Genomic DNA, 72,089 nt, shown 5'->3' on the forward strand with positions numbered 1-72,089 from the left:
ATGCTTGCTGTGTGGCATGTCTATCATGGCCACGGTGGTGCAGAGGAATCCCAGCATCTTCTTCATCCTCATCCTCATCCTCAGGTGGCATCATGTCCATGTCAGGGGCCAGGGGGACGTTGCACTGGATTCACATGTTGTGCAGCATCGCACATACTAACACCATTTTGCCCACCTTCTCTGGACTGTAGATGAGGGCTCCCCCGACCTGCTGAGGCAGCGGAACCGGGCCTTCAACAGGCCAAATGTCTGTTCGATGGTTATGCGAATGCGTGCATGTGCACGGTTGTAGGCCTCTTCGTGTCTGTTGTGTGGTTGCCTGATGGGGGTCAAGAGCCAGGCCATCAGGGGATACCCGGCATCCCCTGCATGGGAGCAAAAGAAAGGCTACTTGTGATTAATTTGGTCATTCCATGTTACCACTGGCTGTACAGTGTTGTACACAAAAAGCACAGAAACACAAGATGACATGACAGTACATGGTAATTGTCATTCTCTGTTGCCCGGTAACTAAACGTAGGGCTGATCCTTGTGGGGGTGGGGTAGGTGCAGTTGCTGCCACATGGCCCATTAAATGAGAACATGCACAATTAATGTCCTAGAGACCACTATGCACCCATTTTTCATGATTGTGTTGCCAATGGTAAAGGAGTGTGCATATACAATGGCAAGTCACACATTTGCCTGCTCTCATCAATGTGATAGAGGGGTATCCCCAGCAATGTTCCCTCTAAGCTCTGCGCATGTGCGCTTGTCCAGCTTCCTTCTGGGTTCCGCTCAGAAGATTTTTAGCAGCGCATACAGAACATTCTCACTTATTCAAAAGGTTTAATAAGGCACAAGACACAGCAATCAACTGAAATTTTCTTTCTCTAAAAATAAGCAACTATTCTTGATATTCTGCTAATTTTCATTACACTACTATTGCACCTAAAATCCCTAACAGCAAAATACAACACAAGAGGTTAAAAACTAATATGAAAAACTGACTCCATGAACAGAAGAATCTAACCAAGATATGCCTGCACATATTAACAAAAAAATGTTCCCTCCCCACCCATGACTCCTAAACCTGACTCTACCACGCTTTCACCTTATGACTCTAACTTCTGCCCGAGAGTACATACCGGACAACTTTGACTCTCCCTCTCTTGGCTCTGCGAAAGGTTAGCAGACATTTACCTACATCCACTTGTTTTATGTTTGTTGTAATATGAATTACGTTCATGCGCCAGAATTTGTGTTACTCATTGTACCTCACCAACAACGTCACCCACACTATATAATCTAACTACCAGCTCAAATATCGGATGCTGACTGTAAGTAAGCAGGCTACTTGGATGTGTAACCAAATCCCATACTTTCTCTTCTTTGTAAATATATCACACAAGTGCTTTGAAGTGCCCCCCTTGTAAGTTAACACATTTTGAAACTCAAATATTAATATGCCCTCTAAAGATTTTGAGAAGACAAATGTGATGTGCAGCGTCTGCTACTTTAGCATTACTAACATTACCCTATAACTAGAGAGCAACATTGCAATATCATTTATTTAGCCTACAAGGGATAAGGGGTATGGACTATGCCGGGAATTACTCGTCCATAGTATCAGGGCACTGGATATTCAGAGAGGAGAATGCTTTTCACACAATCTGAATCATTTCCAAGTGTTCAGAGTTCCTTTGGGCATAGACCTTCACACATTATATGATAACTCACTTCTATACAAAAACAGTTTCACTGAGCACTTGTGTAATCCTACACAATAATATAAGGGTGGAGTATGTTGCAAATAATCTTGTGTGCACTACAAAAGAATTGTGTACATGCACAACATGACATTATTAAAATGCACATCATATGTTGAGGCATTTAAATATGCCTTGCTTGCAAAGTATTGTGGGTCTGCAAATATCCCATTGAGTGTTTACTGCTACAATTCCTCACTTTTTACAGTGCTCTATCAACTAGAATTGGAAGCAAGCACAGGGGCCGGGGAAGGGTATGGGTGGAAGCATAACTCCTTGCGGGTGATGAAGAACAGCAGCAAATTTCAAAGACCAAGTCAGAAGTTTTGGCAGTACACTGAAGGAAATGTGTTGTGTGTTTGCTAAATAATAGGATATTCTAGTACCCATCTAGACAACAGCACCTTCTTTTTCATTCTATGCTCAACTGCTGAGGCTTTTTTAATATAACCATGTGTTCTGTGTGCAGTTTCTAGCATCCCCCTGCATCTTATTTAACTTATTTAACTGGTCACAAAGAATTACAAAAGAGGGATCCATGGTTGTAGAAAAAGGCACTAAATCATTTTTTAACTCTGATGAATTGATGCAATTAACTTAAAAGGCAAATATGTGTGATTTTCTTTAGCAGGGCTCCATAATAAACCTCAGTAAGGGTCTTCTTTAATACTATCTAGGCTGTGGTGTGGAAGGGTGGGCAAAACTATATACCTTACTATGTGCCCTGTCAGTTCACTCCCTATGTCAGGGGTACAAGCAGGGCTCTAATCAGATTTTGCACCCTACTTGGAGTGAAATTAATTTTCAGGGAGTAACAAAGTAATTAGCTTTGCCAATAGGGATACCTTCTGCTTATTAAAAGAAGATGTTATTTCCCCCTTTTGAGATTGGACATTAATATTATTAGAGTTACTTCCTATACCACTGCTCTACTGATCACTAATTCGAAAAAATATCAGTGGAGCTTTGTGGGTTGAAGCAATGATATGTACATTGTTTCTCATTTTTGTTAGACACACTTTCCTTTTTTAGGGAGTAAAAATGTATGGTGCATAAGTCTCTTAGCTCTAAGGCTGGTGTTATCACTACGCACAGGAGAATGTAATGTGGATAGTAAGCAGAGGCACGGGAAGTCTGGATCATCATATTCTAAGGTGCAGTTATTCTGATGCAATTACATCCTTATACAAATTATTAGAAGCATTTTCTCCTGGCCCTTGAATTACTTCATTAAAGTGGCACTTGAACTCCTTTCAGCATGTTTTTGACTTATTGCTTTTAATTTCCATTAATCCATCGGCAAATGTATTCTGTGTGAATTTCTTGACAGCCACATCAGTTCTGACAAGATATATTTGAGGGCCACAAACGCCAGGGTTGATGTTCGCAGCAGTAACAGGCTGACAATCCAGCCTATTCAAGGAGTGGAACCCACCTACCCAAACCCACCACCAAGAGCCAACCTACCTAATGGTCAATGAACAATAACGCACCAGCCTTGATAAAGACCCCCTGCGTCGAAACACATGTCGGCTGACCACAAGATTATCGCATCAAGAATAAAATTCCCTTTTTTTGAAAAATCAGAATGCAAAGAAACATTTCTTTAAGAATAAATATTGTTTGTGCGAAATATCTGGTAACACCTAAGAGATATGTGTTTTGTAATACAAATTTGCGATTTTTTCAGTGGTATAAAACATACAGGGCCCCATTAAGACTTGGGGCGGTATCCTGGTGTAAATCCACCAGAATACCGCCCAAACGAATGACTGTTACGGCCACTTGGTCTGGAGAAATTTCCGCCAGATTACAACTGGTGGTGGTGGTGTAATTCTCCATTCCTATTGAGCCCATTGGACTAAATGTGGTTTTTTGGCAGAATTACCACAATGGAAATTCCAACTATTTCCGCGTTGAGTTGGAGGATGTACCTCCATGATTTTCCTGGAGGCAAATCTTCCACTCCAGGCCCGAAATCGTAATTTGGCATAGTGGTAAAGTTGGCGGCAATGGGGTTACCGCCAACTTTACCACTTGACACCAAACTCGTAATGAGGCCGACATTTTTGTCTGCTCAGAAGTACGTTTGCAAGGTACTGTGGCAGATATTGAAGTCTAGGACTGGTTGAAGAGTTTTCTGTATAATCACATATGACACATTTTATTTTAGCCCATGTGTTTGGAAAAAGTATTGTAAGATTTTTAAAGAATTGCAGTGGCTGGGAAGAGGAAATTCATTCACAAACTCTCTTCTGCAACAGTAGCTCACAAACTGGCTTACCTCATTAGTCAGTTGCGCACATGGAAAATAATGTGCGCACAACAGCCAACCAGTTCTGCACTTAGAGAAAAATATTTTTAAAAAAAGGTAGCATGGCATGATAACCTGTTCTGAGATGAGAGTTTGCAGCACACGCTTTTTGCTCACTTGACCTTTTACAGATGGGAAATACATTTGCATATCAGTCTTTGTCCCGCCCACATGGGCAGTCCAGCACCGACAAGCTATGGAAATTCCTCTCTGAACAAGAGTACCAAAAGCAACCCCATACAGGTGTTTCAGCCTTGTTGGGCCTCATCAGTGAGGTGAAGCTTTGTCTCTCTGAGCACAGTGAGCAGGGAGTCCATGTCTGGTTGCCCCCAGGTAACTCAGGGTGACCAACCCCAAGTTCCTGTCAAATATTTCAAAAAAGGTAGCAGGCTCTCCTCTCCAGAAAGAACATGGCATGATAACCTATTCTGAGATGAGAGTTTGCAGCACATGCTCTTTGCTCACTGTACCTTTCACAGATGGGAAATATCCATTTGCATATCAGTCTTTGTCCCGCCCACATGGGCAGTCCAGCACCGAAATGCTATGGCAATTCCTCTCTGAACAAGAGTACCAAAGCAACCCCATACACGTGTTTCAGCCTTGTTGGGCCTCATCAGTGAGGTGAAGCTTTGTCTCTCTGAGCACAGTGAGCAGGGAGTCTGTTGCCTTCTACGAGGCCTGAAAGGAGGACACGCACACGCAGGGGTTTCTCAGCACGTCTTTATTTCACTTTTCACAAACAGTAACTGGCGCTTCTCCCGCCTTACCCAGAACTCCCTTCGTTCCCCAACTCCCCGTCATAAACTCATCCTCTCCAACGGCGGGGGCTAAAGAAGTTAACCCATTGGTGGCCGGCAACACCACCCCCGAACAATATGTCCAAACATCAACTCAACACTCTTCAACAAGCCTCATAGGTTTCTTGATGGCTCTCCGTGGTCTCTCATCTTGGGCAACTGGCTCTAACATTTCCTGAGTTCCTGCTTCATGGCTTGTCCCTCCAGGATCTCCTACCGGAGGGGTCCACAGGTCGTCTCGCGGCTCTCACGGTTCTGGGGAAACCTGTCTCTGAGGTAGCTCCGTTCCCTCTCGCCTGACATAGTGTCTGAATTGCTGACAGTTCCTGGTGACAGCTCTGTTTTGATCTCTCGGCTGTCACCACCGTACCTTTCACTGCGGTTACCCTCATGGGACTTGCGGCAAACCGCGGATCTGTCTTTCTAGGCGTTGGCTGTTGGACGAGAACTTCATCTCCTATCTGGAAATCTTTTGTCACTGCATGACGGCGAGTGTCAGTGTCTCGTCTTGCTCTCTCTTTGGCTTCTGCATCCTTTTGGAGTATGTCCATGTCCGGCGGCTCATCGCTTGATGGGTTGCGTGGTATGCTGGTTCGCACTTCGTAGCGGAGCATTAGCTCGGCGGGTGTCTTGTTCGTGGCTTCATGGGATGTGTTTCTATAGTCTCGTAGGAGTCGACACAGTGCCTGGTGGGGATTGACTCCTTCGACTTTGGCCCTCTGTATCGTCTTTTTTAATGACGCCATGAAGCGTTCTGCCATTCCGATCGCTTGCGGGTGGCAGGGGGTTATCTTCATATGTGTGAAACCCAGATGCTTCGCCAGTGCCCCGAACTCGTGGCCACAGAATGGTGGTCCATTGTCAGATTTGACTGTTTTGGGGATTCCCCACTCGCTGAATACTTCCTCCAGTGCCGCTGCTACTTGGGGAAACGCTGTGGTGGTAAGGTAACCAGTTTGACAATCGGGAATCTTGAATGTTCGTCTATTAGAAGCAGGAGATAGTCACCCGCTTCCGTGGGCCCATAGAAGTCCATGGCTACTCGCTCCCACGGGCGATCGGGTATTTGCGTATGCTGTAGTGGGGGTGGGTTTTCAGCCGGGGCCGTGCACTGGCAGGCATGACAGTTCTTCACCCATTCCTCTAGTGCTGCATCTAAGAAAGGGAACCAGACATGGCACCTCAACTGTTTTTTGGTGTTTTCGGCCCCTCTGTGCCCCTCATGGGCCGTTCGGACAACCTCGCTCCTTAATGTGCCAGGGATGACAATCCTGCACCCTCTGAGAAGAATATTGTTGTCCTTGACAGCCAGTTCCTTGTGCACCCTTGCCAGTCTTTCGATCTCCTGTCTGCTCACTACCGGGTGTGCCAGCATTGCTCTGTGATGGTCTTTCCACTTATTGGTCAACGTGAGGCTGATAGGGAGGGCTGTCGTAGGGTCAGCAGCTGATGCGGTGGCAACCATCTCAAGGGATAGAGCCGGTGGTAACGAGTTGGATGCTACGTACTGCACATAGGCGACATCACCTTTCCGGGTCAGTGGGGATCCGACTGGATGTGGCAACAGATAGTCAGCGGGGTTGAGGTCACCCCCGGGACGATGTATAATGTCATAGTTGTATTCCTGTAGACGGATGCCCCACCGCTCAATCCTTGGGGGAACATTGGTGTGCGGGTTCCCGAACAACGACAGCAGCGCCTGGTGGTCAGTGATCAAAGTGAACCGTTTCCCAATGAGGAAGTTGTGAAAATGCTCACATGCCCAGACCGCTGCCAAACTCTCCTTCTCCGCCTGGGAATAGGCCAGTTCTGGGGTTGACAATGCCCTGCTTGCATAAGCAACCACGTGTCTGGGGTTGATGTCTGTGCCGCTGGCTTGGGCTAAGATGGCGCCAAGGCCAACTGGGCTCGCGTCTACCACCACTTCTGTGTGCCACGAGGGATTGAAGTACGCAAGGCGGTGGGCTTCCGTTAGGGCATGTTTGATGCTGGTAAAAGCCTGGCGGCATGCGGGGGTCCAGTCAAAGGTTGAGTCTTTTTGCAGTAGCTTTCTCAGCGGGTCAGTGAGAGAGGCATAATGGGGTATGTACCTTGCACAGTATCCCGCCATGCTGAGGAAGGAGCGGACATCCGTGACCTGCTGTGGTTCGCCGAGGTTGGTGGTTGTGTTGACCTTGTCGGGATCTGGCATCATCCCTTCACTGGAGAAGATGTGTCCAAAGAATTTTAGTTTTGTCTTGCTGAATCGGCACTTGGTGATGTTGAGTGTGAGGCACGCCTCCTGAAGCGCTGCACAAGTGGCGTGTAATGCTTTGTCGTAGGACTCCTTTGATGAACCAAAAACGAGGATGTCGTCACTGTAGTTCAGAGTGCCCCTTATGGGTCTGATGACCTGGCGTATGGCTTCCTGGGAAATCTCTGCGGCAGACGAGATACCAAAATTCAGTCTCCAGTATCTGAAGAGTCCGTTGTGCGTCGCAAACGTTGTGATGGGCCTGGAGTCAGGATGTAGCTCTAGCTGATGGTAGCCTTGGATTAGGTCGAGCTTGGAGAACATCCGGGCATTGTTTAGTTGCACAATCATGTCCTCAATGCACGGACCCGGATGCCTCTCCCGTTGAATGGCGGTGTTTGCTACCCTCATGTCCACACACAACCGGATCTTGCCTCCTTCCTTGGGCACGACCACGAGAGGGGATACCCATGGTGTTGGCCCCGTTGCCGGTTCGATGATACCATGGGAAAGCAGTTGTTGGAGTGCTTCTGACACTGCCGCTTGCATGTGGAACCCAACTCTTCTGGGGTGTTGTGGCATCGGTCTGGTAGTATCTGGGTTGATTGTATTGTGGGGACGGCGAGCGGAGAGGCGTCCTGGCGGGCGCTTGGGGGCGCATTGGAGGAAATGGTATGCCTTCTCTACATACAGAGTGAAAATCTCCCTCTCTTCCGCAGTGTGTGCATCGTTGGGATAAAGCTGGGCAAGACCCAGAGTGTGGAAAGGACATCCCACAGCGGTAGCATTGTCTCTGTTGGCGCGGAACCTGCGTAGCTTGTGCTCTGTACAACCCTCTGTCCCTCTGTCGCCTTGACGAGGGGGCTGTATGGCTGCGACGAGTTCATTGGTGTCTTGTGTGGGGTTGCCTGTGTTGCCCATGGATGAGGCTTGGGCATCAACCCTCTCATGTATGCGAGCAAGCTCACTAACTTCTGGGATGGTGAGGGTTTTTTTTAGTAGCTGTTTCTTGAGTGCTGGGGAAAGGCACCCTTCTATGACCCTCAGCCTTATCGGTTCTTCTAGAGAAAATGCGTCGAACTGGCAGTTTGCTCCCTTCACTCTTAAGCGGGTTATGAATTCGTTGACTGTCTCTTGTGGCAATTGGGTGCATTCGTTAAATAGATACCGCTCGTAGTCGCGGTTGACTTCGATGATGAGGAGTTTGTCTAAGGCCCCGATCAGGTTTGTGAACATATTTAGTTGAGCTGCGGGGATCGTTTTCACAACTGTCTTTATCTCCCCCCCCCCACCAAATTGAGGAAGATGTCCCTGATGTTGGGGGAGTCGCCGTCACCAGATCCCCTCACGTAGTGCTGAAAGTCTTCCATCCAGTCAGTCCATCTCGGCCCCTTGGTGGCTTGGGGCGCCATGGTGAATGGCGGGGGTAGCCGCAGCTCTATTGGTTTTGTCTCGCGGGCCAGTTGGGGGGATCCAGGATTGGACATAGGGTTGCTCATGTTGCTGGGCAGTGGGAGCCTGCGGGTGTACAATCAGTCCAATTGCTGCCTCAAACTCGCTGGCCCGGAGTGGTGGCCGTGCCGCGGACGATGGCACACGCTGGTGTAGGCCTAGCAAGCAGGTGAGCGTGAACTTGCACCCACTTGAGAGTCCGGTGACAGGAATGGGCCGAAAAGGAGCCCCATGTGCTGTGAGGAGGAGATTTCCACTCGACTCCGATGGGCCCTTAGGAGAAGAGGGCTGGAGCGTGCAGCCGGAGGGCGTGGGTGGGATCACCGGCACGCGTCGCTGGAGAGGATCTGGCAGACTGCCAGGACCAAATGCGCACTTCCCAGTGCTTGCGCAGCTGTCTGCCACGCCATACCAGGCGTGACGATGGAGGAGGAGAGGAGTTCGGCGTGTAGGCAGACGCCCACGCGCATGCGGCGGATTGCCGTTACTCGTACTGGAGGAGGAGGAGTAGGAGGAGACTCGGCGGTCATCCGAGCGAGGATGTGGCGGATTGCCAAAGGAGGACTCCTTCGTCACCAGTGTTGCCTTCTACGAGGCCTGAAAGGAGGACACGCACACGGAGGGGTTTCTCAACACGTCTTTATTTCACTTTTCACAAACAGTAACTGGCGCTTCTCGCGCCTTACCCAGAACTCCCTTCGTTCCCCAACTCCCCGTCATAAACTCCGCCTCTCCAACGGCGGGGGCTAAAGAAGTTAACCCATTGGTGGCCGGCAACAGAGTCCACGTCTGGTTGCCCCCAGGTAACTCAGGGTGACCAACCCCAAGTTCCTTTCAAATATTTCAAAAAAGGTAGCCTCAGAACAGGTTATCATGCCATGTTCTCTCTGGAGAGGAGCGCCTGCTACCATTTGTGAAATACATAGAGAAAAATAATTAGAGGCAACATTGATCCCCGGTATGCATACTACATACACCGCTCTCCATGTACATATGCATTGACACATACCCCCATATGACTAGGTCAGATGTGCATAGGTAGTATGTAGCATGGGTGAAGGGTGACGGTACTGTAATACGTCTGGGTGGGTGCTAGCATGGTGGTATGGTGCTACATTGGATGCGTCGCGCACCTCACTGCCATATCGTGGGTGTAGTGAATAATTGTGCGTTTCTCTGTTTTCATATTAGAACCATTGTACTTGTAGGTGTCCCTTAAGGTGACACGACAGGCCTACTGATCTGCGGCATACCAGTGGACTGAGTGCAGTGACAGAATTTGTAGGTGTGACGGATGGTTTTCTCTCTGGCGGAGCATCCAGACTCGTGATTTGCTTTGCAGAGATCAGATTCCATGCATTGTCAGTACAGAGTGGTGCATTGTGGTACATGTGGTTCAGTTTTCAGATGTGCCTAATACATGTGCTGGTGTGAGCTCTGTGTCTGTTGTTTGCATGTAGACACTGCTGTGAAGGCCTTGCATATCTGCTTGCAATAGCTGTGCTGCATATTCTGGTACATTTACAAAACACATACTTCAGGGAACCCAGTACACTGTGTGTGGTCTTTTCTAATCAATGTGTGAGGCTGCATAGTGTGTAAGTTGCTAATACAGGGGTTACTTGGTCTATTTCCACATCTGACTGAGCTTTCTATTGGCCTACCCAGTCTCTCTGCACTTCATTGCATGCCTGGTTATGTTTACGGTTTTGGCAGGAGTGATGATGCATTCATGCATGCAGTGTGCATTTGTGCTCCTAAGGAATGCAATCCCATGTTCTGTTCCCACACCCCTCATGGCCCACCCAGCAGACAGGTTGCCTATGCTGTTAACTGCCCCCCCCCCCATTCAACACTCCTCATGGCCCACCCAGCAGACAGGTTTCTTATGCTGTTAACTGCCCCCGGCACCTCATTCAACACCCCTCATGGCCCACCCAGCAGGCAGGTTGCCTATGCTGTTAACTGCCCCCCGCCCCATTCAACATCCCTCAGGCCCCTGTGGTTAGACTCACCCAACAGCCATGTATGAGGTCCAGCATGTCGTGCCATGTAGCGGGGCAGCGTGGAGTTCTGCAGCACCATGGAGTCCTGTGTGAAGCCAGGGAATCTTGCACAGCAATGCGTGATTATTTTGCGTGCATCGCACACCATCTGTACATTTAGGGAATGGTACAGATTCCTGTTGCGGTACACTACCTCCACAGCATGCCGGACAACCAGCTCAACATGTGTACAATCGAGCGCACCTATGACGTTGGGCATGCCTGCAAGTGTATGGAATGCTACTTTGGTGGCATTCACCTCCTCTGCAGTCCGTGGCAGGCTTATGTGGTCGCGTACATGGGACAGGAGTGCATCTAGCACCTGGGTGAGCACACGGGAGAAGCAGGGTTGGGAAATTCCATGCAGCTGCCCCACTGTGTGCTGATAAGTGCCTGTGGCCAGGAAGTGTAGCACACACACTACCTTCAGCAAGGGGGGATGGCTGTCTGGATATTGATTACGCTCACCAGGTCATCATCTATGAGGTCCACTACTGTGGTGATGGTGTCCCTGTCCAGCTGGTACAGGGTGTGGGTCTGGGCAGGGGTTAGATTGAATAGGCAGGCCCTTAGTCGAGGGATTGGTGGCTGCCTGTGGGGTACAACTGCCTGCACATTGAGTATGTGCTGGCCCATTCTCGCCCTCCTTCTCCTCCTGTGCATACGCTGTATAGTCTGGATCACTGCCTCCTCAAAGAGTAGCTGGGCAGGCATGTCCTCCAGCTCCATTACTGCTAGTGCTAATGGTAGGATTGTGGCTTTGTGAGGGGTGTGGTGTGTGGGTGTGCTATTTGTGCTGTGCCAGACTCCATTGCCTCCACCTGTGCTGATTGTGGGCATCTGTGGCAGGTTTCTGCACACCAGATTCCTATTAGCGCCTGCACAGCGATGCCAGTGTTAACAGCATCATTCGGCCTCATTATGAGGTTGCCGGTCCGGAAACAACGGTACCTGTAAGCTTGCCGAGTCTGCGAGCGCGTGCCTTTCTGGCCGCCAGGCACACAAATGGGAATGGGGAGTCATTTTTACCGCCACCAGGGGAATGGGCAATTACTGGGTCCACCGGGGATGTAATACCCCGGTAATTGCACATTCCCGGGCGCTGGAAAATGTATGACTTCCGGCGGCAGCCGTGCCTGCATTTTCTCCGGCATGGCTACCGCCAGAGTCAGAATGAGGCGAATTCTATCAGTTATTACCGGCACGTGCATGGCGGTAATAGCATGTCCGTTCGCCTCGTAATGTGCACTTAACTGCGGCATACCGGTGTCACTGGCACGGCTGCCGCATGTCAAGGGTGATACTGGCAAGGGTGAGGCCGGTTCCGACAGATCCCTGCTGATGCATCACGGATCATAATACTCTGGTCCGGTAAATGATGCCGTTACAGTAATACCAGCATCGATTTAACCGGACTGGCAACCTTGTAATGAGGCCCAATGTCTCTCTTTGGAGACACAAACACAATGATTCCTATCAGCAAAGAAGATGGTTTAAATATGACGGGAAGCTGCTCACGCGGAGCGATACACTCAACGGCAGGGACCAAAAGCACCTAGAACAATGTGGGTAGGACAGTCAAGGTGTGAATTTTTCCTTTAGGAAATGTATTATAACATAGGTAACCAGGGGTTCCCAGCCTGGCGACGGGGAATATTCATAGTATGTAAATCTATGAAAGATCCAATGCTGGAGAAAATCTAAAGAAGCAGAGGTGGGACAATTTGACAGGGTAGTAAAATATGACAGCAAAGGTCATCATTTCTTCCTACCCATCAGAAATTACTACCTACAGGAAAATGGGGGGACAAGTGGGAAGGGGAAGGGCAACTGAGACAAGTGACAGCTTTGCCTGTGGGATTAAGCTGGCAGTCAACAGGTAAGTATGTACTCTGAAATGGCCAAGGGCTAAATAAAGAAAAGGGGAAAGAGGGGCAGGGATGGAAAGGGAGGAGGGGAGTTACGAGTTAGAGATTTAAGCGAGGCAATGAGCTGGTCAGTGGTTCCGACTCTGCCCAGCATTATGCTTGCAGAGTTATATGGAATAGCTGCTGTGAATAAAAATATGGTTGCAGTCGTGGGAGAGGAGAAACAGGCTGCCGTTAACACTATCACTGTGCATGGACTACAGACTTCCGACACTGACCTCCTTGCTCTGACGCCCGTGCTCACAGCTATGCATGGTCAGGAAACTGGATGAGGAGGAAAAAGAATGTCTTCACCGGCACAGCCAGGACGCTAGTGTAGAGCAGTATCCGGTCACTGTGATGTCATGTACACGGAGCACCTGTTAGTTAACTTTTTCCATATAAAGCACAATGCTGGTGTTCGTCTCCCACACACCCCTTGTGTTGCGTGCTTTTGTCTGGGTATAGTGTTGGGGGTTTGGGGAGGGGTTGTCGGATGTAGTTTTGCAGGTTTGGGGGACAGTGGGGGGAGGGGTACCTGAAGCAAGGTACGGGATTACATATTTCCTAAAGCTTCTTGCAGAGGGCCAGTTGTGGGTTCTCTGCACCTGTGCTGAAACACTACCTGTGGACTGGATGGGACCCCATCACCAAGTGCTGCTAACTATGATACTTGATGTAAAGTCCTGCCCCGCCTACCCCCACTGAAAGAATTTCACTTATGCTGAAACTAACGCTACAACTGACAGCACGCTACGCATCCCATCTCGCGAAACCACATCTTAAGACTTCACTGCCATCCTTACATCCCTCAAGGCTACATTGTATGTATCTGACTCCCTCCTGAAGAAAGGGTCCCAAGAATGCCCCTCCTCACCCCCAGAAACATGACAGGACGACGAGCCAGGAACGCTCGCAGCCACACATCTTATTTCAGACAAAATCCAAGTGCACCGTTTGCTGACACGTACATGGAAAGATATACATGGAAAGATATCCCCTCAATCATCCATACAGACCCAAACCAGTGCACATTCCTACAGGTATAGGAGAGACAGCAGGGATCGTGGATGGGAATACCCAATGGACAGTCTCGATTAAGCACCAAGAAGCCATGGTGCTGATGTCATTAGTGACACCACGACATAGCAGTGTTAGTCATGAAGCAAACTTGCACTCTTGCACCGCTTCACACAAATAGACATCCACATACACGAAAAACAAGCGTACACAGAGGACGGATAAATATACATACTGTCAAAGCTTTTATTATTTTTCTCATTAGACAAATGCAGTAACTCAGAAAAGCAAGGCAACAAGAGATCCGGAGCAAGCTTGCAGATGCTTAAAGCAATTAACCTTATGGGACTACAGGAATATATATGGAGCCTGGTAGAACCATGTGTGACTAATTTATAGGTTACCCAGCATAACACGAGCATGTAGAAATCATATTATAAGTCTAAGGAAAATTACAGAAGGCCTGAAGTCACAGAGCACGAGACGAGCTGATTCAGACTACACAGAGTGCAAAGCTGGCTCAGAGTCAAGGTCAGAGATACACGACAGCATTCCAAACTTTAGTGGACAAGGGACCAGCTACAAAGAAACTGAATAAATCCTCATAAATGCAAGCTCAAGAGCTCGATTTTGTGGTCTCCAAGCACGTGGTGCAGTCGAGCCAAACAATGGACATTCACCTGTGGTGGGAAAGCAGACCCAATCCCAGCAACCCCAGACAAGAAAAGCAACAAGTGTTGCAACGTAGGAGCGCACTCTCATAGGCAAAGGTGGTACACCACAAGTTACAATACAGACACATAATCGTTCACATTACCTTGAAGAGGTGCACAGAGGGCTGAGAACCGATTGAGCCCCAGGCCTGGGGAGATCAGCTCTAACCAATCACAGAATAGAACATCAGGGGTGGATAGCAAGGGGAAACAACAAATGGTAAGCCCATTACTCTGCAACAATGTAATAGATAGTTTCTTGGGGACGGGGCAGGCCAGCCACCTGACATGCAAGGACCAGTAGAATAACCTCTATAGGGTGCACCCATAGGTATTACCACTCTCAATACCCAATCATTTATGGTAATAGGTTTTTCGGGGAAGGGCCCAGGGATGATGTAAGATTGCTACAAAACTGTAACGCACACCATGGAATATTGAGAAGTACTAGAGAATCTTGATTGCTTTGTATGATCCCTGTTGGTTTTTGCAATAAACTGCAGTTCTAACTTTCCATTGGCTGAGTCCTCCGTTTACGCTGGGGAAAGGAGTTGCGCCCTTGAGAATCAGGAGGACCCCCAGACAACCTCCGGTATACCTGGGAAAACTACCCCAACACTCCGTGCTCAAGACCCTTTCTGACTGAAGCACTCCTCCCTTACCTGACAATAATTTACAGCTCCCAGCAGGACACAACTGTTCCTCGGGCAAGGGGCTGTCATAGAATCATAGTTGGCTAGCTAACCCCAGATTGGATTTATAGCTCTTTGGTGACTTGTGGCCAATTATGAGAGCCATTCCGTTTGGGTTACGAGTGGAATAGGGGCCCAAGAGTGTTAGGCTGTTTGCCTACAGATAGACCACAGTTAAAGTTGTTAAGTGTAATACCAAACATTCAAAATATATTTACTGTACAGCGTATGAATTATATTACACGCCCGCGTTAGCGGCCGTGTAGTTATGGTTAAGTTGCCAAACTCATAGGAAGAGCACTTTTTAAGCGGCTTATAACTTTGCTCCCCCTGGAGTAATCCTCAGCAAACTTTGTAAAAAAAAGTATATGGCGGGCTCTGAATTCTCTCGCCAAGTTAGGTGAGGTTTCGTGCAGGGGGGGAAGTTATAAGGGGGGTACCCAATTATTATTTTTTTACCATAGACTGAATGGGGAAAAACTTTGCGCACGGCTACAGCTCGAACGGCTGGATGGATTTTCACCAAATTTGCACCAGGAGCGGGGGCTTGGGTCAGGAAGCATGCTTTTGTGTGTTTGGTGGAAATCCAAACAGTACATTTGTTGCAAATTACTGAAATGTGCGTCCCAAAAAATGTGTGATATTTGGGTCCGTTCCGCAGACCCATTTCCCTGTTCGCTCGCGGACCAAAGTGTCATTAGCCTGCGGTACACTGTGATGTCTGCGAACTTTGGACACGGCTAATGGTTGGCTGGAGGGAACCGTGCTTTGTGTCAAAGTGTTTGGGAAACGCTGCCATGGTGGACAGTGCGGTGGCGGAAGGATATGGAAAATGTACCGAACGCAATGTGTTGGTGGCAAGAATGGAGGGAACGGGTTGGGGACTGAGAAGTGGTTCATGTGACATATGTAGGTAGGTGGAAGAGGACGGAGGAGTGCCTGTAGTTTTCGCGCGTACTGCATCAAGTCGTGGGTAGCGAGACAGGCGAGTACTTTGTGTGGTGATTGGAGGCAGGTATCGTAACAGACCGATAGCTTCTGCCACAACCTGTTTACAGCAACCTCTTTCCATGGTGAGTGGTGGTAGATCAATTTTAGAAGGGGAATGAATTGTATATGACATAGGTGGGATGGTATGATGTGATATGATATGATAAGGCATTTATAACGCGCCTATACACAAGTGTTTCAAGGCGCGATGGGAGTGCGGGTGGCTGTGCTATGCAGATGGAATGCGGTGGTTGGGCACATGGTGGCATGCATGGGTTTAGGAAGTTGTGTTGGATCAGTGGAAGGATTAGTCTATCGGGTGCATGGGCGAAGGTCGTACACCGTAGGGCATGCACTGAAGAGCGTAGGGCTTTAGCATACCCACCGCAGTAACCCAAGTGTGGGTGTGCATCCGGTGCAGGGTGGTGCTTGCATAGTGCAGTGTGTGCACATTGGTTGCTGTAAGCCAGTGCTGCAAACCGAATGTGGGTAGTTTGACAGTGACACAATACTTTGGGAATGGAAGTGGGGACGGCCATAGTATGTGCATGGAAGTGCACAGGGGTGCAGGAGAGAGTTCTGTCTTTCTACATTAGCGTAACTGCTGCAATTTGTTGCTGCATAGGTCCCTGGCAGTGCGTAGGTTGGGTAGGAGTGCTGGTGGTAGTGCTGTGTATGTGGATAATCGAAGTTGGTGAAATGGTGAAATGGATGGTGCCATTATGTAGAAGTGAGAGTGTTGAAGTCCTAGACTGTTGGGTGCATGGCCAAAGGCCATAGGCCGTAGGCCATGCACTCAAGGGGCTAGGACGTTAGGACACACACGGCAGTAATGCATTTTGGATTCTGCAGCAGTTAGAGGGTGGTGACCTGTAAAGAATGGGTGTGGAGCACATTTCAGGCGCAATAGAGCAGGAGAAGAGAGATGCCATGCGTGCATTTTTTGTTTCGCAGGTGAGGACACTGTTACAAGATGGTAAAGTTTTTGATGTGTACTTGGCGATGGTGATGTGAAAAGTTATGAAGTGTGGGCACTGGGTGCTGGGTTGACATACTGTCAGTATGGAAGAGGATATGGTAGAAGTGCACGTTAAATGTGCTTGGTTAGTATGCTGTGTGCTGATTTGTTGATGTAGGGCCAATGTTGTGAAAAGGTTGTGGGTAGGTTGGTAGTGACACAATACTTTGTGAATGGGTGTGGGTAGTGGTGGTTGAGGCTCTGGTATGTTAGTGGATTCTCCTGATAGCTACCTGTTTCCTTGAATGGGTGCAATGCAGAGGTTCAGTATGTGATTGGTGGATGCATGTGCAGGTTGGGTAGGAGTGTTGGTGGCAGTGGTGTGTATGTGGATTGGCATAGTTGGTGATATGGTCACATGCATGGTGGCATTACGTTGCAGTGCCTGTGTTCAAGGCCTAGCCTATTGGGTGCATGGCCAAAGGCCGTAGGCTGTAGGCTATGCATTGAAGAGCGAAGGACTTGAAGAAACCCACGCCACTAATGCAATTTTGACTGTGTATCTGGTAGAGGGTGGTGACCTTTTTTTAAAAAAAAATGTATTGTGCATATTAGCCAAAACAAATTAGAGAGAGTACAACATCTTAAAGAGAACAAATATACCTAAATTACATCATTTAAAACAGATAAAATAATTACTTAAAACTTTACAGGCAAGGTCAAACATATAATTCGAATGGATTGTGTCCTCCCACGTATTCCTCATCTTGTGATAATTCGTTATCTCCAGCTCAGCTGGTTTGGAAATATTAAATAGCTCAAGCCGCGCCCGTTGCTTCAATTCTGTTTTTTCGATGAAACATATAGGAGGAACACCCAGGCGTGCCCCATGACCGATACATTCTTCGTGAGAGGAAAGTGTAAGAAAACGTAAAACTGTACTGTGGGGTAGGATGGGAGGGTCGATGAGGAATACGTGGGAGGAACATCCAGTCGAAAGAACGTTACAGTTGGTAAGTAACTTGTTCTTCGAATGGATTGTGTCCTCCCACGTATTCCTCATCTTGTGATAGGCTCCCATAGCAGTAGCAATTTTGGAGGCGGGAGTACTAATTTCAGTTTTCGTGGACAGAATGCAGAACTGCCTTGGCAAATAACCCCTCATTAGAGGAGGGAGTATCCAAACAATAATGTTTAACAAAAGTATGCATTGTTTTCCAGGTTGCAGCTGCACAAATATCTGCTGCCGGGACTCGCCTCTTTAGAGCCGCAGAAGTAGCCATTCCCCTTGTAGAACGGGCACAACGCCGATCTGGTGGTTCTTTTCCCGCTAATCTGTAGCATTCAACTATGGCTAATATGATCCAGCGGGAAATGGTCTGTTTTGTTACAGATAAGCCTAATTTATGACCAGTATAACCCACGAATAGTTGGTCATCTTGTCTCAATTTAGCCATTCTTGAGATGTAAAAACTAAGAGCCCTCTTGGGATCTAGTCTGTGTAATCTCTCCTCTTCCTTGCCCAGATGAGGAGGAGGATAAAAAGTTGGTAATACTATTTTTTGTGACAATTGGAAGTCCAAGACTACTTTTGGCAAGAACGAAGGTTTAACTTTAAGGACTACCTTATCCTTATAAAAAATAGTATATGGTGGTTTGCATGAGAGAGCCTGAAGTTCGCTAACCCTGTGTGCTGATGATAGGGCCACAAGAAGGACAGTTTTTAGAGTTAAAAGCCTCAATGGACATGAATGCAGAGGCTCAAAAGGTATGCAAGTCAAGAATTTTAGTACTAAATTTAAATCCCAAGTTGGTACATGAAAAGGTACTGGAGGGTATACATTAGTAAGTCCTTTTAAGAATTGAATTATTAACGGTATTTTGAAATATGAAACCTCTTCCGAGGAGCGATTGAAAATGGACAGCGCAGCAAGGTATCCTTTGATTGTTCCTATCTGGAGCCCCAGATTAGCTAGATGTAGCAGAAAAGAAAGCACCATTGAGGTGCCACACTGAAAAGGGTCCACATCCTTGTCTTTGCACCAGTTACTAAACCTGTTCCAGCGACATCGGTACAAAGATTTTGTTGCTGGTCTTCTGGCCGAAAGCAAGATTTCCATTACGTCATCCGGAAGATCCCAATCCTTGTATCTCAACCTCTCAGAAACCATGCGTGAAGGTTGAGTGTCTTGACCTCTGGATGGAGAACCCGACCTTCCTCTTGCGAGGGAAGATCCTCTCTTTGCGGAAGACGTATTGGAGGGCAGATGGACATGTCCAGAAGGTCCAGGTACCACGTCCTCCTGGCCCAATCCGGGGCAATTAGGATCATGGTTTTCCTGAACTTTCTCAACCTCCTGATTACTTGAGGAATCACGGGGACCGGGGGAAACAAGTACAGCAGTGGAAATTTCCACTCCACTCCGAATGCGTCTCCCAGAGATTTCTTTGAGGAAATTCCCTTGAGCAGTACTGATCGCACTTCCGGTTGATCGCGGTGGCGAACAGATCCACTTGAGGGGTTCCCCAAAGGGCGAAGATCCCCAGAAGGACTTCCTGAGCTATCTCCCACTCGTGAGAGACCGTGCTCTGCCTGCTCAGAGTGTCTGCCGCCGTGTTCTTCTCTCCAGCTAGGTGAATTGCCGATAGAGAGATTCCTTCTCGTATTGCCCAGAATCATAGCTGCATTGCCTCTCTGCACAGTGGTAGTGACCCTACTCCTCCTCTTTTGTTGAGGTAGTACATGGCCACCGTGTTGTCCGTCATTATCAGGACATTCTTTCCCTGTACAGAGGTGTAATGCTCACCTGGTTCCCACGGAGGCGCGGCGTCGAAGGCGCAGAACTCTGAAGATGGACAGGAAGGGCCCCTCTATACTGGCTTCCCTGGCTCGTTGGATACCCTCCTGTGCATGAAAAGGGAGTATTACCAACTGTGGAACAATGCTCAAGCCTCCCACTTCCTTCCAACCCTCCACGATACCTCCTCCACGATTCCCCGTGAAGCCTCACCTTAGGGTTTGGAAGGATGAGCTCTCCATCCTGCTTCTGATGCAGGGGCGCGTTGAAACCCAGTTACTTCACTGGATTGAGGATTGATGGGAGTTCAGGTAAGCTTGACTGTTCAGGTAAGGCGCTGTAAAAGTTCTGTTCAAAAGTTCAAGCTTAATAATAATGTTCGTTGTCTAATTGCAGCAAGCGCTAATGCTTATGTCTTTTTCCCCTTAGGGGCCGGGGTTCTGAGTGCCGGAGATATGGCGCCGACCCGAAGTGAAACAGTTCTGGATGAGCGCTCAGGAAATGTCTTTGCATTTGCTCATTCAATGTCTTTGTCTTTTTTCCCCATAGGGGCCGGGGTCCGGAGATGCCAGGAAGCGGCAGGACCCGAAAGGCAGTGGGAATAATCCAACAGGTAAGACTTAAAAGGAAACTGAGCTTTCCTTATTCCTTTTCTCCCTCTCACCTTTGTTCTTGTCTTTTTTCCTCTAGGCACCGGGGCGTAGCTGAATCCGGAAGATCGCTACTGAAGATGGAAGCGCCTTGCAAAAGTGAGTAAAATGCAGCGCTGCAGCGATCGAAACAAAATGCCTTTAAAATGATGTCTTCCTTTTCAGGGCCGTCGGAGAAATAACTCCGGGATGCAGATTTAGCAGATAAGGGCTTTTCTTCTCCTATTCTCTTCCTTTCTCCCCTTGCAGGTGTTCCAGGGTGCTGGCAGGCGTGGCTGAAGTCAGGATGCAGAAGCTGACACGGTGAGCGTCCAGCTGCTAGGTGCAGAACAACGCGAAGCACGTGTGGCTGTTCGGGTGGGGTTTAAATAGCCTTGGAAGAAGTTCCTGGTATGTATCCTTCCACCAATCAGGTATGTATCCTTCCCCGACCACACCCGGGTGGTGAAGTAGTCCTACAGGTAAAGTAGTCCCATTCAGGCCTCAAGAGGGCCTGGATGAAGCAGCAAGGTCTGCATCAGGTAAGTGTGCACCCAAGCACTTAAACACATATCCTCTTCTATGAGCCTGGCGCCTAAGGCGCCAGGACTGGGGTCCGCTATGAGCCTGGCGCCTAAGGCGCCAGGACTGAGTCCAAAGGGCCCCGACTTGGGCCCGCTGAGACTTCCCTGGGGAAAATGATGTCTGCCTCTGGGGTTGCTGGGCCCGGCCTGGCTCCTTAGAGGTAGGCATCATGACAAGAGGGCAGAAAGGCCTTCAGAGCTAGTCTGATTGTCCTCAGCTCCAACAGGTTGATGTGTAGTTTTGACTCCGATGGAGACCAACGACCGCTGATTGTCAGATCGTTGGTGTGTGCTCCCCACCCCGTGAGTGAGGCGTCCGTCACTACTGTTATCTCCAGCCATGGTTGCCAAAAAGACTCTCCCTTGAGAATGTTGTCGTTGCAGCCCACTGTAGAAGATCCTGAGCAACTGCGCTCGGGACTTGCAGAAGATCCGACATATTCCCTGAGAACTGGGACCACTGAGTTCTGAGTGCCCATTGAAGGGATCTCATTCTCAACCTGGCCTCTGGTACTAGGAAAATGCAGGATGCCATGAGGCCGAGCAACCTGAGAAAATCGAAGGCCGGTAGACCTTGGGCATTCTGGAACTTCGTCACCATCTGCTGGATGTGGAGAGCTCTCACTTCGGGAGGCGAGGCTTTTCCCGAGGAAGTGTCCAAGACTGCTCCGATAAACTGGAGCTTCTGGGATGGTATCATGTGGGACTTCTTGAAATTGAGGGAGAAGCCCAATTTGTGGAGGAAGTGGCAGGTGATCAACCAGTCGTCCAGGTAGGGATATATGTGAATACCTCCTCTCCTGAGACTTGCTGCCACAACCGCCAACAGTTTGATGAAAACCCTCGGGGCGGAGGTCAACTCGAATGGCAGAACTCGAAACTGATAATGAGAATTGCCAATCGCGAACCTCAGGTACTTTCTATGCTTTGGATGGATTGGCACATGAAAGTAAGCATCCTGAAGGTCCAATTATACCAACCAATCTTGGAGTTGGAGAGCCTGAAGTATCTGAGAAAGAGTCACCATCTTGAACTTGTCCTTCCTGAGGAACTTGTTCAAGTTTCTCAAGTCCAAGATGGGTCTCAGTCCTCCGTCCTTTTTTGGGATGAGAAAATATGGCGAGTACCAACCCCTGTTCCTCTCCGCTACAGGTACCAGTTCTATGGCACCTTTCTCTAGTAGGGTTAAAATTTCCTGCAACAGGAGCGGATCCGGAATTTTGGCATAGTTGGCTCCCGGTGGATGATTCTGAGGCCTTTTTAAAAAGGGGAGACAGTAACCTTGGGTTACTGTTTCCAGTGCCCAAGCATCTGAGGTAATGCCCCGGAATTCATTCAGATGTTGAGAGATCCTGCCTCCCACTGGTGTTTTGTGTAACAAGGTCTCAGAGGGATTTGGAGGCAGCTGCAGGAGTGCCTGAGGGTACAGATGCCGCTCCTGAGGCTGATTTTGCACCTCTTCCTCGTGCTCCACGAGGGAAGTTTCTTTTGCCCCTTTGAGAAGCCTTTCCTCTTCTTCTACCAAAAGAGGAGTAGTATCGAAAAGAACGACCCCTCCAGGAAGATGAGCTGGTATAGGGTTTTAGAGGCTGGCGCAAAGAGGCGCTAAGTGATTTAGCTGCCGCTTTCGAGGTCTGAAGTTTTTCTAGGCTTTCATCAGCCTTTCTGCCAAAGAGCCTCGAGCAATCAAAGGGCATGTTGAGGAGTCTAGCTTGCACGTCTGGTGCAAACCCGACTTCCTCAACCACACAAATCTGCGTAGCACAACGCTTGCAGCCATGGATCTGCTGATACTATCAGCAGTATCCAGTCCAGACTGGAGACATTCCCCCATTCCCTCCTTGCCGTCTTTGACTATATTCAGGAAGCCTTCCCTTTCCTCGCCTTCCGGAATATGATCAGCTGCCGCCGAAATACAGTCCCACAGGGTATGGGTAAACCTGGCTAGGGTACAGGTGACATTTGCCGACTTAAGTGCCATACTGCCTGACGTGAAAACTTTACGTGCCCAGGCATCAACTTTTTTATCCTCTCTATCTGGAGGGATAGTTGGATAAGCAGTTTGTTTTGAAGTAGATGCTGCCTGAATGACTAAACTCTCTGGAGTCAGATGTTTATTCAAATATTCAGGATCTGTTCCAGCTGGTCTATATTTTTTGGGAAAAGTACCATCTACAGCAGCAATAGTCTCTGGTTTCTCCTAGTTTTTCTCCACAGTCCTTTGAAGGGCCCTGTGGAAAGGGAGAACAGGATCTTTCTGAGGTCCCTTGACGATTATATCCGTCATGTCATCTTGTTCAAAAATGGGTGAAAGTATTACCCCAACCCATATATTCAACTACCCTGGTCATGAGACCCCTGTACCCAGCATCTGCATGCTCTGCAGGATCAGGTTTGGGAACTCTAATTCTGGGGATGTGTCAACTCCACTGGCAGAATGTAGAGTATCACTCAGGTCTCTCATTCTAGATTCCTGGTCAATAAGTTCCTCAGGAACTTGTCTTGTACCATAAGTAACTCCCAAAGGAGTAACCTCGTCTTCTTCTGAAGCAGACTCTTCATAAATTGCTGACATAGATTTGCAAAAGTCTGACCTGGGCAAAGGAGTGAATCTCCTTTCTTCCTCTTCCATCTGCTTCAATGGGGTCTTCGAAGATGACTTTGATAATGGCGTTGAGGATGTTTTTGGCTTTGGAGTCGAAATTATGGACGACTTGTGTTTCTTGCAAGGCACTGGAGAAGTGCTCGACTCTCGAAGAGTCTTTGACGGTTTTACGTCGACTCGAGTTTTTTTGGATTCCTCGATGCTACCGGTCTTTGCCATGGTAGCTTTGGACTTCCCTTTGTTGTCCAATGGAGCGACTTTAGGGGTATGGCTTTTTCGCGTTCTCGAAAACCTCCTTCATCTTTTTGCAGAATTCTTCCCACTTACTGGGAGAAACCGATTTAGTCGGACAACGAATTTCTTCGGTCGACTCTGAAGAAGAAGATGATGATGAGGCAGATCTATGTCTCCTCTTCATTTTTTTCGATGATGACGAAGAGTGTCTCGATCTACTCCTAGATCGAGATCTCTTTGAGTGCCTATTGCGATCAGATTCCATAGAATCAGTCGCTTTCTTGTGTCTTTTTGACGTAACCTTTTTTGAGGCCTCCCTCCCCACCGACAGTTTACCTCTCTTCTCACGAAGAGCTTTCTCGGTCATTGATTGGCAGGACCCGCAGTCGTCGGTTCGGTGACTGGAACCGAGACACCAGAGACAAATCCGGTGGGGATCGGTGATCGACATCTTAGACCCACAATCTGCACACTTCTTGAACCCAGTCCTGGGTGTCGAAGGCGTTGAAGATGACGACATTTTCTTCACAGAAAATAAAAGCGCGCCATTCTCGATAGCGAATCGATCGGAAAAATGGAACTGAAGCAACGGGCGCGGCTCGAGCTATTTATACCATCGGTGACGTCGACAGAGTACGGAGTCCGTCGAGGGACAATCGACGCCACGACCTCGAGCACAGCGCTCTCTGCCGAGAATTTTTTTTTACGAAGCAGCGAAGCTGGAGATAACGAATTATCACAAGATGAGGAATACGTGGGAGGAACATCCAGTCGAAAGAACGTTACAGTTGGTAAGTAACTTGTTCTTCTGACTATAAACACACAAACAGAAAAACAAAAGAAAAGGAAATGTAGAGAACAAAACATACGTATAACCTTCTCCTTCAGGCTAAGCAATTGCTCACCTCACCAATTTTGACTACTTCCATTGTCAAAAAGACTACATTGCCTGAGATAATTCTCTCCCACATATCATCACGGTCTAGCCATCTCTCCCTATCAAAGAACCTCTGCAGTCTCCTCTGTCTAAGTTCCCTTATCCCAGAACAGGATAGCAAGAGTTGTTTAGTTGTATGTTTAGAGTTCGTATCACAGTCCTGATATATGTCGGACAGAAAGCCAGTCTTATCCCAAATATGAAGGATTTCCAGGGTCGGCAAAGTATTTAGTTTAAATCGCAAGAAATTCAACCTGGCCTTAGAATCGGGGAATATTTGTAGGTAGATCGGTAGAAGAGCTCTGGGTTTATAATAGGCTGAAAAGATTTTAGAGAGATTTGCTGATCATAGCCTATAGATTTTCCTAATCCAGTCTCTTCTCTTGATAAATTCCTTAGATCTTAAGGGATTGGAATTCAAGGTGTCTATATTTGAGTCCGCTGAAGAAAGCATATGGGAACATTTGAATTTAAGTTTTTTCAAAAAGATGTTGGCCCCCTTTAACAGTTGAATATGAAAATCCTCATAAAGTGAGTCCGCTTGAGGGACATTAACCAGTCTAAATAGCCAAACCCATTTCAATTCCATCGATAATAAAAGAGAAAGCAGGCCCTTCTCATAGTGAATAAAGGCCATAGGAATAGAGTTGGGAAGATTCAGGACTCTTTCCATGTCCTTGCTTCAACACATGTCCAGTCATTTTCGAAACCCTGAATATTGCACTCTAATCCAAACTGCAAAGTCGGTATGACCTTCCCCACCTAATACTTTATCATCGAAGTAAGGGAACATTTGCAGTATTTTAAGTAAATCTTAATCATGTGAGATCCCAACTTTGTTGCTTCTAAATCCAAAGCGTTCTTCCAGTCCAATTTGGTTGGACAAGGAGTGATCTTAGAACCAAGATATACAAGTTCCCCTACCAAAGGGATGGCACAGCCATCAATTTCCCAAGAGAAAGCCTTCGTTTTAGTCAGAGGACGCTTATAAATCATCACTCTGGATTTATCTGGATAGATTTTTAGGCCATTAGCTGAAGCATAATCTCCCAGCGCCATCATTAGCCTTTGAAGGCCACTTTGTATCTAGTCCAGAACGATGAAATTGTCCGCATAGACTAACAATGACAGCCTGGTCTCTCCAATCTTAGGACTGGCCAGCAGGAAGGACGAAAAACAGTGGAGTACATCTGATAGATAAAGATTAAAAAGAAAGGGGGCCACTAAGCAGCCCTGACGGACTCCTCTCTGAATATGATTCTCCTGTGACAAGTTGCCTGCGCTAGATAATCTTACTCTTAGGGTGGAGTTATGGTGCAATTCTATGAGGATAGCCAATAAGGACTCGGAAATCCCCCAATTCTTCAGCTTCCACCACAAACGCTCTCTGTTTACAGTGTCAAAGGCCTGGCATAGATCCACCCAGGCCCCATAGAGAGGCCTCTCCCCCTTGACTGTGCTTTCAGAGCTCAAGCAAGTAAGGATGAGGTTGTTGAGTGTGGTAGATAGACCTCTGCGGAATCCCGTCTGGTATTTGGAAAGAATTCCCTTAGACGTGACCCAATTTTCAAGATCTCTCAGGACCAGGGCAGCAAATATTTTGCTGTCCGCGTCCAGAAGAGATATCGGATGATAGTTAGCCACCTCTAAGCGATCGCCACGCTTAAAAATAGGAATTACGATGGAGCATCTGCAGGAATCAGGAATGGTAGCTTTTCTGATGATGTTATTAAATAGTGCCTTCGGGGCCCTGGACTAAATATTTGGATTCGATTTTAAGATTGCTTTAGAGAGTCCATTAGGCCCTGCGGCCCGTGAAACTGATGATTTGATTATTAGTGATTTGACCTCTTCCACAGAGCAGGCCAGGACCCAATTCCCACTGAGTGTATTAAACAACACATTATTCTCTGGTGAGCCGTAGCTCTTAGTGAAATGCTCAACCCAGTATTGCTCCTGTTTAATAGTTTCTTGTCTATCAGGGACCAGAAATTATGAGAGTTTTTGAGACAAACCGTTTTTGACATTTTCTCTCAATCTCTCTGTGCTCTGATTGACTGGTGCAATCTCATCCGGTTCCTAAATGTATTATTTATTTGCCTGGCCTCTAGGGAATATTGAGTTTTAGCCTTATTAGATGTTTTTAGGAGATAGAGCTCTCTTCTTCTTTCTCTCTTTTTTTAGGATCTCGATGTCAAAGCAATGGGTATGAGATGTTTTCTTTTTAGCAGACCCAATTTGAGGAGGCGCCAGATTCCATAACAATTTTACAAAATAGTTTGGCTCAAAATGAAGCAGATGCTCCTGCTCATTCCAAGCAGAGGTCATTCTATCTAGCCTGTCATTCAGATTCTGATTGCCCTTATCAAATTTAACCATCCTATTACCGGTTACATTGGAAGAGAACTTTGGGTGATGACCTGTAAAGAGTGGATGTAGAGTACATTTCAGACGCAATAGAGCAGCAGAAGTGAGCTGGCAGAGGGTATGTTTGGTTCTGCAGGTGAGGTCGCTGGTAGAACATGGTAAGGTTTTGGATGTGTGATTGGAGATGGTCCAATAAAAAGTCATGCAGTGTGGTCACTGGGTGCTGTGTGTGCATACTAGCATTATGGCAGAGGGTATGGTTGAAGTGTAGCTTGTATGGGTTCTTTACTATGCTGTGTGCAGATTTGTCGAATGTGGGTAGTTTGGCAGTGACACAATACTTTGGGAATGGAAGTTGGGACGGCCATAGCATGTGCATGAAAGTGCACAGGGGTGCAGGAGAGAGTGCTTTCTTTCTACATTATCGTAACTGGTGCAATTTGTTGCTGCATAGTTCCATGGCAGTGCCTAGGATGGGTAGGATTGCTGGTGGTAGTGCTGTATATGTGGATAGTCGAAGTTGGTGACATGGTGAAATGAATGGTGCCATTATGTAGCAGTGAGAGTGTTGAAGGCCTAGACTGTTGGGTGCATGGCCGAAGGCTGTGCTCCATAGGCCATGCACTCAAGAGGCTAGGACTTTAGGACACACACAGAAGTAATGCATTTTGGATTCTGCAGCCGTTAGAGGGTGGTGACCTGTAAAGAATGGGCTTGGAGCACATTTCAGACACAATAAAGCAGGAGAAGTGAGGTGCTATGCGTGCATGTTTTGTTTCGCAGGTGAGGACACTTACAAGATGGTAAAGTTTTTGATGTGTACTTGGCGATGGTGATGTGAAAAGTTATGCAGTGTGGGCACTGGGTGCTGGGTTTACATACTGGCAGTATGGAAGAGGATATGGTAGAAGTGCACCTTAAATGTGCTTGGTTATTATGCTGTGTGCTGATTTGTTGAAGTAGGGCCAATGTTGTGAAAAGGTTGTGGGTAGGTTGGTAGTGACACAATGCTTTGTCAATGGGTGTGGGTAGGGGTGGTGGAGGCACTGGTATGTTAGTGGAATCTCCTGATAGCGACCTGTTTGCGTGAATGGGTGCAATGCAGAGGTTCAGTATGTGATTGGTGGATGCGTGTGCAGGTTGGGTAGGAGTGTTGGTGGCAGTGGTGTGTATGTGGATTGGCGTAGTTGGTGATATGCTGACATGCATTGTGGCATTACGTTGCAGTGCCTGTGTTCAAGGCCTAGCCTATTGGGTGCATGGCCAAAGGCCGTAGGCTATGCACAGAAGAGCGTAGGACTTGAGGAACCCACGCCACTAATGCGATTTTGACTGTGTATCTGATAGAGGGTGGTGGCCTGTAAAGAGTGGTTGTAGAGTACATTTCAGATGCCATAGAGCAGCAGAAGTGAGCTGGCAGGTGTGTATGTTTGGTTCTGCAGGTGAGGTCGCTGGTAGAACATGGTAAAGTTTTGGATGTGTGATTGGAGATGGTGCGATAAAAAGTACTGGGTGATGTGTGTGCATATTGGCAGTATGGCAGAGGATATGGTTGAAGTGTAGCTTTTATGGGTTCTTTACTATGCTGTGTGCAGATTTGTTGAAGTAGGGAAATATTGTGAAAATGTTGTGGTTAGGTTGGTAGTGACACAATACATTGTGAATGGCAGTGGGTAGGGGTGATGGAGGCTGTGGTATGTTTGTGGATGCTGTTAATTGCGACCTGTTTTCGTTAATGGAAGTTTTATGGTGTGAGGGAGTTGGGTCGAAGTACCGCTACGTATGTTACGTTTGTGCACAATGTTAACTGCCCACATGGTCGCATGAATGGATTCATAGTGTTGTGCTGGGTGTGGGCAAGGGTGGACTGTTGTGTGTATTGCGAAAGGTGTGCTGGGTGTGCCGCAGGATCATTGTGGATGCTGAAATAGGGCAACCTGTAGGAAAAGGTTGTGGTGGAGGGGCTATGTAAGCAAAGGGAATGTGCTCTCAGAGTGTTTAACGGGAAATATGGAGTTGTGCACAGAAATGATAGTGTGCAATGCCGAGGTGCAGCATGTGATTGATGCAGGCGTTTTGGAAATGTTATACTTGCCAATACGTGCCACTAAGGGAGTGTTGGAAAATTCAAGTGCAAAGGGAAGAAGTATTGTGTCTGCTTTACTGGGGCATGGCTCCAGCTGTAGCTGGGAAAGTGCACGTGCCACATGATGGCCTTCTGCGCGTGGAGTCTTCGCAAATGAAACTGTGGGGATTCTCCAATGAGGATTCGAGGGTGTGGTTCACCGGAAGGGGCAGTGACATATTTACCCAAGGTTCGATGCAGTGAGGTTGGCAGAGATGGACAGACGGCGAGTGCTTATAGTCGGTGATACCTTTGTGCACGATCTGCACAGGTATGACGTGGAAAGAGGGTTTGATACTGACTTTCAGTTGTAAGGAGTGTAGGCTTTTTGGGGCACAGTTTATGAGTGGGGTTTCGGATGCATGGATCTCCTTTGCAAATGTGTGGCCTCTGTTGGTACTGTAAATGTGGTATTTAGGAGGACTACCTTTGGGGCACATGTCGTGCTCACGTTTGCTCGCTTAGTTAAAGAAGTTGATGACAGCTGTGATGCAGATATTTCCTACTCCAAAGGTGATTTTCTTATCGATGACATCAAGAGGACAATGGGAGCATGCCAGTGTAATTTGTCCACAGCCAGAGGTCGGGAGATGTTGGATAAACAGAAGCATGTGCGACTTTATGTGCAGTGCTGGGTTGTTATGCACCAAGTATGAAAGCATTAATAACCAGCAAGATTTCCAGTGGTTTCAAGGAAATGGCATTTTTTTTACCTCCATTGGCAATGCTGTTGTGTTAGCCACTCTGCACGAAGCATTGCAGAGAATTCTGTAGAAATGTAAGCTAAGCGTTAATCTTGAGTCGAGAAAAATGTCAGGAGGAGAAGCAAAGAGACAGTGAGCAAAAGAGAGAAAAACAAGAAAAAAACAATGTATGAATGCACATACATACATAACAAAAACACAACAAAAAGAAAAAAATATATACAACTGTTTTTAGAGACAATCCTAAAGACACAATCCACACCCCTGTTTTCACATCCCCCACCCCCAAACACTCCCTCAACGCCCTCCCCATCCAGTTTCTAGCACGGGAATTCTGCAGATTCCGCAGGACTTTGAGGATTAGACGTGGCACATCTGTCTCTTTTTCGGGTGGCAGCTATGGCATTGGCTCTGTGGAGGCTAAGCCATTGGGCAATGTGGTTGCTGGTTGTGGTGTGTACACAAACACTGTGACAGAAGGTCTGTTTGTATTGATAAATGTAGGAGGCTATGGTGAAAGTGTGCAAGGTAAGGGGCATGCATCCTTTTTGTATGCATGCACTGCACGCACTTGCTTAACGTTGCTAATATACATTCCCTGCTGCTTTTGAGGGAATCACTTTTCCGACATTTGTAGTACATGAATTACAGTGGGAAGACCATATTGTGAAGTGTACAAAGTATGTGGCAGGCATTATGTTATGAATGCAGTGTGTACATCATATGATATGATGTGCTATGGTATTTTCTGCCATTTGTATCGCGCCTACTTACAAGTGTGTGAAGGCACGCCGAAGAAAGGGAGGTGGAACAGAGGCCATACAGAGACATTGATTCCTCTAGGCCAGCTGACATTGAGAGTGTGGAAGTGAATAGGAAGAAGGAGGGCAAAGTGCAGCACATGGGGACAATAAAAAATAGAATACCATGCACAGAGTTTTGTGGGAGTGTTCTGTTTGTTGGTCGTGCTGTTGCTGGTGCCGGAGACCGACACGTGCAGTGTTTCTTTCTTTGCAATTATTCGAGGAGGAGATTTCCATTAAAACACCCACCCCAACGCGGAGCATCGCAGACTGTCGTGCAAGTGTTCTTTGTGTTGGTCATGCTGTTGCTGGTGCCGAAGACTCACACTTGCAGTGTTTCTTTTATTGCAATTATTCAAGGAGGAGATTTCCATTAAAACTCCCACCCCGATGCAGAGGGTCGCCGAGTGTCGTGGGAGTGTTCTGTGTGTTGGTCCCGGAGACCGACACGTGCAGTGTTTCATTCATTGCGATTATTCGAGGAGGAGATTTCCATTAAAACTTCCACCCTGACGCGGAGCGTCGCCGTGTGTCGTGGGAGTGTTTTGTGTGTTGGTCGTGCAGTTGCTGGTGCCGGAGACCGACACGTGCAGTGTTTCTTTCTTTGCAATTATTCGAGGAGGAGATTTCCATTAAAACACCCACCCCAACCCGGAGCATCGCAGAGTGTCGTGCAAGTGTTCTTTGTGTTGGTTGTGCTGCTGCTGGTGCCGGAGACTGACACGTGCAGTGTTTCTTTTATTGCAATTATTCGAGGAGGAGATTTCCATTAAAACTCCCACCCTGACGCAGAGCGTCGCCGAGTGTCGTGGGAGTGTTCTGTGTGTTGGTCGTGCTGTTGCTGGTGCCGGAGACCGACACGTGCAGTGTTTCATTCATTGCAATTATTCGAGGAGGAGATTTCCATTAAAACGTCCACCCTGACACGGATCATCACCGTGTGTCGTGGGAGTGCTCTGTGTGTTGGTCGTGCTGTTGCTGGTGCCGGAGACCGACACGTGCAGTGTTTCTTTCTTTGCAATTATTCGAGGAGGAGATTTCCATTAAAACACCCACCCCAACGCGGAGCATCGCAGAGTGTCGTGCAAGTGTTCTTTGTGTTGTTTGTGCTGTTGCTGGTGCCGGAGACTGACACGTGCAGTGTTTCTTTTATTGCAATTATTCGAGGAGGAGATTTCCATTAAAACTCCCACTCTGACGCACAGCGTCACCGTGTGTCGTGGGAATGTTCTGTGTGCTGGTCGTGCTGTTGCTGGTGCCGGAGACCGACACGTACAGTGTTTCTTTCATTGCAATTATTCGAGGTGGAGATTTCCATTAAAACTCCCACCCCGACGTGGAGCGTCACAGAGTGTCGTGGGAGTGTTCTTTGTGTTTCGTGGGGGCTGAGTGGGGCCAAGAGGACCAAGCGGAACAGTCGGAGGTCATGGCTGATAAGATGAAAATTGACTTAAAGAGAGCGGGTGGGCAGCCGCTGACATGCTCGCCGCTTAAGCGCTGGGACTCTGCAACCGCTTAGAACTGTGATAACACATGTGCCTCAGTCAGCCGAAAAGAGACCGGGAGCCTCACAAGTAAGTAAGGCTATGCAGTGCGCAGATGAAAGCGAGAGTGAGATGGTCATGCAGAGTGGAGGGAATGGACATTTATTACAGCCGACTCAAGTTGCCTCTGCGCCGCCCTCCGTGTGTTTACAATACGTTGCGTGTGATTCACAGGTGCCTAAAGTACTCCATATAACTAACAAAGAAAACGAAACGAAAGAAAATGATAGCAAACAAACCCTAAATTGTCAGGTAGGAGTGGAAAGCAAGAAAGCAAGAAAGGAGGGCTAAGTAACAAAGTGGAAAGCATGAAAATTCCTTCCCTAAGGGTGCTAGCATGGAGGGTACATGAAACTGATGACTCTATAAACAGCCGAGAACGGACCCTTTTCAATGAGTGCACCAGATAAGAATGGACCGATAAAGGTAGCGGTACAGTATCCGCCTAGTTCGGAATTATGTAGAGAGTAGCTAGATACAAGTGCACCCTTCGGTCAGAATGAAAAGTGGCACTGGATAGAAAACAAAGGAGTTCATGCAGAAAGTAGTGGACTCGATAGGCAGCTAAATAAAAAAAACATAACTGATCTAGAGGACAACATCTTTAGTGACAAGGAGTGGATGGACAATAACGATTGAGAGAATGGCGAACAAAGATATTTGAGTAAAGAAGAAGGCGGGTTACGTTTTCCCCCACCACAAATACAAACTCCCAAAAATATGCCTCGCAAGAAGAGTCTGAGAGTCACAATGAGAAAAGAATCCTGAGTGAGAGAAATCTGAGAAGTGACTCCATTGCAGTGGCGTATAAACTGATTGAAGATCTAATTGCCTTGAACGCTCAAATAGGTTGCAGCAATTTAGAAACCAAAGACGCAAAAAGAGGCTCTTTTAATAGAAACATCTAGTGGAAAGCATGTAACACGGAAAAGGCCTTGGAATAGAAACTGAAGTGGAAACAGCGGAAAGAGTCTATCAAGGCCAAAGACGACCAGCTAAAAGAAGACGGACCGATTTGAGCCAGATCCCGGCAATTTGCTGCTTGCAAAAAAGACATACTCAAGAAATGAAGAAGATCGACCATAACAAAGGGAATTCATGTAAAAAGGCTGGTGTCAGAGCCAGAATGCCAAAATTGAGTGATGAAAGTGAGAGCTCATTGTTTGATGAAGTACTGCTACGGATGATAGAGAGTATACCAAATTCAGGCGATATGTGTTACAAAGACACGAAAGCGCCAAGCGGGCTCTGGAGAAAAGCAAATTTATGCAGGATGTGATGGAAAAGGTGGTGGAAAATCTCAAACCAAATATAATGTCTGCCATGTCCATCGCTATCGCTCCTTTGTCTAAGATGTATGAACAGTTCATTGAAAATTATAAAGAACAAAATACCTTAATAGCCTTAGTCAACTCTAAAATGACAAAGCTTGAGATGGACTTACAAGAGGTGAAATATCAGATCCAGAATGATAAAAACAAATATGCTAAAGGAGTCATTAAGAAATAACGGAGAGGACAAAAGACTATTAGCAGAGGTTGCTAAAGAAGCCATAATGATATTGAAAAGAAATTAGTCAACTAGAGACTTGGTGAGTCCCCCAATTGTAGAAATAGTACACATCAGAGACGACGGATGTATCACAGATGACATAAACCAGAAATGTGGGATGGCTTGACCCTCTCCTACACTAGATGTGGGAAACCTTTCACGGGAACCGGCTGGTGAGATTGTAATCCCTGAAAAAAGGCCGGTGAACTGGCCAGTCATGCGCCAAAGAAAGAGCGATGCTGACCTCGTGGAGGTGATGAGAAGGGATGTTGAGAACAGGTAAAAAATTAAAGATAAGTCAGATGGCAATCAATGAGACAGAAGATATGTAATGCATCAGCAAATGCAGAAGGCACAAGTGTGAAACCTGCTAATTGGCCAACAGTGACCGTAGAAGGTATCGAGAAAACAAGTGAAACCCATGCAATTTTTCTAAGATCAAAAAAGGAACCAGCACGAAAGCAGAAAAGCGATCCTGTGACACATATGAAAATGAAAAAAAAAAATATATGACAAAACAAAAAAAAAAAAACGCTAGAAATTCCTCTATATTTCTAAGAAATATTAAAGCAGTAAATGTAACACTACAAACTACCAATGAAGTCAAACAAAAAGATAAAGATAAAGAAGCAACATCGAATAAACAAACAATTAAAAAAACTACTGAAATACAGGAGAAAATGAAAAACATTTCTGAGCAAGAAAAAGAAGAGGCGATACTCTTGGAGGAAATTTGAAATATGTCAACATACGAAACCACTGAAGATGAGGGCGAAGAGCCGCCAAAAGTGGCAGAGAAAATGAGAAACATTGTATGCCCAGAAGTGGTTCGAGAGACGGAGGGAGAGTCTCATCAGGAGTTAGTAGTACAGCTTGACGAACTAAAGCAAAAAACAAGAGTGGTCTTTATGTCTATGCCGCCAAAAGAATCAATGATTCGGCCTTGAGAAGTTAGAGAACTGACGCCAGTAAGAGATGAGTTCATTACAATTGAAGAAAGAAGAAAAATCATCATAAATAGATTATTACTAAAGAATCAAAAAAATCTAACAATCAGGACGTGCAAAACTACAAAAAAGATAAAGGTAGTGACTAAAAACAGTCACATATGCTCTCTGCAAATAAGAGTAACAAAAGAAAAATTATAAATAAAAGTGAAGAGGATGAGTCATGGAGGAAGGATCCACGTCCCAAAATTGCAATCGGAGGAAGTGGAAAGAATGGAGAACACACAAAAGAAAGACAATAGCTTCTCTTTGTTGCTGGAAAGAAACATACCAAACAGCGATGGCTTGATCCTGAATAGATACAATGTTTTACAATTATTACACCATCTGCCAGCATTTAGCTCGATCAGTTCGAAAGATCTAAAGACAGTGGAATTTATATCAGAGTCCACGTTTGATCGAGCACTAATACATATATACTCGAGAGTGGTTTGGGACATCATTCTAGACTGTGCATGTGATCTATGGAATTTGGGATTCACAATTAAAGAATTAGAGCCAAAACTTGCGACATCTAAAAGACACAATAAAACAAAGATCACCGAAAAAAGATAAAGAGTGCATATTTAAGGAAACACAAGAAAAAGGAAGAAAAACAATTACCAAGAAGAAACAATCGAGTCTGTGATCGAGATAACGGACTCAGAGTCCGAAGACAACGTATTGGCAGATATGGCAGGATAAAAAAAAACAATAAAAATTACGATTCTTAGCAATAATCAATTGACTAGTGCAAATAGTAACACTGATGCAAAAACAATGCACAACAACAAAGATGAAAATTGTTGATGGCTGGCGGAAGCGCTAAATTAATAATGAAAGCTAATGTCCGGAAAAACAAACAGAGGCAGTAAAACAGATGGGATCATGGAACACAAGAGGAGTCACCCATCTAATTGAAAAGTCATATAATATCTTGAAACCTTTAGATATTATTTGTTTGCAAGAAATGTGGTTAGTAAATCCACCATGTGTCGAGGGATATGAGATGGCTTTTAATCCTGCAATCACACAAAGAAAAGGACGGCCGATGTCCAGATTAATGACCTTAGTAAAATGGAAAAGTGGTTTGCGTATAACAAGCACAAGTAATCCATCATCATGTATTCAGATGACGACAGTCGAGGCGAAAAGTAGTGTGAGTGGAACCAACATATAAATACATATCCTCAATGTCTATTGGCATCGCTTAGCCACAGGAAAGATGGCATTTATCGATGAAATATGTGATATCTTGGACAATGTCGCCATTGGTCAGTTAAATGCACATATCATCTTATGTGGTGATCTTAATATGGACCTAGTGTCCTTAGATGCAACAAACAAGGGGTGTAGCCCAAATAAGAACCTGAAAAATATACTAAAAACAACCTGGTTAGAAGAAATAGATGTGAGAAGTATGGTTATATTGAACGGAAATATACAAGGTGACATCCTGGCTAAAGCAACATGGGAAAGGGAACCCCTGAAATCAATCATGGACTACTTTGTCATTTCAACTAACATGATAAAAAATATAAAAGAGCTAAACATAGTTAGAACGCAACAAAGTAGTGATCATAACCTAGTCAAAATCCTTCTCAAGGTTGAAACATCTAAACAAACATCTTTGTGGAATCCTCCCATAAATATAGAGAAACCCGAACACGGAGAAAAGGGCAACGCAGTTTTCTGCACGCTGTTTTGCTGTTGTGCTGTTCTGGGTGTGTGGGGTGAGAAGCTATCCACAGCGGTGCAAAGTGGTGCAAAAACAACGAAGCAGTCCGGTCACCAGCCACGGCGGCTTGCGGTAAGGAGCCTCTTTTTGCATCTGCTGGAGGCCGAGAAGGCACAAGAGACTGCTGGAGGTAGCCTCCTTTGATCTTGCAGGCTCGCATTCATCAACGGGTTATAAACGTGACATATAATACGCCACTGTTGTACCTGACAGCATTTGAAGGGTATATACACGTCAACTATACTGAGGGCGCTTAGTCACTACCAAGAGAACTCTCTTAAACAAATGCATTGACGACTCATTTAACTAAACGCATCGGGAGACTGTTGGGCATATAGCCCTTTGATCCCGCTGCCTATAAGAGGACTTTTCGGTAGCCAACGAGCACATTAGGGAAACGGCAATCTACATCCAGGCCAAAGAAGGCAAGAAGGCAAGGAAGCAGAGTTACTTCGATACCCTTTGACGGGTTGCAAAAAGACTGAAAGCAGCATATCAAGGGAAACAAGACCCATATTTTGCTCCGCTAGTCATTTAAGATAAGATAAAAGAAAACAAGGCGGATGCGAGCGCAAGTCTGGATGCACTCGCCGGATCGGACGTGAAAGGTGAGCTGTGCGGCTTGATCTATTGTGGCTATTAAGCAAACGCTATCTATTGTTATCGATAACAGTGAACACAGCACAACATCTTGGCCTTGGGAGACTGCAGGGGGTTTGACTCCTTTGATCCCATAGAGCCTGCATACTGCAGGGGGTCCTGCCCACCTGCCGCCCTGCTTAGTAAAATAACTGAACTCGCGCTTTTTACTCTTTTGCGCGACTCTGCATTAAGAAAGCTGGGTTTGGGATGTCTGCACCACACGGGAAAATGAACGCTGATCATTTTCCACATGGTAAACAAGTACCGACTGACGTAATACACACCGAAGCACAAATGCACCCCCAGACAAGACAACAACTGCGGCGCTGGAACTCATTAGCCTCTTCCAGCAAATCTAAATGAGCCCCTCTGAACAATTTAAACACTGTCTTGGCGTGCGAGACAAACAGCCTAACCCATGAATCAGCCCGCGATCTCGGCCTAGCCTTAGGCCAAGGGCAAAGTGGGGGAAAGAATACTAACATAGATGCTGATCACCATATCAATGAGAGGGAGGTGGGCACTACATTATGTACTATCCATAAGGGCAATGCTCATCCACACCCAGCGACTGCAAATCGGCTTGCGAGCTTCCCCGCAGACTTATGTTCCGTCACCCAAAACCCTGAAGGAGCCCCTGAAGGAGACTTACCTTGTGGATGTGCGTGCTCCTGGCGAACACGGTCTTGAGCCGCGATCCTCTGGGCCCCTTTGCCGGACTCCGTTCGTTGTGGGAAAGGGGCGGAACAAACCCTTGAGGGGTGCGGAGCTACGCCCCCGGTCACCCAGGGAGAGGACCTCAAGCAAAGCTTGCCTTTTGATGGAGATGGCTCCATACTAAAAACCCCAAAGAGATTGTTGGTAGGCGGAGAGGAGGTCATTAGTACAAATGACATAGAAGTACATGGTGAAGAACGACGAGTCCTGGCCTTAATCTCTGAGAAGCTAGCCACTGCCTAAACGACCAAACCTAGCCAAGCCCTACCTGCGTTGACACACCAAATGATGATGAAGTATTCATTCAAGCTCATCACTCTGCAATAGAGAACTTATGCAGCAATGAGTCTACTTCTAATGGTACAAACAGAAGAAACTCGTGAGAAGTGGTCAACAAAATATTAAATGACATCTCTATAATAAATAACGTAGCATTGCCACCAAAGATAATGTAGCTGATGTGAACCAAAAGACCAGCGCCAAAAAGGCAATTGAAAACCATGCCGATGTAATGAAGGAGTCACTGTGTGCTTCGCTTTTATCGGAACGGAAAAACACTTACGGCAAACGAAGGCGAAATGAACACAGTGAATCCCCCAACCTGCCGTGCTCACAGAGGAAAGGCGTGAAATTATCCGACGCACCAACAAGGCGAATCACATCTCAGCCCATAATGCAAGGAATTGCTCTTGATGCAAGAAAACTAACTACTTCATTGTCTTTGTCCACTGACTCGTCCAGCATGGAGCAAAACTATAAAAACTTAAAGTGCTCCAAAATACGTCAGCAGCCTAATACAAAATATAGGAAACAGGAGAACCGTTCGGAGTTAGTGGGAAGAATAATGACAGAGATTCAACCTATTGTGATGTCCTCTCTCGCCATTTCAATTGCTCCATTTCTAAAACTATATGAGCAAGTGGATGGGTACCTTAAAGACTTAACCACCTTGGTTGCATTAATAAACTCAAAACTGGCTGGCATGGACATGGAAATCACACTAACTAATCAGCTACAGCGGGAGTCTAATAAAAGAATAGAGGCCTCCTTAAATACGATGTTGGACCAAAGAAAAACATATGGAATGGAAAAGAAGCTGCTGTCAGAAATTACCAAGGAAGCTCTCAATCTTCTAAAAACAAAGAAATCCTCGAGTGAGACATCTAGAAAGGAGAACAACGACCCAAGCCTGATCCAACAGGAGTTGAGTGCACTGTCCACGACAAAAAGCGTCCAGGGCTTAGCAGCTATGGATCTTAACCTGGCCGCAGCAGACCCTCCTAATGAACAAGCAGCCAGTAGGGTAAGCGGAAGATTCAAAGAGACCGATACATTGACACCCCCCATAGATTTAACGTTAGATGTTGTCATCCAGCGGGACACAACACAAGAGGAAAGAAGACAAAACGATCAATCAATATGTATCAACCAGGTAGCCCAGAAGAGGAATTAAGTTCTGGAGACCCCGTCACAAAACATCTCTTGGGGTATAACTGTGCGTGAGTTAGCTGGAAGAGGGGCCCCGGGGCAAAAAAACATGCCCTGCTTCGTTAGTATCCAGGAAAAAACAAGATCGGCTGTGAACCCAGCCTCTCTCGACCCACAAATACCAACCACTTCATCCGACCCGGGTAGATGCGGAATCCATCAAGCCACTGATTCACCTAAATCTGACAAAGAATAGGAGAGGAACAACAACATCTTTCCGATTTTTTAAGGGGAACACTAATCAATCGACTGAAATGCCTAAAATGCAAGATAAAAAATCAATGCAACTAAAAAAGACAAAAAAAACAATGTACCAAAAAATACAACACTGTAATGATTCCAGAAAGTTCCTGAGTAACATAAAAACGATAAAAGTTACTTTAAATCAAAACCTAAGAGCAGAAAAACCAAACCAGAACAAGAAGATCACTGAGGCGGCGCAGGTGGATGAGCCTCAGGAGAGCAGAACTATGGAAATAAGTGAGGACGACGACCAAATAAATGCATTGATGGACCTGTCTGTCTATGAAGAGGTGGACGTTTCGGGAGTTGCGGAAAACGTCCCGCCAATAGGGACACCCTTAGGTCCTAATGTCCCACTTCAAGAGATGAACAAAGTAGCCCTTGAAGCTGAAACCATGGTTCCGCTGACAGCTTCCAATGAAAAACCGCCTCAAAGAACTTGTCTGTTGATATCAAAGATCGCACAGGATAAAGGAAAGTTGACCCCGGAGGCAAGCCCGATCTTTCTCACCATAAAAGAAAGACGAGAAAAGCTAATCAAGAAAAATGCTGAGCTAGAAAGGAGGGAGATTGCAGCAGTCAAAATCCCACCGCAATCAGTGCCAATGAACGAAAATCAAGGGGGCTATCCTGACATCCGAAAGTTTGTACCCGTAAAGTGCAATGGGAAGGGGGAATCAACGAGCAAGGAATCTGCTCAGAAACAGGTGTTCCAGGAGAGAAAATCACGACTATCACACCAAACAGAAAAAAAAGAAGGCAAAAACCGTGTATCACCGTATAAAGTGAAGTTGGAATGAATCGAGAGCCGAGATGACCTCATCATGAATCGAAATAACGTGCTACACCTCTTACACTGTGTACCGCACCTTAGGACCATACAATCCTATGACATTCGAACAGTGGAATTCCTGCAAGAACGGCAGAATGATCACGTGATCCTACATCTGAAGTCAAAAATGATAATAAACATTATCTTAGAGGCAACGCCCGAGCTGCTGACATTAGGATTCGACATCTTGGAAATAATGAACAAAGGCAATTACAAAGACCCCACACACAACCCCTCAGAAGCTCAATCAGAATTACCTACATGGAAGAAACCAACTGAGGTACAGACACCGTAGAAAATGCGACAGGCTTCCTCGCATCAGCACAATCTGGATTCAGAAAATGAAGGGGAGTCCAAAAATGTGTCACTGGAATCTAGATGTGTGGGGTAGCTAATTCAAATAACATTTGCCAGCAATCAAGCTGTCAACCAAAAAAGTAGCCTAAGGGAATCCAGAAACACAGAGATTGTGGAACTTGACAACTGGGGATGGCTAGCCAAGGCATTGAATAAGACAACCCAAAGCTAATGCCAACCCGAAGCCAAGACCCAAACGTATAAGTTTGGGTCCTGGAACACCAGAGGATTTTTGCATTTGTTCCAAGAGAGTTGGCTACTTGGACTCAATGTTGTTTGTTTACAAGAGACGTGGCTGGATGAACGTCCTATCTCCGGAGAGTATGAGGTTGCTTTCAACCCCGCAATTAAACAAATGTTGGGTAGGCCCATGGCTGGTCTATTAACCATAGTAAAGAAAAGCTCCGGATATCATATTACCAACACCAAGAATGTGTCCCACTACATTCAGACGACGTCAATCAGACAGAAGAACTCAGGAAACAGAATGATCCATATTTGGAATCTATATTGGAATCACAATACGGCTGGTACTACTGTTTACATAGACCAAGTGACATCTGTCACAGACGAATGTCTAGAGGCAGACGTTACGGCCGATATTGTGATATGCGGAGACCTGAACATGAATTGCTTAATAACAATCATTGACCTAAAAGTGAATAACCCTAACAAAATACAACTAGCCAGACAATGGTCATTAGAGATGGAGCTAAGAAACCTGGTGTTGTTAAATGGGAATATCGCAGGTGACATTCCAGCCAAATCAACTTGGTTTAGAGGCAACCAGCAATCCACACTGGATTACTTCTACGTCAGTGAGAAATTACACCAAAAATCAATCTCATTGGAGGTGTATCCTATGAGCCATAGTGATCACGACTTAGTAATAGTGTCCGTTGCCACCACTGCTGGGCCCAAACCTTTGGCATGGACGTTTCCAGTTATGGTTGAATCTAACAGAGTTAGGCTGAGGTTAAAGGAGACGGATGTCAAAACAATATAAGCTCATACGTGGAGGGGCAAGAAGAAACCGAGTATAACCATCTGTTAGCCTCATTTAAAGAGAAACAACAGGGCTCTAAGGCTTATGGGTTTGTCGCAAAACACAGATTCGATCTAGAGGTGATAAGAAAGAAGAGAGAAATGAGAGCACAAATAAGGCACCTGTCAAGAACAGACTGTAACCTTTACCTAACCGCGAAACGAGAATACAAGCAAAAATATAAACAGTAGCTCAGAACTCATAAAGCATTCATGGCGCAAAAAGACTCAGAATTAATAATGGAAAAACTCCAAAATAAAAACTCCTCGAAATTCTGGAAGATAATTAACAACGAAGGAGCACCACAAATGGCATTGCTGGCCAATGTAATAACTGAAGCAGAGTGGGTAAAACACTTCTCCACACTATACAACAAAAGAGGAGTTGTAAGAGCGAGATCATCCCCCACACTTGAAAATTGTAATTTAACCTTTGAAAAAAAGGACATTGAGGAGGTAATAAAAAAAGCCAGCTCCTCCAGAGCTCCAGGACCTGATGGTCTAACAAACCACACTATCAAGCAAAACCCAGAGTTGTGGACAGAGTTATGCTACGTTCTGTTTAAGAGGATATCGACCAACTGTAAATGCCCTATATCATGGAAGAGTGCGATTATTATCCCAATCTTCAAGAAAGGAAACCGCGCTGACCCAAAGGACTATCGGCCTATAGCACTTTTATATGTGCTAGGGAAAGTTTATGCGACTCTGTTACAGCAGCAACTAGTGAAATGGGCAGCTGAATCAAAGCATATGGACCCATGTCAGACTGGTTTTGTCAAGGGAGTAGGATGTGCACTGAACCTTCTCTTCATAAATTTACTAAAAATGGAATCCATAAGAACTGAAACCAAGGTGAATCTAGTCCTGATAGATTTCTCCCACGCTTTCGACAGCATAAATCGAGAACTATTATGGGACAAATTGAAGACGTGGGAGTGCCCTGAAAATCTGTTAGCGGCCATTCGAGAGCTCCACACTGGAACAAGCATTAAAATCCGCTTAGAGCAAAGGGGCACCTTGCCTGAGGCGATTAACACCTTCTGTGGAGTAAAGCAGGGCTGTCCACTGGCTGCAATTATATTCAACTTATTTCTATCGGACATTGGAAGATTCATCGACAGTGTTCGATCATTCTCTTAGAGAATACATAGATCCCCAATAAGTTGGATGTTATATGCGGATGACCTGATACTATTGGATGTCACCCCAATAGGTCTGCAGCGAAAGATGGACGCCGTGGAGCTGTATGTAAGAGCAAATGGTCTACAGATCAACAAAAAATAGAGTGAGGTGTTAACACTGCAAAACTTGAAAACTTCTAAGCAGAAATAATACAAATGGCACCTAGGAAAAGAATCCCTAAGCAATGTAACAAACACAAGATATTTGGGCATGCAAATCAACGCAAACTTGAACAACAATCCCTGGGAAGAGGTTGTTAAAACAAAATGCCGACAATTTGCATGCCAAGCAAGGGTCTTACATAAGAAGTATGCAAAACTTTCCATAAAGCCAGTAAGGAACTTCTATTGCCAAAAGGTAGTGCCTGCGCTAATATTTGGTGCGGAAAACGCATTTGGATGCTCCTCTGATGTATGGTCTACCTTAGAAAATATCTTTTGGGTAAGAGTCCCTACCGAAGGGAACAGCTACTGCCTCTATCAGACACGAACTCAGAGGCCGATTCATGGAATAATTAGCGCGGCGCAAGTGGGCAAAAACGTGCGATTCGCAGTGGAATAGCGAAAATCGCAGTGCAATTGCGAAAATCGCACGAAAAGCAGCGCACGTCGATTCATGGAAGGCCGTGCGCGAGAAAACCAGCGGATGTGCGATAAAAAAGTGCGCGGCGCACGTTGGCGCACAGGCCATCTAACAGCATGCGCCAGGTCACAGCGAAAATCGCACAGGCCACAGCGAAATTCGCACATAGCGCGGCGCACGCAACAAAAGTAGGCGGAACACGGGCGTAACACTCGGAATGGGGAACAACTTGCCAAAACGTGGGCGTCACGGGGGAAGTACAGGGCACAAGTGCGCGGAACGCCCACACGCTCGCCTACAACACGTATTCATGGAATAGAATAGGGGAAAAAAGCGCACGCTCAAACCAGCGCACAGGCACAAACACGACCACCACAAGAAAGCAGGCGGTAGCGTCTCTGCGGCTGTAAGAAATGTGCGCCAAAAGGTGCGCCAACAAATCGCACCTATATACTGCCATGATGAATGTCCCATACTGTGGCCCTCCAGGAAAAATGACGTGCAAAGGGGTACCCACAAACACGGACACCCGCTGACAAAAAATACGTGTGCGTGTATACCGGGGTGCGCGGGAAGTCTAACACGCGATTTCAGCAGGGTACATGCATCACAGGGGTTCGCGTGAAGTTTCACACGCGATCGGGCCTGGGGGAGCGGGCTACGTGTATATCAGGGGTTCGCGTGAAGTTCCTCACGCGATCGGGCCTGGGGGAGCGGGCTACGTGTATTACAGGGGTTCGCGTGATGGGGGAGCGGGCTACGTGTATTACAGGGGTTCGCGTGAAGTTCCTCACGCGATCAGGCCTGGGGGAGCGGGCTACATGTATTACAGGGGTTCGCGTGAAGTTCCTCACGCGATCGGGCCTGGGGGAGCGGGCTATGTGTATTACAGGGGTGCGCGGGAAGATCCAGGGGTGCGCGGGAAGTTCCACACGCGAATAGCCTGGGGGCGCGTGTATTCCAGGGGTGCGCGGGAAGTTCCACACGCGAATAGCCTGGGCGCATGTATTACAGGGGTGCGCGGGAAGTTCCACACGCGAACAGCCTGGGCGCGTGTATTTCAGGGGTGCGCGGGAAGTTCCACACGCGAACAGCCTGGGCGCGTGTATTTCAGGGGTGCGCGGGAAGTTCCACACGCGAATAGCCTGGGCGCGTGTATTTCAGGGGTGCGCGGGAAGTTCCACACGCGAATAGCCTGGGCGCGTGTATTTCAGGGGTGCGCGGGAAGTTCCACACGCGAATAGCCTAGGCGCGTGTATTTCAGGGGTGCGGGGGAAGTTCCACACGCGAATAGGCTGGGGGCGCGTGTATTTCAGGGGTGCGCGGGAAGTTCCACACGCGAATAGCCTGGGCGCGTGTATTTCAGGGGTGCGCGGGAAGTTCCACACGCGAATAGCCTGGGCGCGTGTATTTCAGGGGTGCGCGGGAAGTTCCACACGCGAATAGCCTGGGCGCGTGTATTCCAGGGGTGCGCGGGAAGTTCCACACGCGAATAGCCTGGGCGCGTGTATATCAGGGGTGCGCGGGAAGTTCCACATGTGATTTGACAGTGTGGGTCCTCCCAGGTGTACCCTGTACACCCTCCACGGCCCCTGCAGGCAGCCCACACCACAGGGGACTACCCTGCATCCCTGGTCATGTCCCGCAGGCAGCCCACCCACCATGGGCATGCCCCCCAGCAAAGGCACATGTCTCCTTGAACTAATGAACACCAACTCATGTCCCCTTGCACCCCCACCCCCCAGCACTGTGGGGCACCTGCCAGCAGGCCCCCACCCATGTCCAACTCATGTCCCCCACCACCCCCACCCCCCAGCACTGTGGGGCACCTGCCAGCAGGCCCCCACCCATGTCCAACTCATGTCTCCCACCACCCCCACCCCCCAGCCACCAGGGTCAGCCTCCACCAGGCCCCCACTCATGTCTCCCACCACCCCCACCCCCCAGCCACCAGGGTCACCCTCCACCAGGCCCCCACTCATGTCACCCACCACCCCCACACCCCAGCAGTGCAGGGTCACCCTCCACCAGGCCCCGACTCATGTCACCCACCACCCCCACCCCCCAGCCACCAGGGGCACCCTCCACCAGGCCCCCACTCATGTCTCCCACCACCCCCACCCCCCAGCACTGTGGGGCACCTGCCAGCAGGCCCCCACCCATGTCCAACTCATGTCCCCCACCACCCCCACCCCCCAGCACTGTGGGGCACCTGCCAGCAGGCCCCCACCCATGTCCAACTCATGTCTCCCACCACCCCCACCCCCCAGCCACCAGGGTCAGCCTCCACCAGGCCCCCACTCATGTCTCCCACCACCCCCACCCCCCAGCCACCAGGGGCACCCTCCACCAGGCCCCCACTCATGTCTACCACCACCCCCACCCCCCAGCCACCAGGGTCAGCCTCCACCAGGCCCCCACTGATGTCTCCCACCACCCCCACACCCCAGCAGTGCAGGGTCACCCTCCACCAGGCCCCCACTCATGTCTACCACCACCCCCACCCCCCAGCCACCAGGGTCAGCCTCCACCAGGCCCCCACTCATGTCTCCCACCACCCCCACCCCCCAGCCACCAGGGGCACCCTCCACCAGGCCCCCACTCATGTCTACCACCACCCCCACCCCCCAGCCACCAGGGTCAGCCTCCACCAGGCCCCACTCATGTCTCCCACCACCCCCACACCCCAGCAGTGCAGGGTCACCCTCCACCAGGCCCCCACTCATGTCTACCACCACCCCCACCCCCCAGCCACCAGGGTCAGCCTCCACCAGGCCCCCACTCATGTCTCCCACCACCCCCACCCCCCAGCCACCAGGGGCACCCTCCACCAGGCCCCCACTCATGTCTACCACCACCCCCACCCCCCAGCCACCAGGGTCAGCCTCCACCAGGCCCCCACTCATGTCTCCCACCACCCCCACACCCCAGCAGTGCAGGGTCACCCTCCACAAGGCCCCCACTCATGTCTACCACCACCCCCACCCCCCAGCCACCAGGGTCAGCCTCCACCAGGCCCCCACTCATGTCTCCCACCACCCCCACCCCCCAACCACCAGGGGCACCCTCCACCAGGCCCCCACTCATGTCTACCACCACCCCCACCCCCCAGCCACCAGGGTCAGCCTCCACCAGGCCCCCACTCATGTCTCCCACCACCCCCACACCCCAGCAGTGCAGGGTCACCCTCCACCAGGCCCCCACTCATGTCTACTACCACCCCCACCCCCCAGCCACCAGGGTCAGCCTCCACCAGGCCCCCACTCATGTCTCCCACCACCCCCACCCCCCAGCCACCAGGGGCACCCTCCACCAGGCCCCCACTCATGTCTACCACCACCCCCAAACCCCAGCCACCAGGGGCACCCTCCACCAGGCCCCCACTCATGTCACCCACCACCCCCACACCCCAGCAGTGCAGGGTCACCCTCCACCAGGCCCCCACTCATGTCACCCACCACCCCCACACCCCAGCAGTGCAGGGTCACCCTCCACCATGCCCCCACTCATGTCTACCACCACCCCCACCCCCCAGCCACCAGGGTCAGCCTCCACCAGGCCCCCACTCATGTCTCCCACCACCCCCAGCCACCAGGGGCACCCTCCACCAGGCCCCCACTCATGTCTACCACCACCCCCACCCCCCAGCCACCAGGGTCAGCCTCCACCAGGCCCCCACTCATGTCTCCCACCACCCCCACACCCCAGCAGTGCAGGGTCACCCTCCACCAGGCCCCCACTCATGTCTACCACCACCCCCACCCCCCAGCCACCAGGGTCAGCCTCCACCAGGCCCCCACTCATGTCTCCCACCACCCCCACCCCCCAGCCACCAGGGGCACCCTCCACCAGGCCCCCACTCATGTCTACCACCACCCCCACCCCCCAGCCACCAGGGTCAGCCTCCACCAGGCCCCCACCCATGTCTACCACCACCCCCACACCCCAGCAGTGCAGGGTCACCCTCCACCAGGCCCCCACTCATGTCACCCACCACCCCCACACCCCAGCAGTGCAGGGTCACCCTCCACCAGGCCCCCACTCATGTCTACCACCACCCCCACCCCCCAGCCACCAGGGTCAGCCTCCACCAGGCCCCCACTCATGTCTCCCACCACCCCCACCCCCCAGCCACCAGGGGCACCCTCCACCAGGCCCCCACTCATGTCTACCACCACCCCCACCCCCAGCCACCAGGGTCAGCCTCCACCAGGCCCCCACTCATGTCTCCCACCACCCCCACACCCCAGCAGTGCAGGGTCACCCTCCACCAGGCCCCCACTCATGTCTACCACCACCCCCACCCCCCAGCCACCAGGGTCAGCCTCCACCAGGCCCCCACTCATGTCTCCCACCACCCCCACCCCCCAGCCACCAGGGGCACCCTCCACCAGGCCCCCACTCATGTCTACCACCACCCCCACAACCCAGCAGTGCAGGTTCACCCTCCACCAGGCCCCCACTCATGTCTACCACCACCCCCACCCACCAGCCATCAGGGTCAGCCTCCACCAGGCCCCCACTCATGTCTCCCACCACCCCCACCCCCCAGCCACCAGGGGCACCCTCCACCAGGCCCCCACTCATGTCTACCACCACCCCCACCCCCCAGCCACCAGGGTCAGCCTCCACCAGGCCCCCACTCATGTCTCCCACCACCCCCACACCCCAGCAGTGCAGGGTCACCCTCCACCAGGCCCCCACTCATGTCTACCACCACCCCCACCCCCCAGCCACCAGGGTCAGCCTCCACCAGGCCCCCACTCATGTCTCCCACCACCCCCACCCCCCAGCCACCAGGGGCACCCTCCACCAGGCCCCCACTCATGTCTACCACCACCCCCACAACCCAGCCACCAGGGTCAGCCTCCACCACGCCCCCACTCATGTCTCCCACCACCCCCACACCCCAGCAGTGCAGGGTCACCCTCCACCAGGCCCCCACTCATGTCTACCACCACCCCCACCCCCCAGCCACCAGGGTCAGCCTCCACCAGGCCCCCACTCATGTCTCCCACCACCCCCACCCCCTAGCCACCAGGGGCACCCTCCACCAGGCCCCCACTCATGTCTACCACCACCCCAAACCCCAGCCACCAGGGGCACCCTCCACCAGGCCCCCACTCATGTCACCCACCACCCCCACACCCCAGCAGTGCAGTGTCACCCTCCACCAGGCCCCCACTCATGTCACCCACCACCCCCACACCCCAGCAGTGCAGGGTCACCCTCCACCAGGCCCCCACTCATGTCTACCACCACCCCCACCCCCCAGCCACCAGGGTCAGCCTCCACCAGGCCCCCACTCATGTCTACCACCACCCCCACACCCCCAGCACTGTGGGGCACCTGCCAGCAGGCCCCCACCCATGTCCAATCCATGCCCCCCTGCACCTGGGTCCCAACATTCCCCAATCATGTCCGTAATGCCCATCCTCCCCTGCCAAAAGGCCCAACCAACTATCACACCCACCCACATATCAAAGGCAATTACATGTTACACCCCCAATTTAAATAATGCAATTTAACACATGTCTGTCACACACAATGGCTGCAAGTGAATGACAAAACACCCAACATGACATGCCTGAAAGCAATGAGATGATACGACACATTGAAGATTAAAAAAATAATATGTATTTAACAGCAAGTAGAATGGAAATGAAATAAGAAAAAACACAAAGCAAATCAAACAAAACAAGATGAATGTCCAAGAAAATAATCTGAAAAAATAAAATAAGCCAATGAAGAAGATCATCCTGGGTCCATGAGCCCTACCAAATTAAACCTAACTGACTACTAACTAAAAAGTGAACTATATACAAAAAAGTGGTGCATTGTCCAATCGCAACCAAAAAAAAATCAAAAAAACAAAGGAAACCTAACCCTAACTATACAACTATATACAAAGGCAGCGGGCTATTCGGACGGCTCACTGGTTGTTGTCATGGGCCAGGGCATCATCGAACTCCTGGTCAATGGCTTGGAGGCGGGCATGTTCCCTGGCCCCGAGGTCCCGCAGGGATAACGCAGTGTCAAGCTCAAACTCCCTGCGAAGACCCTCGAGGCACTCAGCCCGCCTCAGCGCCCTCCGCATGGAGTCCTCCGCCCTGACCATCGTGAGCCGTTCCTCCTCTGCCCGCTGCCGCTCCGCACCTATCCGCTGGCACAACCTCTCCCACACGGAAGCCACTCCCATTCCAGGGTTCTCCTGCCCTCCGGCCGATGCCTGCACCCCTGATGTTGATGGCCCCGAGCCATGATGCCTCCCACGTTGAGCCTGCTGCTGCCTCCGACGCAACTGCCTGTGCCAGCACAACGGCATCCAGGCTGATGGAAACCACCGACGCCGTCGTGCACGTGCCCTGCCCGATGATGCCGTCACATCCTCCATCTGCTGGGGTCCAGTTGCTCTGGTGTCCACCCCTGCTGGATCTCTGACTCCCGACTGTGGCAGGGATGGGATCCCCACCGAGCTGGCTGCATTGGTCGGGGCAGGTCCACAGGGGGCCCTGGTGGCATCTGGGCTGGAAGACGGCAAGGAGAACGACTGGTGGATAGCCTGCACAGAGGAGGAGAGGGCCGCCACATTGGCCAACACATGCAGGAAACCCCCGAACATGGCCGATCCCAATTGGGCCACGTCGGCACGGTGCACTTCGTGATGACGTGCGTGCTCCTCCCGGGAAGCACGCACGGCATCACGAATCACAGCCGTGCGCATCGCGACCCCAATCAGGACCTTCTCCGCACGGCCAGGGGTTCCCACGTCCGCAGGTGGAGGGGAGTCAGGTGACATGGACATCCCCTCTACCTGCGGACAGGCCTGGGACGGGGCATCCCTGCTGGTGCATGGTGGTGCACTCACAGGGTCAGGGACAGCGACATGCACAGGCCCCTCCACGGTGACCTGTGCTGCCTCCTGCCCCTGGCCCTGGACTGCACCACTTGCACCAGCAGGGATGCCCCTACCAGGCCCCATGTGTGCCCCAGTGGCGGCCTCCTCCTCCTCTGTGCAAACCACCAACCTGGATGGCTCCTCACCGTCTCCCACCGTAGCAGGCCCCTGTGGGGGCTCACCCACCCCTTCCGCTGCAGCCGTGGGGGCATCCCTGCCGCCTTGCTCCACAGCGCCGTCTCCGCCCTCTTCTTCACTAGCCGCTGCGTAGAGGGAGACAAAGAACACAAGCATCAGGGCACTGTACAATGGTCCCCTAGACAGGAAGCAATAGCAGATGAGCACCACTGTCAAAGTACACTTCCATCATGTCCCTCCACAACACATGGGTCAGTCCAGGCAAAACACACACAGTAACAGGCATGGTGCATGCCATGGACATTTCCATGCATGTCCAATGGACTCTTGAAACATTCAATGATATGTAACTCACATGCATCATGGCTCATGCCCATCACATGCACACACTTCACCTCAGTCACATCCATCTGGCCCCAAACACACCAAACACAGCGGATACAAGGGTAATTTGGCAGCTTTACTGAATCTCTGCATTGTCACACACATGTGTCATGCATCCATGGCATGCACAAGTCACAGACACGCAGGTCAGGCACACAGACATGGCTACCATATATGTACCTGGCATCAGCACCCATCCCTCACCCCCACCCATGTCCAGGTACAGAGACTGGCATGCTCTCATGTTCAAAATCTGAATAGGGCTCCCCATGCCGCATTTCAACACATGCAACAACCATGTGCATCACACATCACTGGTCGCACATGCATTACCATGATGTCCCTGCACACATACATGCATACATGGCCTATGGCACACATACAGACAAGTATCATAGAACCAGCACACCGCAACATGCCCTGTCTCACACAGTAATGCATGGACACTTACCGCTCAACTCCAGACGGGCCTCCCTCTCAAGGATCTGGGCGTGGAGCGCTGGGCGTACGCGTTCCAGGACCCTCATCTGGATGGAACTCATGCGGCCCCGGCCCCCCTCCACGAGGCGCTGGGCCTTCACAAGGGTCCTGGACCTCAAGTCCTCCCAGCGCTTCTTGATCTTCAGGACGTCCCGGGTTGCCACCCCCTCCGCGTTGATGGCAACCACACAGTCGGCCCAGATCCTCTGCCGTCCTTCCTTGCTGGCGCGGGACGATCCAAAGAGGGCATCATACTGCCCCAGGACATGCTCCACCAGGACACCAACTTCCGTGACAGTGAAGCTGGTGCCCCTCTGGCCTGGGGTTGCCACTGGTGCCAGATGTGGAAGTGCCCGACATGGCAACCCCAGAGGCAGGTGTGGGTGGGCAACTGGGTCCTGGGGCTGGGCTGTGGAGCGATGTAATCCCAGTCGGGAGTCTTCAGTTCCAGCAGGGGTGGACACAGCAACTGGACCCCTGCAGATGGCTGATGTGCAGGCACCAAATGGCAGGGCACGGTGGCAGCAGGCAGGCAGGCAGGCAGGCAGGCAGCAGCAGATGGCACGTGGGAGGCTGCTCGGGGCACTGGGGGGCAGTAACTCGGCCTTCTGGGCAGGAGCGTGGGCTTCCGTGTGTTTTCGCGTGGCCAGCTTGATACGGAGTGATTTGGCACGTGAATATCCTGCACGTCAGCGTGAAATCCGAGGAAAGGCCCTCAGCGCGTAAGCGCGTCTGTGACGTGACCCGCACGGGTGTTCCCCACTCAGCACGTGATGACGGGGCACACGTTGAGATACTGCACGTCAGAGTGTCATCGCGTGTAATTGGACAAAAGTGCGCGTACACGCGATTGGCCTATGTACGTGTATTTAATGGGTGCGCGGCCACTTACACACGCAAGTACGTCAGCGAACCTGTATCCCGTGGTGCGTGTGAATTTCCACACGCTATTGGACTGGGAACTGGATTCCAGGGGTGCGCGGGTCACACGCTGTATCCCGTGGTGCGTGTGAATTACCACACGCTATTGGACTGGGAACTGGATTCCAGGGGTGCGCGGGTCACACGCTGTATCCCGTGGTGCGTGTGAATTTCCACACGCTATTGGACTGGGAACTGGATTCCAGGGGTGCGCGGGTCACACGCTGTATCCCGTGGTGCGTGTGAATTTCCACACGCTATTGGACTGGGAACTGGATTCCAGGGGTGCGCGGGTCACACTCTGTATCCCGTGGTGCGTGTGAATTTCCACACGCTATTGGACTGGGAACTGGATTCCAGGGGTGCGCGGGTCACACGCTCGCCTAGAACACGCGCAAAGCATAAAATTGCGGACTTTAACAATAACAAGCTCAGACGCCAGGATGAACATACCGTTCCTAGCAGCAGTGGCAGGGGGCTACCAAAGGAGGAGGAGGAGGATAGTCAGGGCCAGAATATTCACACCCAGAACCAGCCTTTTCGGGATGCCTGATGACCAGGTGTATGGGAGGTACAGGTTTCCACCACACATCATACTGGACCTGGTGACTGAGTGGGAGGATGACCTCACATCACCCACCCTGTGCTCCCAAGCACTCAGCCCCCTGGAGAAGGTCCTCAATGTACTGCACTTCTTAGCCACTGGATCATTTCAGCGGACAAGTGCCATAGTGGGTGGGGTGTCACAGGCCACCCAGTCACGCTGCCTACACCAGGTCTTGAACATCATGACTGCACGCCCATCAGTCCGCAGGCACATATACCTGCCCAGAACACCTGCAGAAAGGCATGCTGCCGCCCTGGATTTTTACGCAGTGGCAAGATTCCCCAAAGTGCTAGGTGCCATCGACTGCACCCATGTGGCTCTACGTCCCCCCAGGGCATCTGAGCACATCTATAGGAACCGCAAGCACTGGCATTCCATCAACGTGCAGGTAGCATGTAATGCCAAGGGACTCATCACCTCAGTATATGCCAACTATCCCGGCTCCACCCACGACAGCTTCATTTACCGAATGTCCACCCTAAGCCGGGACCTAGAAGCTGGGCGGCATGGCGATACATGGCTGCTTGGTGAGTATGTATGCCACTGCACATGCATGCATGTTGGATACTGAGCAAGGTCACAACCTCACCAATGATACCAATCCCCACCTCCACAGGGGACAGTGCCTACCCTCTCAGCCCCCACATGATGACGCCAATTCGGAACCCCACCACGCCACCCCAGGTAAGATATAACACAGCCCACATTACAACCAGGGGCATAGTGGAGCGCACATTCGGAGTGCTAAAGTCACGCTTTCGCTCCCTTGACCGTTCTGGCGGGCAGCTGTTATACGCTCCCCCAGTAGTGTGCAGGATCATAGTGGCAGCATGTGTCCTGCACAACGTTGCAACACGCCGGGGCCTGGCCGTGGACATGGTGGTGGCCCCACATCCCCAACCACATGCACAGCCGCTGCACATGGGAGGGGAAAGGGCACAGGGGGAGGCAGCCCGTACACAGCTAGTGGCTAATTACTTCACATAGAAATCACACCCCTGTGGAGTGCACACTGCCCTGGCACATTCCATCTGACAATCAATGATGACTCAACCTGACACTGATCCTGAATGTCTGGAGAATGAACCGGGAATACCATGTCAGCCTGAGATTGTTCACCTGGAAGTGTCACAATGTGTGCATCCCTACCCACACAGACACCACCAATGCAGTTTTGTGAAGTTACACATTGAAGCAGCTAAAATGAATACCCACTTGCAAAATGCAAGAAGAGGACAGTGCCATGTCAGCCAACCCAACCCCAGCACTGCCACACGACACACCGTGCCATGTCATGCTAATTGCAGGTAAACAAAGTAATCCCCACAACATGACATCACTCTCACTATGTACAGTGGCACTATTAGAAACCTGCAACACCTGAAATGCTCACAGCAATGCCGGACCAACAACATACTTGAGCACGTAGTACCATTAACATGACATCACAAATGTTACATATTAGTAGTCTCACCACCTGGAAATGCCTGCACTCCCACCACTACCAACTGTGCAGTGTTGTCGCCATGTAGAGTTGTAGGTGCACTGCTGCCAACATGGTCCCCATCTCCAGACTAGAGGTCCTTGTGTGGACTTGAGGAAGGGACCTGCAAATTGGGAGGTAGACACAGAAGAAGAGTTACACATCAATGCAACATGCAGTGTACAACACAACAGCAATATGCACTATGAATGTATACACAGTATTGACTACAGACTGGCCACACAGCTCATGGGAGTCCATCGTCACTGTGTAATTCACTGTCACTTGGGCACACCCTTTGCAAGCCCATGGAAACGGGAAGCAGGAGGGGTGTGTGTGACTCAAACCCAAGCATCTGAACCAAATACATTACAAGCCTGCATGTGCCCAGCCACAATGCAGCGTATGCCCACAGGAACCACGGAAGCCAACAGATCGAAGCCAACAGATCGAAGCCAACAGATCGAAGCCAACAGATCGTCCCAAAAAAATTGGGAATAAAAGAAATCAAAATAAAAATAAAAATAAGAAACAATCAAAAATGGCCATTGATGGGCCCGGGGGGGTTGGGGAGGCCACCCAGGAGGTCCGAGGACAGGATGCACACCAGAACCCACCTGCGTGGATCCTGGGAAGATAAAACACCTCCATGGGCTCATGGCCCACACGGCTACCCTATTGTGGGAGTATCACTGCTGTCGCTATTATCACCCTGTGCAGCTGCATCCGGAGGTGGTTGCACAATGGGAGGCAGCCCACGCAAGGCCCTAGTCTGCTCCTCCATGGCTGCAAGCATGCGGGTGTGGTAGGTCTGGTTCTGGAGGATGAGTGTGCGGAGGTCCCCATGCAACAACTCACGGGATGCCCGGACCTCCGCCCTCGTTGCCTGCATCTCAGCTGAGAGCGTACGGGTGAGACGCTCCAGCTGCTGTTCTGTCCTTTGGTGTGTTGAAGCCTCAAGCTCAACAAGAGTCGTCCTGAGGTGTAGGAGCTCCTGCCTCAGGGCTTCCCTGTGGCCCTGGGACTCAATGGAGATGGCCTCCTGCAGAGTCGCCAGTGCCGCCCGCCTGTCCCTGTTGGACCCCAACATGTCCTCCCTGTGTGACTGGCAGATGGAGTCGGTTGCCTGCTCTAGTCGCTCCATCAGCCTTTCTGGGGGGACAATGGAAGTGGCCACCCTATCCATGGCCTGAGCCATCATCTCGGATGATGCAGCCTGTTGGGTAGCCATACCGTAAATGGATTGCTCCCATGCGGTATTGCCGGGTGGCGTACGGCCACCACGTCGGCAGGCACCACACCTGTCTGGGGCAAGGCGAACTGCGCCTTGCTGTGCCGGCACTGCCTGAGGCTGCAGGACTGCATTCCCCCTCTGATCTGCTGGCCCAGGAACAGGATCAGATGTCGCGGAGTGTGACCCTGCATCCGTAACCACCGAAGGCGTAGCTGCCAACACTGACATCCCCATGGAGGGTACTGACCCTGGTGCAGGTGGGTGAGACAGAACAGAATCCCTCCCTGGAACACTCACCTGCGACGGCACGTAGGTCTCATCCGAATCAACACCTGAGTACAGCTCGGGGGAGGTGCAGCCAGAGACACCCCTTGAGAGCACGACTTGCAGCACTTGTGGGTTCTCCCCCACCACCACACCACGTCCCTCACTGGTGGTTGGTCGGCCCTGGGACACCTCCTGGGTCTGCGCCATCTCCACAACCCCAGCAGTATCAGGTGCGTCTTCCCCTGCAAAGACATGTAAACAAAGAAATGGAAACAGGCATTAGCACCATGGCACACCTTGAGGGCTGAGAAGCAAGAGAACCAGTACTTGATTGACACATGTCCCACATGACTAAAACCCTCCCATGCATGCACCCTCACTGCGTATGAAGTGCAGGCAAATGGCACACACTGATGACACCAAGATGGAAGATGAACACATTTTCTGCATGCTGCCTGGCAGTGGCATCACACATTGGCCTGTGATTGGCAGGTGAAACACTGCTATTGAGTGAAGATGGAGAGGAGGGCAGCACCTATTCATTCAGTCCAGTTCCCGCATGTAATAGCTTTTCTAATTCTAACAGGTCAGATTTTTCACCTGGAGCTGCCAGTCTGAAATGGTCAAATTGCACAGGGACATGTGTGTACAAATGATATCCAGGTAACAAAGTCACTCCACTTTACCATACCCATGTCAGACATGTGACTAGTGGACAGCGACATGCCTAGTGAAAGTGGTGGAATGCAAACAAACTGACTGAATGAACAGTGAAAAAGAAGCAAATATGTTGTGTCAAGGTGACACTTCAAGGGCAACTGGCGTGCAGTTGTGCTAGATGTCTACTGTTGGCAGAAGGGCTACTGCTATGGCCAAATGCAGCTGCGCAGGAAGGATTGCATGAAGCACATGGCTGACCCATACGACTCAGGCGCACACACTCTCACCTGGCACCCGAACAGAAGCCCTCACACACACACCATGCACATGGATGACACACACATGCATGTGCACTCACCGGACAATGCCTCGTAATCAGCCAGATCTCCCACGCCTTGGATCTGTTCCTCCGTGACGTAGGTCCCAGCGACTGACTCATGTGGAGTGAGTTCCATGTCTACTACTGGAGACCCACCTCCAGTCACTAGAGTTGCGGCATGACTTGAGGCCAGCTTACTCTTTGCCCTGCGCTTTAGGTCATTCCAGCGCTTATAGCAATCATTGGCTGTGCGCCTCACGATTCCAAGGGCACTTACGATGTCCGCAACGGTCTGCCAGTGTGCCTGGCGTTGTGCAGGTGTGGTCTTGGATCCTGCAACAATGACCATCTCGTTGTCATGTCCGGACACATACTCGACAAGTGCATTCAGTTCGTCATCCGTGAAGCTGGGCTTCCTGGACGGGCCGGACTGTGTAGCCGTGTCTGGGGCATCAGCCTGTGCCGGACGAGCACTCTTCCTCTTCCGCTTGGAAGGTGGTGGTGATCCTGAGTGTCCTGCGCCGCTCTGGACACTAGGGGCAGGAGCCCTGGTGGACTCTGTATCAGGAGTGTGGGATTGCACACTCAGCATGGGAGTTGGTGCAGGCATTGGCTCTAGTGTGATGGTGTCAGGGGGAATGTCAGCAGCATGGACTAGGACCGACACTGTCCTGGCTGGGTGTGTGAGGGCTGGGGTGGATGGAGCCGCAGCTGCCCCTGCAGCCTCTCCGCCCTGCCTCCTTGGTGCAGCAGATGACCTTGCAGCCCCAGATCCACGTGGCATGATGGCATCAACGTGCACCAGCGCACGTGTCGTAGCCCTGCTGACCTGGAAGTCAGCCATGGAGTCAGCCAGGTCTGGTGCCACAATGGGCTGGTCCAACAAGGGCTGAGCATGGATGGTGTCAGCCACTTCAGCCTCAACGGGAGGGGGGAGGGGGGGAGGGGGGGGGTGATGGGTGCCCTTGACTGGTCCTCCACACATGGGGGGACAGGCTCACCCTGCAAGTTACGACCACGTCCCCTACCGGATCCACCACGGCCACCACTTGTGGCTCTTCCACCTTTGCCACCCTTACGGAATCCTCGCCTCCCAGCCATGGCACTGATATTAATGTGCGTATGGGAGTGGCTGTAGACAATTATCCTGGGCAATTGGGGGTCAAAGGGGTTGGGTACCAGATGGTAATTGTACCCTAGTGCTCTAGCACGGCTGATTGTAACCCCTGGGGAAAGATGACGGGTCACGCAACGCACAGGAGGCCCAAAAAAGGGAGATGACGTGCACGCAACCCCTCCTAGACCACGTGTGCAGAAAGAAAAACCTGCACTACGCAGTGGCACCCAGTAACACAAGAATGAACGTATGCGTGTCACACGCAGCCTAGAATGACCTCTGAAGGGGTAGGCTACACACGGGGCAAGCACAGAAGTTGGATACGTGCGTGACTCACCGTCTGCCAGGTAAAAGAGCGTGAAAAATGAGCGCGTTTGGCTGGCTAAACCCCTGCCAAAAGAAGATGTGTACGCTGTCTGAGAAGACAGGTCAACAGTAGAAGGGGACACTGTTTGAGGGAACAGGCCCAGGTAAACCAGTAAAAGAGAAAAAAGAGAAAAAGCTGTCAGAGGTAACAGGGAATACGAACTGGAAACGCCGTGAAGTAAATCGCGTGTGAAACGACAAGAAGTACAGAATTCACCCACTCGCTCTCCACGAAAAGCACGTACAAGGAAATGGTGTTCTACATGTACCTTATATACTGGCCCACACGTACAGCGTCACTTACGCGGCGTGTACGTTCACCAATCACACGCTTTGTCACTCCTGCGTGTAGATCCATTTTCACCAATCACATGCTTTGTCACTTCTGCGTGTAGATCCATTTTCACCAATCACACGCTTTGTCACTTCTGCGTGTAGATCCATTTTCACCAATCACACGCTTTGTCACTTCTGCGTGTAGATCCATTTTCACCAATCACACGCTTTGACACTGGGACGTGTCACGCAACAATTTACTGCACGTGCAGGTGACTATAGGCGCGCATATGCTGTTGACGGGTTTACGCGCTAAGGGCCTTTGCTGACGTGTGGGATTTCACTCCCTATCAGGCTGTCCACGCGTTCACACACGCGAGACCACGCTCCTGGCCAGGAGGCCAAATTACTGCCCCCCAGAGCCCTGAGCACGCTCCCACCTGCTGCTGCCTGACTGCCTGCTGGCCACGTGCCCCACAGTGCTGGTGGGTGGGGGTGTTGGGAGACATGGGTGGGGGCCTGGTGGAGGGTGCCCCTGCACTGGTGGGGGTGGTGGGAGACATGGGTGGGGGCCTGGTGGAGGCTGCCCCTGGTGGCGGGGGGGGGGTGGGGGTGGTGGGAGACATGGGTGGGGGCCTGGTGGAGGGTGCCCCTGGTGGCGGGGGGGTGGGGGTGGTGGGAGACATGGGTGGGGGCCTGGTGGAGGCTGCCCCTGCACTGCTGGGGTTTGGGGGTGGTGGGAGGCATGGGTGGGGGCCTGGTGGAGGCTGCCCCTGGTGGTGGGAGGGTGGGGGTGGTGGGAGACATGGGTGGGGGCCTGGTGGAGGCTGCCCCTGGTGGCGGGAGGGTGGGGGTGGTGGGAGACATGGGTGGGGGCCTGGTGGAGGCTGCCCCTGGTGGCGGGAGGGTGGGGGTGGTGGGAGACATGGGTGGGGGCCTGGTGAAGGCTGCCCCTGGTGGCGGGAGGGTGGGGGTGGTGGGAGACATGGGTGGGGGCCTGGTGGAGGCTGCCCCTGCACTGCTGGGGGGTGGGGGTGGTGGGAGGCATGGGTGGGGGCCTGGTGGAGGCTGCCCCTGCACTGCTGGGGGTTGGGGGTGGTGGGAGGCATGGGTGGGGGCCTGGTGGAGGCTGCCCCTGGTGGCGGGGGGGTGGGGGTGGTGGGAGACATGGGTGGGGGCCTGGTGGAGGCTGCCCCTGGTGGCGGGGGGGTGGGGGTGGTGGGAGACATGGGTGGGGGCCTGGTGGAGGCTGCCCCTGCACTGCTGGGGTTTGGGGGTGGTGGGAGGCATGGGTGGGGGCCTGGTGGAGGCTGCCCCTGGTGGCGGGAGGGTGGGGGTGGTGGGAGACATGGGTGGGGGCCTGGTGGAGGCTGCCCCTGCACTGCTGGGGGTTGGGGGTGGTGGGAGGCATGGGTGGGGGCCTGGTGGAGGCTGCCCCTGGTGGCGGGAGGGTGGGGGTGGTGGGAGACATGGGTGGGGGCCTGGTGGAGGCTGCCCCTGCACTGCTGGGGTTTGGGGGTGGTGGGAGGCATGGGTGGGGGCCTGGTGGAGGCTGCCCCTGGTGGCGGGAGGGTGGGGGTGGTGGGAGACATGGGTGGGGGCCTGGTGGAGGCTGCCCCTGCACTGCTGGGGGTTGGGGGTGGTGGGAGGCATGGGTGGGGGCCTGGTGGAGGCTGCCCCTGGTGGCGGGAGGGTGGGGGTGGTGGGAGACATGGGTGGGGGCCTGGTGGAGGCTGCCCCTGCACTGCTGGGGTTTGGGGGTGGTGGGAGGCATGGGTGGGGGCCTGGTGGAGGCTGCCCCTGGTGGCGGGGGGGGTGGGGGTGGTGGGAGACATGGGTGGGGGCCTGGTGGAGGTTGCCCCTGGTGGCGGGAGGGTGGGGGTGGTGGGAGACATGGGTGGGGGCCTGGTGGAGGCTGCCCCTGCACTGCTGGGGGGTGGGGGTGGTGGGAGGCATGGGTGGGGGCCTGGTGGAGGCTGCCCCTGCACTGCTGGGGGTTGGGGGTGGTGGGAGGCATGGGTGGGGGCCTGGTGGAGGCTGCCCCTGCACTGCTGGGGGGTGGGGGTGCAGGGGAACATGAGCAGGTGTGCAGGGTAGTCCCCTGTTTTGTAGGCTGCCTGCAGGGGCCGTGGAGGGTGTACAGGGAACACCTGTGAGGACCCACCCAGCCTAATCGCGTGTGACTTCCCACGCACCCCTGTAATACACGTACCCAGCCAAATCGCGTGTGATGATTCCCACGCACCCCTGTAATACACGTACCCAGCCAAATCGCGTGTGATAATTACTGCGCACCCCTGTAATACACGTACCTGGCCAAATCGCATCCCTGTAATACACGTACCCAGCCGAATTGCGTGTAAAACTTCCCGTGTACCCCTGTAATACACGTACACAGCCAAATCGCATGTGATAATTCCCGCGTACCCCTGTGATACACGTGCCCTGGCTAATCGCGTGTGAAACTTCCCGCCTACCCCTGTAATACACGTACCCTGGGCAATCTCGTGTTCAACTTCCCGCGTACCCCTGTAATACACGTACCCTGGCTAATCGCATGTAAAACTTCCCGCATACCCCTGTAATACACGTACCCTGGCCAATCGCGTGTTAAACTTCCCGCGTACCCCTGTAATACACGTACCCTGGCTAATCGCGTGTTAAACTTCCCGCGTACCCCTGTAATACACGTACCCTGGCTAATCGCATGTTAAACTTCCCGCATACCCCTGTAATACACGTACCCTGGCCAATCGCGTGTTAAACTTCCCGCGTACCCCTGTAATACACGTACCCTGGCTAATCGCATGTATAACTTCACGCGTACCCCTGATATATACGTTACCCGCTTTGCGTTCCTTGTTTGGCAGCCCTGTAAACTGGTCCAGGGTTAGCGCAGCCCTTTGCGATGATTTAGCGATTTTGATGGCTTTTCCTTGCGCGAGGGCGTTCTTGGGGGCGTTACTGGCGCTGCTGCAGGGTCGCTGCGATACTCTGCGCCACGGCTGGTTTGGGAGCCTAAAATCCATGAATACGCTGTGCGCGGAAATCGGTTTTAGCGCACGTGCCTGGCGCAGTCAATCGCACGCGGACACTCTGCGCCAGCCGCTTGCGACACTTTTCTGCGAAATTCTATGAATTACCCTGTAAATCTAATCTCAATCAACGCACGTGTCAGCTGGAATCTCCTGAGTTTGTTCCGGAAGGTGACAATGAAGAAAGTGGCTCTGCAGTTTGAAATATTGCATATCCTGATAATGGAAATCCTGCGTGTTTTCTGTCAATATGGAATAAACGCTGTGAGGAAATTTTGGATTTCTATGACTTAGAAACCTTGCACGATAATCCAAACTTAGCAAAAACCAAAGTCTGGAGACTAGACTGGATTCTGACTGGGACCCAAAGGAACTCTAACAACCTGATGAAAGGCGTCCCGAACGAATTCAGAAACTTGAACACTCTGCTGAACCACATCGAATTATATCCAGACAATGTCAGCAGATCCTCGCATATACACTTTCGCCTAAATGCCTTCAAAACCAAGGAGTGGATAAGAGAGCTACGTAAAGTGAAAGATACCAATGCAGAGTGTAGATTCTGCAAACAGAAGGAAGAAACTCTAAAACACCTGACACTCTTCTGTAAGTGCTTGTGCCCGCAAAGATCGCTGACTTTGAGGCCACAGCTAATGAAATATCAAACCCCAAGTGCGGATGATTGCTGGCAAGCTTTGTTTGACTGCCGAGAGAGGCAACTGAATTATGCATTAATTCGCTTTCTGACACTGTTACAAAAATTGCTTTTGTAATAACAAAAAAAACAGGGGAAGTTGCTCTGGTAGGTCACAAATGAAGGTGACTCTTGTTGAATATATAACTAGGACTGTGATTTTATGATGATAAGGCCGGGATGGCGGAGGGATACATGTTGAACACATGAGGACATGTGTATTAATGGAATGTTGAACTCTTTTTTTAAAGGCTAATTTAGCCAATAAAGAAAAGAAAAAAAAATATAGGACCAGGTGGCAATAGACTAAGACTGAATTCTTCACAAGTCAGGATGATTACAGAGAAGCTATATGATAATGATAGCAAGCAAGGAAAGAATACCATTGAATATGGAACCCTACTGCAAATGTATAAAGTAAACAAGAAAACAATACAAATGCAATAGTAAGAAAACAAGTTTTTGATCCAAAAATTGTCCAAAAAGAACAGGAACTATCTAAAAATCTGAGAAACATCACCAAAAATCAAGAGCCAAATTGGGAGAAAGAAAAAAGGAAACTGAAAATGCAATATAAAAATGGTATCAAGTGGCATAAAATCATAATGGAGCAAAATGATGCAGAAACCATGATAGAAAGCCTTGGACAGAGAAACTCCAGGGATTTCTGGGACATCTTAAATGAATTGGAAAAACCACAGACCATGAGCCTTAGTAATAGTGTAACTGAAGAACAATGGATTCGACATTATGCAAATCTCTTTCAAAAGCAATGTATAGACACTGAACCGGTACTAACATCACGGGACAAGTGGAACATTGTAATCATGAGAGATGATATATATGACAACATTAAGAAGCCAAGTACATCCAGGGCACGCAATGGCGGCCTGACAAATGAAATCTTAAAACAGAATCCAGAAGAATGAGCCTACTTTTGCAATAAATAGTTTCAGAATATAATAAAGAAGAGCCAAATACCAAGCACATGGAAACGCACAATAATCGGGCCTATTTTCAAAAAAGGATCAAGGATGGAGCCAAACAATTATCGCCCCATAGCGCTACTGGATGTAATAGGAAAAGTCTTTGTCACCCAGCTGTTAGGCCAGTTAACATCGTGGATCAAACAGGCTGGTGTGGCTGATCGGCGTTAGTGTAGTCTGAATCTCTTCATGCTAAATATACAAAAAATGGAGGCAATTAGAAAAAAAAGACCTTTATATCTAGCATTCATAGACTTGGCTCACACTTTTGATGGTGTTGATAGAGAGATGCTCTGGAGGAAAATGGAGAAAAGGGGTTGTCCAAAAAGTCTTATCAGTGCAATAAAAGAGCTGTACTCGGAAACCAAAATACAAATCCGTCCAGACAAAAAAGGTGAATTGACATCGGCCATAAAAACATTGCGGGCATGAAGCCGGGGTGCCCCTTAGGATCAACCCTCTTCAATCTCTTCATATCAGACGTAAGCCCTGTACTGGAAGAAGTACAATCATTTCCACCGAAGATCAATGGAAACTGCATCAACTAGATGCTATATGCCGACGATATTGTGCTTCTAGATTTAACCCCTATTGGCCTCCAACGAAAGATAATGACACTAAAGGCATATATAGATATTAATGCCCTGGAAATCAACGTGCTAAAAACAGAGAACCTGACAATTAAGAACTTGCAAGGATCAAATAGAAGATCGAAAAAATACAGCTTTAGATGGGAGCTGGGAAAAAATATCTTGAAATGTGTGCCTGAAGTGCAATATCTAGGAACGATATTGAACTCGTCCATCAATGATATGCATATGACCAGAAAAATCGTATCAAAAAGTAGACACCTCGCTGCACAGGCTGCCATGATACATAAAAAATATGGGAAATACTCACTGATGCCTGTCAAACGCTTCTACAGAAATAAAGTAATTCCCATGCTCACACATGGAGCTGAATCAATGCTGGGTTGCTCTTATAAACTGTGGTTGCAATGTGAGCACATCATTTGGAAGAAAATTCTCCAATTGCCAAGGGGCTTTCCAACTATCTGCATGAGAAATGAGATTACCCTGACTTCTATTAATGCAATAGTGACATGGAAGACCTTAGCATTATATAGAAAAGTGACTGGTGCAGACAACTTACCCCAATTTGAGATCTTAAATAACTCGGAAGAAAATGATCTCGATTCGCTTCTGAATCAATGGAAAAAAAACAGAGAGAATTTTGGAACAGCTAAACACTGACAGAGAGACACTACAAAGAAATCTTGATGCAGTTAAAAAGAAACTGTTCGAACAAGAAGGGATATAAACTTGACGCAGGAATGCAATACAAACAAAAGAAGAATGCACCTGTGAAGGCAAAAGAACTAAACGTTATACCGAAATACATGATAAAATTTCCGAGTGATAAACGAAGAACGGCATTCTTAAAGTTTAGATTAAATTTATTATTTTGTATTTTATTTTATTGTAATCTTTAGTTTAGTTTACAGAAAAACACATTTTTTATTACACAATTACATGTACCTTTGCTTAACAGTCCTTCATGCTGCTGCTTGTGCTGTCTGACCAAAACATCGTCAGTTTTCTTAAACTTATTTAAAACCAAAGACACGGATTATGAAAATAAAAAAGACAGAGAGGCGGATCGTTCATGTAGACTGTGTAAAGGCACGGAGGAGACCTTGAAGTATCTTGTGTTGTGGTGTCCAAAATTGAACATAGAAAGATCTAAGTATATGGGATCTGAAATTGAGAAGTATCCATCACGAATAGTTGAGCACTGGTGGTCAATAATGCATGAAGGGCTCTCTAGCCTTCTTTCTTGATGATTTAAGAAAAAAACTGTCAAGCACAGAGGTGAGTGAAGAATAAGAACAATAATCGAAAGTATATCGTCTATCATACACACATGAAGAAAACCTAGAGAAAGATATTGCGTCACTCCATGTGCATGTCTTAAATCCAAGTAATTGCAATATGCAGTATATGATACGAAAATATGAGCATATGAAAGTATGTTTCAAAGTAATTCTATGAAAAAAATTTTAAAAGTTTATAATAAACTAAAAAAAAAAAAAAAAAAGAATACCATACAACTACGGCCGGTGCTGGCAAGTGCAAGGATAAATGTAGACATGAAGTGGTGGCTGGACTGTTATGGTTATAGAAAGCAGTCCCCAAGTGTGGGAGTTGGTAGAAAGTGTAGGGGAGGACTGGTCCAAGAGACCCCTCTCGCCTATGTCTTCTCCCCAGGTGAGGGCTATGGCTCGTTAGGCGTCCCCTCATGCCACCCGGGCCCAGGTGGCGGAGGGTTCACCTGTTGAAGACATTGCCCACACGTATCGATGCCCACATATATTGAATTTAGCTAGGCCCAGAAACCATTTTGTCCATCAAAGATGGTGTGAGCTCAGCGCACTGTAGCGCGGCCCCCATCTTTGGAAAGTTTCAATTATCTCTGTTGCCGCACTTCCCTGGCAGATCCGCTGTAAGCACGTTCCCACGAGCAGGACGGACATGAGCTAGCATAAAATACTAACACTGTAACATTTCACCGTCCGCAGCGTATAACTGCTCCCAGAATGACCCGGTCGGCAAGGCCTGGGTGGTGGGAAGGTCTGTAGTATGATCAACCGATGAAAGCAGAAAGGTACCCAAATATAAATGTAAAAACTACTTGGTGTATCCTCTCCATACAAACCACTCATACTAAAGAAACCTGTAGAATCGTCCTGTTGGTGCACACAACACCAGCCATGAAGAACCCGCACCCCTGCAGGGGTGTGCAAATGACAAAAGCATTCCGGGGGAATGGTCCTTAGATGTATCATTAGAAACCGTACACCCCGCGGTCCCGCGCCATAACTGAACTAATGCTGCTAGAGTACACAAGAAAACGAGTGTAACCATACAGGGGGCACATGTGAAGGGTGTGCGAGAAGGCACTCGTCACGCGTGTATGTTTAAAGCCCCTTGCGTGCCGCCACCGTCACATACGGTGGCGGTTCATTTTTTGTGTGCTTCACCAACCGTAATGCTACCTCACTTACTGCAAGATATATATGCATATGTTAAATACTGTAATTGTTGAAATATAGTGTACTAATAAGGTGCTCAGACTGAATATAATTGAAATGCCTTCAGCGAAGTGAAATGTGTGTTCTCAAGTGATTCAAACAAATATTATAAAGTGTTCTAATGAGTGCGATGTTTTCACCTCCAAAAACCGGCAACACGCGAGGAAGATACCTTTGCAAATATGTGCAAGGCCATTCCCCTCCCACCCTGCGAAGACTGCCAAAAATATGAGAACAGAGGCCCGCGCCGCGCTGCCCCACCTCCCCCAACTAGACTGGAGCCGCTTCATAGATGCATAGCCCCCCTTCTGCAGCACCCAAGGCCACGGGCCGCCACCTGCATTATTTACAGCACAGCAGTAAACCTCTGCCTGAACCCACACTTCCAAAGGCGCCCCCTCGTAAACCCCACAACCCACCAGATCATCCTAGACTTATGGCCCTGTGCAATCAGGACACCCAACACTGTGGCAACACACAGTGGCACATTTATAACCACATCTAACAAGACAGAGAGGTTTGTACCGCCCGTCCCATGCCCCGAAGCTTAGCCCCTCAACCTATGGCTCCGGTCAACAGGACGCTGGTAACCATGCCCTGATGAATGACCATTAGACCCCTCACAAGGTGCATTCCTCCAGTGTTGCATTAACCTGTAGAATAACCTATTGGAAGATTTACTAAAAGAAGATAATATTGCAATGACTGAATGACTGCGGTGTACATGGCCTAGGGCAAATAAGTCAGGAAAAGACATTCATCTCTGACACTGGCCGCGATGGCACAACAACACCGCCCGGATAAACTCTGCCAACCTGCCAGGCCCAGCCCAACCCACGAGGCTGACCAGTGACGTTCTTCAGCCACGGCCAACCACATCGCAGCAGCACCTATAGCTAGTCATCGCCACCCAATCCCATTGAACTTGTGCCCCCTATAGTATGTAGGTTCTTATGACGTTTTTTGTAAATATATACGCCTGTCTTTGCTATTGTCAGAGAGAGCGCTCTCGGAGGTTGCAGAGTTCTTTGCATGCCATATTCTGATTGATAAACTCCCATTTAAGCTCACCCGCACTCTGTCTTGGCCTTATTCCCTACTGGGGAGAGTCCTTCATTGTCTCTCATTGCGGGGAGGATCGTGCTGGCTGGGGGACGCTTGCCTTCAGTGGTGACCCCGAAAGCGTGATTATTACTATTATTTTTTCCTGATCTAACGTTACCGTCCCCTTTTGGCACGAGAATCTCCGGTCGAAAAGGGAGACGCACGGTGAGCCGGCTCCGGGAGGCTGGCCGCCAACGGCGACCGGTACACTAAAAAGTGCGCACTCAAAAGAGAGGGGGTACGGGATCCCAGTTGAAAAATCCCCTTTGAGTACCGCTCGCCGGAGCCGGGGCTGACTGTTGAGCTGACGGCGACACTGCCTGGACGGACCCAGTTTCGGAGACTATCGGTTCAAGACGGGCACGTGAGTACTGAGTGCGAGCGATTGCAAAGGGAGTGGGGTAAGAAGTGTAGGACAGGGAACGAAGAGGGGGCACGCAGATCTACTAAGGATCATTCTAAAATTTCCTTGCTTTTTCTTTGCATATGGCCATTAGGATTAAGAGGTGAATAAGAGATAAAAGTGACGGGAACCTAGCTCCGAAAGGGGGTGGAAGGCGGCGCCGCATAGTGCTATCTTGACTAGTACTGGGAATATATGAATAAGTGGAATATAAGATAAAAAGTGTCCAGCAAAAGGGGGCACTGAGAATATATTAGAGACCGCTATTACTTCTTTTCTTTTCTCTAGGGTTAGGGGGAAAATAAAAGTGAGATTAGTACAAAACTCAGGGGGAAGGTAAAAGGGAGAGAGTTCTACTACATGAGGGAAGAGCAGACCAATACACATACATGTATATACGCATCCATATATCGGAATAAGAAGGATAGGGACAGCCGGCTAGGGAGGAAAGGGAGGGCAGCTTGAATTGTGAACAAGAGTGTTACTGGGAGGTGTGTGCACCTCGTATGTGTCAGACGACAAGTTGACGTTGTAAATGTGTAAAATGGCTATAACTGTATAAAAATGGAATGGTCGTGGTAAGTGTGACCGGATAAGACCTTTTTCGAAGAGAAAACGACAAGGGGGAGTGAGTGTGTGTCTATTTGATTTCCGGGTTGATGTGGTCAACATAACTGATGGTTTGCTCTTGTATGTGCCCCCCAAAGAGAAGAGAATAGCGACTGTGTACAGCCAGTGTGTATTGCGCAGGGAGGGAGTACACACACAGATAGAAACAAGCATTAGGAGAACACACAAGATGGGGGCCGAAACACCCTTATCGCACATTTGTAAGAACTTACCAGGCTACGCGGAGCGAATTAAGAAATATCATGACCAATGGGTAACCGAGTTAAAGGGAGAGGGGTTACCTCAGATTTGGCCCGAGGGAGGGTCATTTGATAAAAGTGTTCTGGATACGGTGGCCACATGTATTTTTCTAAAGTACAAGGGGAAGCAGTTGCAAAATAGGAGAGAAGTATTAGATCTTTGGAGGTTATTTGAGGAGATACCACCACCTAAAGCGCCAGCGTTAAATCCTGACCTCCCGTCCACCACCGACAATCCACTGATGATACAGAAAGATGTTAACGAATTATCAAGTGTAACACCACCAATAGAGGTAATAAGTTTGTACCCAATATTAAACAAGCCTTTGCCCGCAGAAGGGTACAGTGACCCTGCTTACGTACCTCCCCCGACAACTACTACACCCCACCGGCCCACGGCACCCCCGCCATATGAAAGCACAAGGGAGCGAGCCCAGGCAGGTACACAAAGGGTGGACATAGAGAAGCTCACAGATGATTTACAATCAAGACTTTCCATAGCAAAAGATGAGCTCTCAAGGATAAAAGATATATGCGAGCAAACAGCATTGAGTGCCATTAGATCAGGGCGCACGTCTAGAGCGCAAGGTGAAAACAGAAAAGCCGAAGAGGGGTGGAAAAAGGGCGAGATCCTGTTCAAAATTGAAGAAGAGCCGACACGAATAATAGAAGTAGGGACACGAGAGGGAGATGTTGATAATGAAGAAAGGCTTGTGGGGGACAGAGAGGAATTACTATGTGATATAAGGGATGATTTAGAAGAAAGCGACAGGTTGAGTATGGCAATGGGAGGGGGAAGCGAAGAGGGGGGTACAGGTTCAATGAGAACATTGGACGATGAGTGGACGGGGCGACTAAGGAACAGGGTGGGGAAGATGGCATCGCTGGGAACATCAGCAGCTAAAATGGGTCCAGATGGAACAACAAAAGGAAGGCTACAGCTCCCATTGATACATAGGGGAGGAGGGAGGCCTAACTATATCCCATGAGCCCAAATGGATAAAGCCAATTTATTAAAGCTATTGCCCCCGTTGTCAGGAGGAGCGAGTAAGTGGATATACGCCTTTGAGAAGCACACTGCCGGGGTACCCCTAGCAATAGGAGACGTGAAGAGCTTGCTCATATCAGCAGTGGGGGATCAGGCCGAGAGAGTATGGGTCAAGGCCGGTTTCCCGGGAGTAACATTAGACTGCGACCGCCATGACGGAGCCTCCTTTAACACAGTGCGTGCAAGGGTGTGGGATGCTTTGCGGGAAACATTTCCAGATACGCCAGACTTACAGTCAGTAATGCAGTGTACAATGAATGATGGGGAGGAGGCTATGGATTACATTTTTCGGGTCCAAGAGATGTGGAGAGCAGAAAAGGGCACACCCTGGTACCAATCGACGTCTTTATTTTATTTTATTATAAAAAGAGGGCTCCCCAAAGAAGTGCAAAAGGCGCTCGATAAGATAGCTGGTATTGAAGCAAAGGGGTGGCCTGAGATCCAAAGCATAATAGTACACCATTGTAAGAGAATAAAAGAACGGGAGAAGGAGGTGGCGCAGAAGAGATTGGCAGACGAAGCAAAACTAGTGCAGACCAAGTTGGTGAAGGTCGCAGCGGCTGTAGCCGCACTCCCCCACAGCCGGGAGGGAGATGAGGAAGAGGAGGGGCTGACAGCAATACAAGGAAGAGTGGCAACTAATTGGGTAGGAACAGGACAGCGGCAGTGGAACGAGCAGGAACAAGGTGGAGGTCCGCAGTGGCAAGAGTGGACCCCTCGAGGGGGACGAGGTGGGTACAGGGGCCGAAGAGGAGGTGGACCGGGATACGGAGGAATGGGGGGAAATGGATGGCAGGGCCCTAGAGGTGCACAAGGGAGTTGCTGGAACTGCGGAAGATGGGGGCATTACTCTAGGGAGTGCAGAGCCAGGCCCAACAATGGGTTCCAAGAGGCAGAGCAATACGGGCACCCCCACCCGGGAAGCCCATATGGTCTTCCAATGGGACAGCAACAACAGAGAAACCCAGGCCAAGGTAATAATGAGCAGCAGCAGGGGCTTCAGTATAGAACACAGACCCACCCACAAAATAATGACAATATACAGTACACGCCAGGCAACCCTTTCGCTACAACAACGAACGGGGCCCCCGCACCAGCACCCTACAATGGCATGTCAGTAGTTTCCGGAAATGTCTTTAATCAGGGGGGGGGCGATGAGACACCCCGCATAGGACAGCCCACAGAGAAAACTTGGGTGTCCAGTTCTATCTACAACCTACAATGCAGCAGAGGAACCATTGGTAGGGGCGCAGATAGGAGACAAGCAGTTCATATTCATGGTTGATTCGGGAGCGGAGAAATCATGTATCAGGGAGGGCCGGTTCCCGTTATCTAACAGGAAGTTAGAGACGCAGGGGTTCTCTGGGGCTGTAATTGAAGTTCCTTACACAGAAGCATTGGATGTAACAGTGGGGGGTAAAACTGTAAAGACACCCTTACTGTATTATGAACACTCACCAATAAATTTATTAGGGAGGGATCTCCTGAGTAAACTTAACATGACCATATCATTTACTGAGAGTGGAATAGTGTGCTCTACACCCGGGATATGCTCCTTGCGTGCAATGTTGGTAGTGCAAGCCTACACAACCACACTGGAAGTACGAGGATTGCCAGTAGATGAGGAAATGTTCATCGAAGGGCTAAAGACATTGGCCCTCATAATCCCAGAGCTAAGAAGAATGGACTGGAGGATTCCAGTGGAGTTCCTCTTCCCCCCCATAGTGTGCCCCGACACCGCACCAGGATCAGTGGTATCATTAGACTTGCACGCTGTACAGGTATCAGCGAAAAGGATCGCGGTGATTGGAGTGGATAGGGAAGGATGTGAGTGGCGTACAGTACTGTGTACAAATGCCAACATCGCCCTACAAGAGGTAACAGATGCGGATCTGTTTTCAGACACAGAAGGGGATGGTGAGATAGTAATGGAAATAGCGATGCCCTGTGACATTTCGATTCAAACCAGGGAAACCCCCGTCCAACTGATGGCAGTGGTAGGAGCACCGCCGTCATTCTTTGATGACGACATGAGGCTCGTACCAAATACTTTGTGGACAACAGGCCCCCATGATGTAGGGCTGTTGCATGGAGTACAACCTGTGGTAATAAAACTAAAGCAAGGAGCGATTTTGCCCCGAG

The sequence above is a fragment of the Ambystoma mexicanum genome, chromosome 6q, assembly GCF_040938575.1.
Source record: "Ambystoma mexicanum isolate Mex_15411 chromosome 6q, UKY_AmexF1_1, whole genome shotgun sequence".
Classification (NCBI taxonomy): domain Eukaryota; kingdom Metazoa; phylum Chordata; class Amphibia; order Caudata; family Ambystomatidae; genus Ambystoma; species Ambystoma mexicanum.